The 64166-nt window shown below is 38.9% G+C and overlaps 1 protein-coding gene and 1 long non-coding RNA gene across 2 annotated transcripts; one reads left to right on the forward strand and one right to left on the reverse strand.

Moving 5' to 3' along the window:
• Positions 1-10475: 10475 nt before the first annotated feature.
• CFHR5 (complement factor H related 5) lies at positions 10476-42384 on the reverse strand. Its single transcript, XM_040463531.1, has 10 exons — positions 42220-42384; positions 38660-38854; positions 37330-37506; positions 28905-29081; positions 27637-27819; positions 27331-27510; positions 22654-22830; positions 14863-15045; positions 12164-12346; positions 10476-10839 (listed from the first exon to the last, which is right to left on the reverse strand). Exons 1-10 carry the CDS (start codon positions 42275-42277, stop codon positions 10643-10645), a joined length of 1710 nt encoding a protein of 569 aa, XP_040319465.1. The 5' UTR covers positions 42278-42384; the 3' UTR covers positions 10476-10642.
• LOC121022425 (uncharacterized) lies at positions 18431-28210 on the forward strand. The gene is made up of 3 exons (XR_005786937.1): positions 18431-18638; positions 27967-27972; positions 28197-28210. It is a non-coding gene; the product is annotated as an uncharacterized LOC121022425 (long non-coding RNA).
• Positions 42385-64166: the final 21782 nt, after the last annotated feature.

Below are 64166 nucleotides of genomic sequence, written 5' to 3' on the forward strand. Positions count from 1 at the left end.
GGTATATAATTCCCCGTAATAGTCTCTTAAAATCCTTTGTGGTGTCAGTTGTTACTTTTCTTCTTTTGTTTCTGATTTTATTTATTTTTTTCCTCTTTTTTTTTTCTTGATGTGTATGGCTAAGGCTTATCAATTTTGTTTATCTTTTCAAAGAACTGGCTCCCTGGTTTCATTGATCTATCTCTTCTTTCTTTCTTTCTTTCTTTCTTTCTTTCTTTCTTGTTCTCTTTCTTTCTTTCTTCCTCTTTCTTTCTTTCTTTCTTTCTTCCTCTTTCTTTCTTTTTCTTTCTTCCTCTTTCTTTCTTCCTTTCTTTTTCTTTCTTCTTTCTTCCTCTTTCTTCCTTCCTCTTTCTTTCTTTCTTCCTCTTTCTTTCTTTCTTCCTCTTTTTTCTTCTTCTTTCTTTCTTTCTTTCTTTCTTTCTTTCTTTCTTTCTTTCCTATTTCATTTGTTTCTACTTTTATCTTTATTATTTCCTTCCTTCTGCTAACCTTGGGCTTTGTTTGTTTTTCTTTTACTAGTTCCTTTAGGTGTAAGTTTAAATTGTTTATTAGATTTTTCTTGTTTCTTGAGGTAAGTCTATATCACTAAAGATTTCCCTTTCAGAACTGCTTTTGTTGCACCCCAAAGATTTTAGACTGTTGTGTGTTCATTTTCATTGGTCTCTGTGTATTTTTTTTTATTTCCTCTTTGATTTCTTCATTGACTTATTGGCTGTTTAGTAGCATGGTGTTTAGCTTCCATGTGTTTGTATTTTTTTCCAGCTTTTTCCTTGCGATTCATTTCTTGTTCTACACCATTGTGGTGAGAAAAGATACAGGATATGATTTTCATCCTCTTAAGTTTATTGAGACTTGTTTTGTTGCTTAACATCTGATCTGTCTTTGAGACGGCTCCATGTGCACTTGAAAAGACTGTATATTGTGTTTTTAGATGGATGTTCTGTATATGTGTTAAGTCCCTCTGGTCTAATGTGCTGTTCAAAGACACAGTTTCCTGATTGATTTTCTGCCTGGATTATCTATCCATTGATGTAGTGGGGTGTTGAAGTCCCAGACTACAGCCATATTGTCAATTTCTCCCTTTATTTCTGTTAATATTTGCCTTATGTATTTAGATGCTGTAATGTTGGATGTATAGATATTTATAATTGTTATATCCTTTTGTGGATTGACCCCTTTATCATTATGTAATGCTTTTCTTTGTCTCTTATTATAACCTTTGTTTTAAAGTCTCTTGTCTAATATAAGTATTGCTACCATGGCTTTTTTTTCCCTTCTATTTGCCTAGTGTATCTTTTTCTATCCTTTCACTTTTACTCTGTGTGTTTTTAGGTCTGAAGTGAGTCTCTCACAGCAGCACAGAGATGGCTCTTGTTTACCTGTTGCATCACCCTATGTCTTTGATTGGAATATTCAGAGCATTTACATTTAAAGTAATTATTGATAGGTATTGGGGCACCTGGGTGGCTCAGTTGGTTGAGTGTCTGACTTCAGCTCAAGTCATGACCTCACAGCTCTTGAGTTCAAGCCCTGCATCCAGCTCTGTGCTGACAACTCAGAGCTTAGAGCCTGCTTCAGATTCTGTGTCTCCCTCTCTCTGCCCCTCTACTGGTCATGCTATGTCTCTCTCAAAAATAAATAAACATCAATAAAGTAAATATTGATAGGTATGTACTTATTTTCATTTTCTTAACTATTTTCTGGTTGCCTTTGTAGTTCTCTGTTCTTTTCTTCTTCTCCTTCCACTTCCCCTTGCCCCTTCCACTCCTCCTCCTCCTCCTCCTCCTCCTCCTTCTCCTCCTCTTCTTCCTCTTCCTCCCCCTCTTCCTTCCCCCCTTCTGTTTGTTTGTTTGTTTGTTTCTTTCTTTCTTTCTTTCTTTCTTTCTTTCTTTCCTTCTTTCTTTTTTTCTTTCTTTTTTCTCTTTTTCCTCATGAGTGATGACTTTCTGTGTTGTTATCTTTGACTTTATTTGTCTTTATATTTTGTGTATCTATTAGAGGTTTGGGGTTTGTGTTGGCCATGAGGGTCAAATATATGATCCTAGGTATGTAACAGTCTGTTACATACTTATATACTGTTAAGTTGATAGTTTAGTTTGAACTCATTCTAAAAGAACTTCTTTTTTACTCTCTCCTCCATGTTTTATATAAGTGTAGTTATATTTTATATAATTTTAAAGTAATTTTCTTACCTCTGATTATGGCCTTTACGTTTGCACTTAAGGAAGTCCTTTTAACATTTCTGGTAGAAAAAGTTTAGTGGCGATTAAATCCTTTCACTTTGGTTTCTCTGGGAAGCTCTGTTTCTCCTTCAATTCTGAGTGATAGCCTTGCTGGGTATCATATTCTTGGTTGTAATTTTTCCCTTTCACCTCTTTGACTATATCATGCCTCTCCTTTCTGACCTACAAAGGTTTTCTGGTAAAAAATCGTCTGATATCTTATGGGGGTGATTTTTTGCTTCTATTTCTCTGTTTTCAAAATTATCTTTTTATTGTTAACCTGTGACATTTTAATTATTATGTGTTGTGGTGTGGACCTCCTTGGGTTCATCTTGTTTTGAATTATCTGTGCCCCCTAAACCTGGATGTCTGTTTCCTTCCCCAGGTTAGGAAAGTTTTCAGCTAGTATTTCTTCAAATGAATTTTCTGCCTCCCTTACTCTCCTTCTTCTCTTTCTGGGACTCCTGCAACACAAATGTTTGTTCACTTGATGTTGTCCAAGAGATCCTTTAACATAACCCCATTTTCTGAAATTCTTTTCTTTTTGTTATTCAGATTGAGTGCTTTCTATTACCCTGTCTTCTAGATTGTTGATACGTTCTTCTGCATTTGCTCCTCTACTATTGATTCTCTCCAGTGTGTTTTTCATTTCAATTGTTGCATTTTTCAATTCTGATTAATTCTTTTTTACCTCTCTGCTGAAGGCCTCACTAAGATCTTGCAGTCTTTTCTCCAGGCTGGTGAGCATCTTTACAATCATTATTTTAAAATCCTTGTCAGGCATACTGCTTATCTCTGTTTTGCTTAGTTCTTTTTCCAGGTTTTTGTCTTGTTCTTTTGTTGGGAGCATATTCCTCTATTTCTCCATTTTACCTGACTTTCTGTTTTTGAATCTATGAATTAGATGGAACAGCTACTTCTCCTAAACTTGAAGGAATGGTCTTGTGTATGGTACTCCCCCATGCAGACTGTGTGTTTGGTGACTTTGCTGGTTGGTTGGAGCTGTGTCTGGTGTGGGCTGGGGATTCTGGGGCACTCTGTGCTGAGACTTCCTTGGTGCGATGGCCTGAGCTGAAGTGTATGTGGGCCTGGGTGGTCCTGGGGCTCTTTGAGCACAGGGAACCCTGGTAGGACATAAAGCTGAAGTGGGCATGGGCCAGGGTGGTCCTTGGATTCTCAGCACAGAGAGTACCCTTGTAGGATAGCTGAAGCTGAACTGGGTACAAACTGGGGTATTCTGGGGCTCACCATGCATAGGGCACCCTGGCAAAGTGGCTAGAGCCGAGGCAGGGCATGGGCCAGGGAATCTGGGGCAATCCACATGAAAGGCATCCAATGGGATACCTGGAGTTGAGTTGGGTCATGGGATAGGCAATCCTGAGGTGCCCCATGCTGGGGGCATCCTGGCTATAGCTAAAGTGGGCATGGGCTGAGGTATTCCTGGGGCTTTCTACTCAGAGGGCACATGCAGAGGACAGCTGAAACTGAAGTGCATGCAAGCTGGGGTGACAAGGGTACTCAGTACAGGGATCATCCTGGAAGGGCAGTTGAAGCCAAAGCAGGGTACAGGTTGGGGTTCCAAGGTGCTCCAAACAGGATGCAACCAAGGCAAGCACAGGCTGGGGTGTTCCTGGGTGGTCTGTGCAAGGAGTACCTTGGCAGGGTGGCTAGAGCCAAAGCGGGCATGAGCCAGGAGGTACAGCAGTGCTCGGCACTGAGGGGTGCCTTTGCAAGCCATCTGGACCCAAAGTGATGTGGGCCTGGAGTGTTCTGGGATGCTTTGTATCTGTGTCATTTTGGTGTGATGGCTAGAGCTGTAGTGAGCTCTGACCGGGGGGTGTCCCGATGTGTGCCTTGCGGGGCTGCTTTGGTAGGATGGCTAGGGCCAGTGTAGGCTAAGAGCCAGGGGCTCACTGAGACAGTAGGTTTGCTGTGGTGCTTGGATCTTACCTCAACCATGATGGCAAGGTGGACAGGGAACACAGACTGTAGCACTGGGCAGCTCCTCCTGTACAGAGAGAGTTCCAGTAGCTCCCCTGCCATTTGGTGGATTTCTAGGGCTAGTTCCCTTACGTTCTACTTGCTATTTGAAACCAAGGATTTTTTTCCTATGTACCAGAGTGTCTGGGCCTGGGGTGCATCCCCCCAGTTCTCCTTCAGGAGGAATTGCTCTCTCAGTAGGTAGTGATTTCGTGTGGAGAAGATGCGTTCAGGCTCTTCCAACATCAGATCAGACCAGAACTCCAAACTTTGTTTTATTAACATAATTTTACCGTTATTATGAGTAGTACCTTTTCTTTTCACACATTCAGAGCTCTATCCTAGTCAAAGAATGTAATAAGTTTCTAATCACTATTTAAACCGTTCAACTACATACATCTTTAAGTGTACCTGTTTATGTTGCCAGCGACATTATTTTAGTTCAAAATTGTGGAAGTCCCTACTCTATCATATTCTTAGTTTTCAATGTACACAAACACACAAAAAGAAAGCAAAGAGGCTGGAATGTTAAGACCTGGTAATGAGACTGTCATGTGACATGCCCAGTAATTTTGTCAAGGGTGCAAAGCCTTAATCCAAACGAGAGTGGAGGGTATTAGGCAGACAAAAATAAAATAGAATGGGATTATTTAGCAGTGGTAAAACATAATGATCATGAATTTTGAGAGATACCCATCTGCCTATTTAGTTTTCTCCACAACGCTTGGCTGCTTAAGTACTGGGATAGAGAAGACTGATGGATAAGTTTCTTCATTATGGAAATTTGTTAGACTAGTCCTTCAAAAGAAGAGAGAGGCAAGAGATTTGAGGTTGGTTGCAAAAGAGTTTGGGCATAATAAGACTTTTAAAGGGAGGTATGAAGAAAGGAAGTAAATACTGGAGGGCATTTTAAGATAGGGGGAAAACGGGGCAGCTGAGTGGCTCAGTCAGGTAAGTGTTCGACTTCGGCTCAGGTCATAATCTCATGGTTCATGAGTTTGAGCCCTGCTTCAGGCTCTGTGCTGACAGCTCAGAGCCTGGAGCCTGCTTTGGATTCTGTGTCTCCCCCTCTCTTTGTCCCTGCCCCCCACTCGCACTTGGTCTGTCTCTCTCTCTCTCTCTCACTCACTCAAAAATAAACATTAAAAAATATTGTTTATTGGGGCGCCTGGGTGGCGCAGTCGGTTAAGCGTCCGACTTCAGCCAGGTCACGATCTCGCGGTCCGTGAGTCCGAGCCCCGCGTCAGGCTCTGGGCAGATGGCTCAGAGCCTGGAGCCTGTTTCCGATTCTGTGTCTCCCTCTCTCTCTGCCCCTCCCCCGTTCATGCTCTGTCTCTCTCTGTCCCAAAAATAAATAAACGTTGAAAAAAAAATATTGTTTATAATAAAAAATTTTTTTAAAGATGGGGGAAGTATTAGTTCATTAAGTTTAGAAATGTCAAGAAGGCTTTTCAGGTTAGAAGAGTTTTGCTCACTCCCAGAGGGAAGTCTAGTTAAGAAAACTACTTAGACTTAATTTAGTTGTATAGCACTTCTTTGTTCTTTGACATTATTTTTCAAGTAGAATGCACTTCAAGTGAGAAGAACCTACAGTTAGTAATAGAATAGGGGGGTTTGGAGACACCTGAGACGAGCTTCTGATTTGCAAGAGTAGCTCATGTTTTCTTTCTCAAACCAGGTGACTGAAGGTCGGTTATGAGGAAAAAACCCTGAGAAGGAAGAGAATATACCTAAGAATTCATGTCAGATGCACACCTATTTCTTCTTTTTTTTAATGTTTATTTTTGAAGGAGAGAGAGAGTGTGTGAGCAGGGGAGGGGCAGAGAGAAAGGGAGGCACAGAATCCGAAGCAGGCTCCAGGCTCTGAGCTGTCAGCACAGAGCCCGATGTGGGGCTCGAACCCACAACAGTGAGATCATGACCTGAGGTGAAGTCAGGCGCCCAGTTGACTGAGCCACCCAGGCTCCCAGATACACACCTATTTCTGATAGTGTAGGTCTCCTGGCAATGACTTTTCCTAGTTAATTATTTTCATTTTCTTTTGTTCTAAAAATGTGCCAATTTTGCTTTTCTTCTTGAAGGAATTTTTCACTAGACATAATATTTTGAGTTCAGAATGTTTGATTTTAGTACTGAAAAACTGTTTTCCATTATCTTCCAGCCTCCATATCTGCCAAAAAGAAACAGCCTTCATTGAAATTATTTTTCCCCTATATGTAATGCATCATTAGTTAATGGTTGTTTTCAAGAGTCTCTCATTATGGTTAGTTTTTGGTAGTTTGTATGTAATATATTTTCTTTTTATTTTTCTTGCACTGACTTTATTAATTTTTTAGATCCCATACAGTTATACCAGTCATCTAATTTGAGGAACTGATGATCTGGCTTCTTCAAATATTTCTTCTTACATATTCCTTCTTTCTCCATTCCTTATTAGCCTCCATTTACACATTTCATTTTTCTATTGTCCAACCAACCGTTCCCACACTCAGTTTATAATTATTTTTCTTTTTTCTTTAGATTGGATTATTTCCATTATTTCCATTATGTCCATCTATTTTTAGGCTCACTCTCTTTTGTCAATTCCATCTATTTTAAGTCTCCTGCATGAAGTTTTTCTTCAGATGTTGAATTATAAGTTCTAGAATTTCTTTCTCTTTTATAGTTTCTATTTTTCCACTAATGTGTTATGTTTTTACTCATCAAGAGCATATTTTTTTTATTATTTCCTTTAGAATAGCTATAATTCTGGTTTAAAATACTTCTCTATTCCAATATCTGGATCATCTTATAGTCAATATCAGTTACCTGTCTTTTCCCTTGAGAATGGGTTTAGCTCACATTCTTCTAGTTATTTGTATATCACATAATTTACTCATCTGACAACTGTCTATAAAGGAATGCTTTCTGGAATTGCCAGTCTTATACTCTTTTTGTATTTTTTTTTAATTTCTTCACATCTTGGAGGAGAGGAGTAAGCTAAGAATAGCACATCTTATCAAGTACTATACTGCCACTCAAGCAACTTCCTTAGAATTATGTGCCACAAAATAGTTTGAAAAAGAAATTCTCAGGGGCGCCTGGGTGGCGCAGTCGGTTGAGCGTCCGACTTCAGCCAGGTCACGATCTCGCGGTCCGGGAGTTCGAGTCCCGCGTCAGGCTCTGGGCTGATGGCTCGGAGCCTGGAGCCTGTTTCCGATTCTGTGTCTCCCTCTCTCTCTGCCCCTCCCCCATTCATGCTCTGTCTCTCTCTGTCCCAAAAATAAATAAAAACGTAGAAAAAAAAATTAAAAAAAAGAAAGAAAAGAAAAAGAAATTCTCAGAAACTGAGAAAGAATATCTAAGTTTAAAATACTGCTATGTATTGTGCTCTAAATAAAATATTTTTATAAAGATTTTTATTTTTATTCTTGCGAGAGACAACACAAGCAGGGAAGAGGCCGAGAGAGAGGGCGGGGTGGGGGGACAGAAGATCCAAAGCGGGTTCTTCACTAACAGCAGCAAGCCCAATGCAGGGCTCAAACCCATGAATCAATCACAAGATCATGACCAGAGCCAAAGTTGGAATCTCAACCAACTGAGCCACCCACGTGCCCCCAAGTAAAATATTGTGTATGTATTTTATCATTCTAAACATTTTAAGTTAGCAGTTTCCTTTTAAGATTTCCTCCTCAAACTGGAAGAGGAAAAATAAAACTTCTGCCTGCCTTTCTCCTATCCAAGAGGTCAGCTGTTTTAATAGATAACCACTGTGGGTTACAAGTTTTTACTTTTTTATTCAACCCCATCAGTCTTTTAGTATAAATTCACTATAGGGGTGCCTGGTTGACTTCATTGGTTGGGCATCTGACTTTGTCTCCGGTCATGATCTTGAGGTTGGTGAGTTCCAGCCCCAGGTTGGTCTCTGTGCTGACAGCTCAGAACCTGGAGCCTGCTTCCAGTTCTGTGTCTCCCTCTTTCTCTGCCCCTTTACTACTTGCACTCTGTTTTTCTCTCTCTCAAAAATAAATAAACATTAAAAAACATAAATAAATAAATAAATAAATAAATAAATTCATTATAAATTCTGATATGGTCTTAATTTTTTATTTTTTAATTACCAATGTTTGTCCTGATTTTGAAATGTTGGCCACAGTTTTTAGAACACTTTATTGAGATATAATTCACACATCATACAATTCACCCATTTAAAATGTATATTCAATGTTTTGTTGTATAATCACAGAGTTGTACACTCATCACCACAATCAATTTTAGAACATTGTCACTGTTAACTATCAGCCCCTGCCTCCCTACTCCAGCCCTAAGCAACCATCGATCTACCTTCTGTCCCCTCTACACCTGTCTATTCTGGACATACCCTACAAATGGAATCATATAATATGTCGTCTTTGTGACTGGCTTTTCTCACTTAACATAAAGATTCTGAGGTTCATCCATGCTGTAGCATTTGATAGCACTTTATTCCTTTGTTATAACCAAATAATAGTATGTAAGATGCATGTTTTGTGTATAGTGACAAGCATCTGGGTTGTTTCTATTTGGGGGCTATTATGAATAATTCTGCTAAGGCATTCATGTTACAGTGCTTGTGTGATATATGTTTGTCTTTCTTTTGGGATATATCTAGGAGTAGACTACTGAGTCTATGATAACTCTATTTCAACCTTTCAAAGAACTTCCAAATTATTTTCCAAATTGGGCGTAACACTTTACATTCCCATCAGTAGTGTATATGTGTTCTAATTTGTCCACATTCTTAACAATAGTTGTTACCACCTGACTGATTATAGCCATCCTAGTGGGTGGGAAGTACTATCTCATGGAGATTTTGATTTAGTTACTTAATGATTGATGGTGTTAGGTATCTTTTCATGTGTTTTTTGGCCATTCGTACATCTTTTTTGGAGAAATGTCTGTTTAGATCTTTTGCTCATTTTAAAATCAGGTTGTCTTTCTATTTTCACTCGTAAGAGTTCTTCAATTCTGGATACGAGTCCCTTATCAGATACATAATTTGCAGCTATTTTTTCTGATTATATCTGCATGCTTTCATTTTCTTATTAGCATTGTTTAAAGAATGAGGGTTTTTAGTCTTGATAAAGTCCAATTTCTCTATTTCTTGATTGTTTGTTTTGATGTCTTATCTAAAAATCTATTGCTATATCTCTAGTCATGAAGATTTTAAGAAATTGTTGTCACCATTTTCATAGATACTTACAAAAAACTTGCTGGCCAAAAAAATGTTTTAACTATATTATGCTACCTAAAATACAGGAACATGCAAAGGACATTTCTAAAAGTTCCTGTTCATTATTTCCCCAAACTATGGTACATCAAAAAATAATGGAGCTTTGGTATGAAGTCAGCCTCCTGGCCCACAGCACAGAGTCATTATACTCTCAATCTTCTACTTTCTTGGTCTCTAATCACAGTTCTTGATAACTCTCATCTAACTGTAAAAGTAATATAATTCAAAATGAAAAATTATAAAATGTAGGAATATAAAAATTTACAAGTATTCTAATTTCTGAAACCACAGACCACATAGAATTATTACAGCCAAACTTTGTGTTTACTCTCAATCTTTTTCAAGTATGTATGCATATCTAGATAATCCTATAGATGCACTATTGTAACCTAAAAATTTTCACTTATAGTTACCTTTTTGTATGCATGTATCACATCTTGACTATAATAGAAGTTCTGCACTAGGATTTGTAAAAATTTTAGTGTGGAAGATGGTGCATTTAGTATTTGGTGAGTAATCAGCCTCCCATTAGAGGACTTTTTAATATTTACTAATGCTTGCTACAAGCATAAAAGGTGACAGTTTTTGTATTTAGGAAACTTTTTTTCATGTTTATTTATTTTTTAGAAAGAGGGAGACAGAGAGTGAGCAGGGGAGGGGCAGAGAGAGGGGGAGACACAGAATCCAAAGCAGGCTTCAGGCTCTGAGCTGTCAGCACAGAGCTCCACGCGGGGCTCGAACTTAATGAAATGTGAGATCATGACCTGAGCCAAAGTCGGACGTTTAACGGACTGAGCCACCCAGACACCTTACAGTTTTTATATTTTATGATGTGATAGAAAGATAGAAAGCCTTGAAGTTATCTTATACATTTTAGACAATTAGAAGAGGTTAGATGGGACAAAGTACTGAATTGAGGCACATACTCACTTTCTGTAGGTAATATATGAACAGGAGACCCAGCACTATGATTTGACCCAGGTATAATATGGTCCACCTAATAAGTGAAGTGTTGCTCTTGGTTTATAAATTTGTGAATCTCTGAAAATTCAGAGTTCAAAATAAAACTGAGATAAGCAACACTCAAAAGAATAAATACATTAATTATAGAATTGCCTATATAATGCATACTTACAACATACATATAGCATTACTTTAAAATTTATATTCAGGGAAATTAATGCTTGTTTCATTCACATCTGGGATATTCAACTTCCCCTTCCTGACAGATTGCCCGAAATGACTGTATTGACGTGTTTGCTCTATATGGCCATTTACATTCAAATTCAACAAAATCCCCTGTTTTTACATAAAGTTTTTTGGTGTCTTTTCCTCTTAACTGTACGTTATATTTGTTCATGTTATCTTCAGATATTATACATGCATCTGAAAGAATTAAAAAAATACATCATTAATAATATACCTTTCCCTTTCCAAGAGTAGTGACATTTCTTTTAAGAATATTTTGGAATTAAATAAAATTTATGAAAGGATATTAAAAGCTAATATTTATTGAGTTTTGCCCAGTACTGTTCTTAGTACTTTGCCTTATCTCTAAACACTGTGCATCACTTCCCTGAGCTACATAACAGGAGATGGGGGCTCAGAAAGACTGAGTAATTTCTCCAAGGTCACATAACTGAATGAGTATTTTGAACCAGAATATGGAGCCTGGCAGTTTGACTTCAGAGTCTGTGCTCTCAATTACTGTGCTTTACATGCCTAAAAACCACATGCCATGTAGGATTAAATCAAAATGTTCTGTTAGGGTCAGTGTTATTCACCCTCCTTTCCCAACTCAGGATTCTCTTTTACATTGTTTCCAAAATGTGCATAGTGTGAGCATACGGATGTATTAACATCTTACTAAATATTACAGTAAAAATAAGTTTACTTCTGTCTATCAGATATACGGTGCAGAAAGTGGACTGAAGAAGGCACAACATATATAAAAACCAACTATCTCTTAAAATATTCACTTAGCGTATTCTTGAAGGTAATTATTTATCAATAAGACCAAAAATTCTACTAGCTATTATATTAGCTATTATATTTCTTATTTAGAGCTCCTTTTCCACAAAGTAATTATCAGTGGGTTGTCACTTTTATGTAACATTGATTTCTGTAGGAAAGCAGTATTACCTTCCCCCCCCCATGATCAGAGTCCCCTCATTCATTTTTAAATTTAGCATTTTGAGAGGTAACATTCCCCTGAGTAAATAGCACGCCCAGCAGTACTAAGCATCATGTTCTCTATAGCCCATCATCTCTGATATAGGAATTGCTCAGAGTTTTAAAAATAAGCACATGGTTAAATTTGAGGAGCCATCCTAGGCAGTGGTGACCATAAGGAACTTCTTTTCGTACCTAGATTTGTCCATTCCCAGGATTCTAAGGTACATTAGCAAGTATTTTCCTGATGACATACAATAGACAGTCCTTTTACTGTTAGAGTGAGGTTGATATTTTTTCTCCCTGACTTTTTTGTAGACAGGAGAGGCCACCATAGCCTCAGGCTTAAATACATGAAATTTGGAACCAGATTGCTGTGCCTGATTCCTAGCTCCACCAAATACTCGCTAAGTGGCTTGAATCCATGTCAGATAGGTTTTCAGCTGAACTGAAGTAAAAATCATCCTATGAAATTAGTCCATGAAAGCTTTACTATGAATATCAAATCTCAGACTCTAGGAGAATATGACAAACTCACCTATGCATTTTGGTGGTTCTGACCACTGTCCATTTCTGCACGTTACATCTATGGAGCCCCGAAGTTCATAGAAAGACTGGCAATGGTACTGGACTTTTGATCCTGGAGGATATACTGTTAATGGGAATGAGGTGATATCTCCATTGCTAATAGGTGGAGGGGAACCACAATATTGTGTAGACTCTGGAAAATAACATTTATGTGTTGAGAGAAAACCGATATGTAGTTTAAGTAAATTAGTATAAATAAATTTCTTTATATTATATGTTCGATGTTTAATATGATGTCTGCGAGCTCAAATAACTCATTATATAATTTTTACAATATAACCTGATAACCAAAAATTATAGTGCTTCCCTTCACCCATAAGTCAAATACACTTAAGTATTGAGTACATATATCTTATAAGAGCACGTATTATAAGGGCACCCATAAGTCAAATAAACTTAGGTATTGAGTACATATGTATTATAAGGGCATGCAACTAGGAATAGTTTTTATTTAACGTGTGATGAACAGATAAGTAAATCTTATCTGGTCTACTGTCCACCTCCTTCATAATTTTTTTTTATTTAAAGAGGAAATATAAAAATAAATAACTCCCTTCCCATTTCTATTCTCTGGGACAACTGTTACTTTCTGCAAGTAGCATGTACCTGTGAAATGAATTATTGACATACTGCCTTCCATTTATTTTCCAATTCCAAATAATAGCATAGGCATCTTTCTCTGTCAATAAAAATTTCAACTTCATGTTAAGAATGGCTAGGATACATTCTATTGTACTGATTTATCTTCCTACATATCACCAAGGATATAGATATGAAATGGCCAAATAAATAATCTTATCCTGAATAACTTCTTCTACTTATTGTTTCATTGAGTGACTCTTCCTGTATTTTTCTCGGACGAACTCTTTCATGTGGGCACTAGATTCTTTCTCCATTAAACTCAGCAAAGACCATGAATCATCCCTTTTGGCTGTATTAACAATTTGTCCTTCTCTACCAAATCATTCATTGACATACAAACGTGTTGAAAATGTCACGATGTAAGGTAAAATTTCCCTTTATCCACACCCCATATCCAACTACTGCCTCATTTCTCTCGTCCCTTTAGAGCAAACCTACTTGTTTCCTATCATCCCTGATCTTATTTTATCAGCCCACATTCTCTCTAGAACACACTGCAATTAGGTATTTCCCAGTGCTGAAATACCTCTAAGCAGAGCTACCAATAACTTTAGGTACCTAAATCCATTGTTCAATTATCAGTCATCTCGTCCAGTCCTAAGTAGTCTTTGATATGCTTGCCCACCTTTTGAATGACATTGTGTAACATGTCCTTCTGAAGTATGTCCTTGATATTGCTTCTGGGATACCAGCTCTGATAATGTGATTTATGATAAATATTTGGTATTATTCCCCATTCCTGGCACAGAGATCCTAAAACTCTTGGAATTTCACAAATTATGAGAGAAGTAAATGTGTCTTCTGTTATGTTCGTGAGATGACTTTTATAAGACCCATAGGTAACCAGAGGATAACCTGGTTGCCAGGAGGGCTAACCATGTGATGAGGGGGTTGGAACTTTCATTCCCATCCTGATCTACGGGGGAAGAGATAAGGGCTGGAGGTTGAATCAATCACCAATGGCTAATGGCTTAATCAATCATGCCTATGTGATGAAGCCTCCATAAAACCCCAAAAGGATGAGGTTCTGAGAGTTTCTGGGTTGGTAAATACATGGAGATGTGGGAAAAGTGGTGGCTGGAAAGGGCATGGAAGTTTTGTGCCCTTTCCCTATACCTTGTCCTATACATCTGTTCCGTCTGGCTGTTCCTGAGTTATATACTTTTTTAATAAACCCATAATCTAGTAAGTAAATGTTTCTCTGAGTTCTGCAAACTGCTCTAGCAAATTAATCAAACACAAGGAGGGGCGTTGTGGGAACCTCCAAGCTATAGCCAGTCAGTCAGAAACACACAGATGGCAACCTAGATGTGCGACTGGCATCTGAAGTGGATACAAGAACCAGTCTTCTAAGACTGAGTTCTTAACCTGTAGAAATCTGATGCTATCCCTGCATAGTGTCAGAATTGAGTTGAATTGTAGGACACCTAGCAGGTGTCTAAGAGTTGCTTGTTGGATGTGGGGGAACCCCGCCTCCCCCAACACACACAATGTAATTGTGTCCTAGAATCATTTTATCAGCCTTCCCTAGTTTTTCTGGGTACTATCTGGCTACTCCTCATTTCCCAGATCTCTAATAATGGAGAGTCTCCAAGGCTGTCCCTTCGACCTCCTCTCTTTGTTAGCCATTTGAACTCTCCATGTGATCCCATCCAGTCCTGTAGCTTTAGATATCATCTATAGACTAGCAGTTACCAAGTTTACATCCTAGCTCTCTGACCACTCCCAATTGCCCATTCTATATCTTAAGCTGCATACCAAGTAAATACACTTAATAAAAGTGGATATCCAGTAAAGACCTCAAGCTTCTTTCTTATATGGTCACTGTTGTAAATACCTCATAAAGAAACAGTTTTTAAAAGTGACAGAATTAACTAGATGACAATTTAATGCTTCAAAATACGGTGCAACACATAAATCATAAATTCTTTTTCCTTTTCTTTAGATAAAGCAAAGAAGATTAGTAAATACTTTTTAAATAACATTATTTAGAAATAAACTACTAACCAATACACTGTGGTAATGACTGCCATTTTCCACTTTTACACACAATTTCTCTTGCTCCGTGGAGTAGATAATTTTCTTTGCAAAGAATAGCTACTTTTTCTCCATCCTGATAATTCACTGTGGTTAGCATATCCTGAGCATTAGGTATCTGAGGTGGAGGTGGGCAGAGTTGTGTCTCTTTTCCTAAAAAATATTGGAATTAACTTATTTGATTAATAAAATCTAAAGAAAACAGCTCAACAAGATAATATTTCAGTATATTTCAGTATAACAATTGTGTGTGTATGTATATTTTTATGTATATACATGATGCTATAGTGACAAATGTACTTTATGTTAACATAGTTTAAGGTTTAACAAGCACTTTTGGGGTACAACCATCAGATTAAAATTTCTCTGGTGTTCCTTCTATTTCCTATTCATTATTCTGTCTCTTGTACAAATTAACCCTTTTAGTTTTTTCTAGCTAATTTATATGATTCAAATAAGTTATGTACATGTTATTCAAACAAGTGAACACAAAAAAATTAAATTGGTAATAGTAATGAGAGAACCAATTAAGACTTCCCTTAATAACCTAACCCTTGATCTCAATAAAAGCTTTCGTGATTTGCCTTTTGTTCTAAACATGACAATGACTGGTGATCAATGTAATTAGAATGCTTCTGTTTGAGTAGAAGTTAACTTACTTTTGGTTGCTTGGTTTGTTCTAAGGGATAAATTTTAAATGGCCAATTTGGATGTCAAAATATCATTAACTGAGCCACAGTCCCACCTCCTGACCTGGAGTCATACAGTGTTCTCCTTCAGTTCATTCCCCACCCCCCACCCCAGGACAGAAGCTGCTAAAGTGGTACTTCCCTTCAAAATTATTACAAAGAAATTAATACATATTTTTTATCTCCTACTATACTACTTTCTTTTATTTATTTATTTATTTATTTATTTTTTCAACGTTTATTTATTTTGGGGACAGAGAGAGACAGAGCATGAACGGGGGAGGGGCAGAGAGAGAGGGAGACACAGAATCGGAAACAGGCTCCAGGCTCTGAGCCATCAGCCCCGAGTCTGACGCGGGGCTCGAACTCCCGGACCGTGAGATCGTGACCTGGCTGAAGTCGGACGCTTAACCGACTGCGCCACCCAGGCGCCCCTATACTACTTTCTTTTAAAACCAATATAGAAGAGTGAGCTTATCTCTCCTGGTTTCACTACATTTAAAAATATACTAATAATTTGTAGTAAACATTTCCAAAATTATGTGAATAGAACCTCAGATCAGTATAATTTCTGCGAAAACACACATGCTACCTGGAACCTGAATTTTACATTGGATTTATTTTTTCAAGGAAAGGAAGGCACATTAGAATTCTATGCTTCAAATCCTGTAAACAAAAGCTATTTCTGTGAAAACCCGGAGGGTTCTCTGAGAGGTGGGACCACTCATGCATATTTCTATGCTCTATAGGACTTGCCCTATTTGTTTATTGGTTGAAGAAATATATGGCATAAAAGAATTTCGTTCCAGTGTCATCATTATTCTAGTCAACCTTTAACAGGGTCAGTCTTTAATTATCTGTTTTGGCTCAACTAACTCTGCAAAAGAAGATAAAGAATAGCCTGATATTACTGTTATTGCACATTTTCTGTTGGTGAAGTCTGGCTCATAGGCCAGAGGACAAGCTATGAAAAGTACATGAAAAGAAGATAAGACACATTCAATAGATAGATGGGGCAGTTTGCTCTGTTACGTAGACGTTTTCCTACTTTGGGTGTCCCATTTCCCCTTTGTTGAAGAATTTTGTAGTGTCATTTATTCATTTCTGTTTAGGTGTGCAAATATTTTTATTTAAATACAAAGTCACAAGGATGAATACTTGTTGAATTTCATCAAGACTCTTGACTGAGCGAGCATCAAGGTGTGTGATGCCAATCTTGGGAATCAGCAACCATGTGCTGTTTACCTCCTAGAAGTCCCAATATAGGGAAATAGGAAGGTTGACATTGTCTGTAATCTCAAACATATAAATAATAATTAAAAAAATGTAAACCAAGTCCCAACTAACCAAGTTAAATATTCAAATATCATTACTATTATATTTTAGGTAAAAATATTATGCATGATTATGTCAGTTGTCCAACTTACTTTCCTTACAGAAGTATGGACATTGTCTTTAGAAATTTCAACCTAGTATAGATATAGTGTAGTTGAAACAGCACTAATATAAGAACCAAGAAACGAGTTCCAGTCTTGATTTTGGCTAAGTGACTTCTTGGGGTCTTGTATTCCTGGTATGTAAAATGAAGGACTTTGTTGTGTTTCTTAAGAGTAAGTGTGGCAGGCGCCTGGATGGCTCAGTCAGTTAAGCGTCCAACTCTTGATTTCGATTCAGGTTGTGATCGCAGGGTCATGGGATTGAGCCCCACATTGGGCTCTGCACTGAGTGTGGAGCCTCCTTAAAATTCTCTTTCTCTTTCTCTCTCTCTCTCTCCCCTTCTGTCCCTCTCCCCCACTCACGCTTGCTCTCATTCTCTCTCTGTAAAATAAAAAAAGAAAAAATAAGTCTGGCAATTTGAGTGACAAATATTTGCCACTTCATAATATCCTCACCTAATCTCCACCTGCCACCTACCACCATTTCTCAAAATTGTCATTAAACTCTTCTTTCAGCTTTCAGTAAAGCTTCCTCCTCAGTTTTCTACCTCATTCTGGAAATATAATTTTATTATCTAGAAGTACAACCTTTAAGAAAATCAAGTTGATGCAATAAATCAAATGTTTATGATTTTTATCTAGCTCATATCAAATATTTGGGGATTTTAAATACCATTGTTAATGTGTTCTGTATATTTTATAGAATTTTTAGTATTAAAACTATCAGTAATCTGACAACAAGCAATGGAGGAATGGTACATTATATACCGCCTTATCTAATACACAAACATATTAGGTTCTGATGTGAAATCAACAATACAGAATAGATATTAATGTGTATGATATGATAATAGGATTAATAATGAAGTACAATTAAGGTGTAATATTTTTTTTTCAACGTTTATTTATTTTTGGGACAGAGAGAGACAGAGCATGAACGGGGGAGGGGCAGAGAGAGAGGGAGACACAGAATCGGAAACAAGCTCCAGGCTCTGAGCCATCAGCCCAGAGCCCGACGCGGGGCTCGAACTCACGGACCGCGAGATCATGACCTGGCTGAAGTCGGACGCTTAACCGACTGCGCCACCCAGGCGCCCCAAGGTGTAATATTTTTAATGCTGCTGCTTCTCCATATAGGCAGATATGTTTTATTCCAGAGTCACTTGAGTGGCTCTCTCAGACAAACATAAAGCATCATGGGGAATGAGAGCGGCAGGATGTCTTGTTTTTGTCATTTGGCCCAAACTACATTTTTTCCCCAAATGGAGTTAAGGGTATGAGTAGACTGGAAAGGAGAAGGGGGGTTGTCAGGAAGTGAAAAAATTTACACAAAAAAACTTCTGGGATTTAAGCAGCAATAAAAGCAATAATCCCATTTTCTTTTCCCCAAGATTTTTTGTGTCGATCTTGCCAAGATGAAGAACTGACCAGGAAATATAATATGGAAATGGAACTCAGGACTCCAAAGGAAACTCCAAGAAAAGAGAGGTGAGCATTCTGAAATCATCTCAACATTGAGGATCAGAGGGAGACAGATTTCCCAGATGCTTGCCTTTTATTTTCTAACCCTAACATCAGACTTTACCAGGGCACTTGGAAAAGGTTGACAGATGTTTTGGTTGTTTCAGGACTCTGGAAATTTTAACAGTTGTGCTAGCCTTCATACCACTTGTAAATTTTCTTTTAAAACTCTGCTATTTTGTGGCGCCTGGGTCGCTCAGTTGGTCAAGCGTCCAGTTTCAGCTCAGGTCATTGATCTTACAGTTCGTGGGTTTGAGCCCTGCAACGGGCTCTGTGCTGACAGCTCAGAGCCTGGAGCCTGCTTCAGATTGTCTCCCTCTCTCTCTCTCTGCCCCTCTCCCACTAGTGCTCTCTCTCTCTCTTTCTCTCTCTCTCAAAAGTAAATAAATGTTAAAAAAAAAAACCCACAAAAAACCTCTGCTATTTTATTTATGTTTATGTTTCTGGTGGCTTTCTCATCCTTTCACTGTTCCAGGAAGGATAAAAGCAGCAATGTGACTTGTTTTTTCCTTGGAGGGGCATATTATATTCTGGAATTTCATTCGTTGGTTTCTTAGCTCTCTGATAAGACTGTTAAAAAGAAAAAAAAACTATAATTTTAGAGGTGCTTAGGTGGCTCAGTCACTCTTGATTTGGGTTCAGGTCATGATCCCAGGGTCATAGGATCAAGCCCTGCATTGGGCTCTCTGCTGAGCATCCAGCCTGATTAAGATTCTCTCTCTCTTCTCTCTCTCTCTCTCTCTCTCTCTCTCTCTCCCCCTGTCTTTCTCTCTTTCTCTCTCTCTCTACCTCCTGCCCCGGCCCCTCTGCCCACTCACACATGCTTTCTTTCTCTCTCTCTCAAATGAAAAAAAAACCTATAATTTCATAGTTTATCTTGATTTTTCTTGTTTTACGGGTATAAGTAACATTGTCTTCTTCCTTTTCTTAATAAAAGAAACTAGATTCTACAGCTATAGTAAAGTTCCTCTTGTGGATATTAAATGTGGATTCACATGTATGTGTTTAGAGAAAATAAAAACTAGAAATTACACATATGTGATTAAGTAGAAGGAAAAATGAGGAAACCAGTGAGGCCACAAGAGGAACTTTATTACACCTGCAGAATCTAGTTTCTTTTATTAAGAAAAGGAAGAAGACAATGTTACTGATATCTGGAAAACAAGAAAAATTCGTGTGTGTGAATTTATTTATTTTTTAGCATTTATAAGGGCTATACTATAGCATATTGTAAGGCAACTTGCTTTTTTCATGAACTATGATGTTTTGAGACCCATACATGTTTGTATATGCAACACAAAGCTTTAAAATAAAAATATTCTTCTTTCCTTTGCCTAGTCTTCCAAATTCAATGATACCAAGATTTAAAATGAGATGATAAAAAACTTTTTTTTTTTTTTTTTTTTAGAAACAGAGAGAGCATGCAAGCAGGGGAGGGGCAGAGAGAGAGAAGCCTAAGCAGGCTCCATGCTTTCAGCACAGGGCCTGACGTGGGGCTCAGTCTCACAAGCCATGAGATCATGACCTGAGATGAAATCATGAGTGGGATGCTCAATTGACTGAGTCACCCAGACACCCCAATAAAAAACTTTTTAAAGACATGCCAAGAGATTATAAATTATGCTCTGCTCCCATTAAACTGGTATTGCACGCATGAGAGGCTAAAAGGATGAGTTTTAAAGAGCCAGTAGTAAAGGTTTCCTTAAAGGGTGCTGTCTGCATGTTATATCATGGGAGAGAGAAGGGTAAAATCACATTCCGCTTAGGCCAAGTGAAAGTAGGAAGCTTCTATACAACTGCTTTTCCCAGGGAATTAATGGTACAAAGAACAGTTTCTGACTCACACTTGAAATTTGAGAATAACTGAAGTAGTCTGTCTGGTAACACCTAAAGGCATGCCTGCACTGGTGATATTTTCCATTTCCAAATCTCAGTGGCTAGGATGGAAACCACAGGTAAAGGCTAGCTGTGGGTTGTCTTAAAAGGGCTTTCCATGAAAAGTCAACTGTGGGGAGTGAAATAACTCCAATGGAAAAATGGACTTGAAATCCAGGATTGCTAGAACTTTGTCAAGACAACTACCCTAGGTTAAGGGAAATCTCCAGAAACAGCATTCTCCTAAGATCTGTAAATGCCCTTTTCATGGTATTTTCCTTTTCAATTAATGTTTTTAACTCCTTCATTTTCAAAACTGTATTCTTATATTATTTTTCTCATATTTATATATTCATCTAATTTTGGCTTATAGAAATGTTTATTTGGACCTACCCACCATTCTTCTTGACTAGAGTAGAATTGATTAGCTAGGTCTGCTCATTAACCTTTATAAATTAATGTTATTTCCCAGATCAGCTGTAAGTAAAATATTCTATTTCATTCATATCTGCTTTTACATTTACTATTTTGCCTCCTAATATCTGGAGTTTACTTTTCCTAGCCTAGGGGAGCTAGATAATAGATGAAATATAGATAGATAGATAGATAGATAGATAGATAGAGGATAGATAGATACTAGATCCAAACTTATTATTTTAAGGCTATACATTTCACTCTAAATTTTGGTTAGGTTGCCTCTAAGGGGTTTTACTATATGTTCTGAGAACTATAGTTCTTAGTAGTGTAAACACTATGTTATTAGGTTATTTGGAAGTGAGTTATTTCACCAAATGAAGGGTAAGGAAGTAGATAGATATTATTATTACTTTTAAATATTATTTCTTTGTGGTTATAAAAAGTACTCTATAGGGTATTCATATTTGAAACTTATGAGAATTATTTAATTCACAATAACAGATTAATTTAAACATTACATGGGCACAGAAAAGGCTTTAAAATGCTTGAAACTCTCAGAGCAATACTTCACTTCCTTACATAAAAATAAAAATATATTGAATAAAGAAATTTAACAAAAATAAAAACATTTTAGTTGTTTTAAACAACTAAAGCTTCTTGAAATTATTACTTCTTTAAATTTAATATATTTTACTTTTTACCCTCACAATTTCTGATAACATCACATTCTTTTGTTAAGAATTAATATTTCATCTTGCTGATATATATTTTATATGATTTATTTCAAAGGATGATTTTGAGTGGTAAATTCCCTTCATCTTTCCTGTGTTTAAAAATGTATTTATGGGGCGCCTGGGTGGCGCAGTCAGTTAAGCGTCCGACTTCAGCCAGGTCACGATCTCGCGGTCCGTTAGTTCGAGCCCCGCGTCGGGCTCTGGGCTGATGGCTCAGAGCCTGGAGCCTGTTTCCGATTCTGTGTCTCCCTCTCTCTCTGCCCCTCCCCCATTCATGCTCTGTCTCTCTCTGTCCCAAAAATAAATAAAAAACGTTGAAAAAAAAATTTAAAAATGTATTTATTTTGTAATCATCAATAAATACTTTGGGTATGGAAAACACTGGTTGCCAATTACTTTTTCTAAGCACTTTGAAGATATTGCTCCATTTTATCCTGGCTTCTTATATTATTGCTGGTGAGAAGTCTGAAGTCTACTCTGTTTTCTCTTTCTTGTTATTTCTCTGTAAGCATTATATCTTTTCTATGCCTGGTTTATTTTAATTTAATATGGTGCCCACTTTATAATTGTTTGTAATTTATAATCCTGTTGCTCACATTAAATAATTTGAAAACAAGCCTTTGAGGAATGTGAGATTTAATATTAGGAAAATAATACCTTGATCATTTTTCTTCCCAGACTAATTTTCTACTTTTGGCCGAGACTTTGTCATGTCTGTTAGTTTAACCTTCACAGTGTGTCATTTGGGTTTTAGTTGTTTCCCAATATCATTGAAGATTGAGTTTTTGTTCTATTTTTACCATTCTTTTTTTTTTTCTTTTATCAGTCAAGAGATTGTAATAGAGTTAAAATGGGTTTACTTCATCACCTTTACTAGAAAGCAAGGGCTCTTAAGTGACAATATTTGAAAATAGTGTTGTGAGTAGTTTCTATCTTCACCATCAACTTAAAAATTTATGTGACGCAACAAACAATTTAACTTAAAAACATGCTAATTACAAGAGAAATTTTCTGATAAAGATGAAATAAGCCCTACAAAATCTGTTTTTTTTTTTTCTCTTACAAAAATATCTCTAAAACAAATCTTACCTCTGCAGTTTGGTTCAGGATACCAGTTTCCATTTATGCAGGATATTTGCATCTGTGCACTCTTCCCCAAACATCTGTAATTTATTCTGGCATTATGATTATATTCAGGCATCCACGGACTTATCAGTTTTCTTCGATAAAAATTTGGTATTTTGCAACTCTTAAGTTGGTCGGTTGCTATTCAAAAGGAAAATATGGATACATGAGCAGAATATTGAACAGAAACTAGCAATTATTTCAGTAAAATATCTGAAATATTAGCGGTATGATGAAATCATGTTTGGTCCCTTTAGGCCATATCACATAAAACTACTCTTAATTTCATTGCGTAGGCTATACTGGCTGTTGAAAAAATGAGAAAGAAAATGAAAAGCTGTGTTCCATTTTGAATGACAAAAAAATATGTCAAAGTCACTTAGGAAATGGCAATGCAAGATGGATTAGTCTGGTCCAGGGTTTTGACTGGAGAACAGTCCTTATGAAACTTCATTCAGCCTCGTTTTTAAAGGCCATGAAAAGATAGTTGTATCTGATTGTTTCCCACTAAATAACCACATATCTGTGGGAAGTACAGTACTAGGAGAGATAAGTCTGGATTTCCCTCGAGGTTCAATTACTCCCACATTTCAGAAGCTCAGTAAAGACCCTGACCCAAGAACTCAGAGTATGCTCACAGGAAGAATCCCCTGATAACAACACTGTTGAGCCTTAGAACCTGCATTCACAATGGGCCACATGCTTGTCTACATAGTTTTTATTGTTACCATTCTTCCCTTTTGTCCATAAATATGTAGCTCATCACGGAATCTTTCCTTAGCGTGTCCAAGGATGGCATAATGAGACATGAATTGCTCTGCTACTGCTTTTCTTCCAAGTGTTTTTTAATCCATGTTCTAAATCTCCCCTATGTGATGCTAGGGATTGGGTATCTGTATTTCCCTCATATAATAATTGTTGACCATGAGCACATACAATTTACACCTTTTTATAACACAGTCCAGTCTCTCGGGGCTGGAAAACATTCCCTCCCTGTAGGTCATCATGAATTGCCAGTGGCCAAGGTGTCTGCCAGGCTTAAAGAAGCACAACAGCGACAGTTTTCATCACCAGAAGTGGGTAGGTCAGTTGATAATCCAAAAGTCTAGGAAATGAGGGAAGAGAGTGGGTCTGGGTTTTCCACTTTAGAATCTTGAAGAACAGCAACAGAGAGTGCCAGTTTTTAAAGCTCAGAATGAAAGGCTTTCATATTTTGAGATTGCTGGAGATAGGACGAAGGAGAACAGTATCTGAGGGTATCAGGACAAAACTTGCACATACTTATACATTACGGCTGAGAGCCCAAGACTGCTTAAATGCAGTTGAGAGAGCACAGCACACAGCCTGATGGATTGATAGAAAAACCTGAAATAGATTTCACTACTTCTGCGGAAGAAAATGGACAAGCTGATCAGAAAATCTGGAATAGAGTTAAAAGATTTAGAGGCATAGGAAGAGTAAGAATCAGGCCTAGTTCCTAGGTCCTGCCTTCAACTCTTTCTCTAAGAGGAGAATCCAAATATCCCAGACATAAATAGAACTCAGGCTACATGGTTGTTATTTTGGTGGTTGTTTCTGGACCATGTAGAGATAGTTTCATGAACTAAAGAAATAAAATAAAAGAGATTAAGTTGTGATTATTTATAAAAATAAAATATCCAAATTCATTATTAGAACTAATATGGGAATTTAGCAAGATTGCTGGAAACAAAACCAATATACAAAATAAAATATAATCCTGTATATAGAAAGTATAACTCTTCAAATATATAAATTAATAAAAGATCTCATTTGTTTTATCAATAGAATCCCAAAGAACTTAGGGAAAAGCTTATTTAGAAATAATTTTAATGAGAAATGTATATTACTATATATAAATTTTAATATAAGACCTGACTAAATAGATTGATGCATTATATTCATGGGAGGAAGAATCAATAATAAATAAAATTGCAATTCTGGCCAAATTTACAAATTTCATGTAATCCCAAACAAAATTGAACGAGAATTATCAAAGAATTTAGTTTTAAAATACAGATAGAGGGGCGCCTGGGTGGCTCAGTCAGTTGAGCGTCTGACTTCAGCTCAGGTCATGATCTTATGGTTTGTGAGATCGAGCCCCGCATCAGATTCTGTGCTGACAGCCCGGAGCCTGGAGCCTGCTTCGGATTCCATGTCTCCCCCTCTCTCTGCCCCTTCCCTGCTCATTCTCTCTCTCTCTCTCTCTCTCTCTCAAGAATAAACATTAAAAAATTAAAAATAAAATAAAACAGAAAGATTCGGGCATTTTAAAGAATAGTTGCGATGATTATAATAAGTAAAAAAGATTGCTGTAATAATAATGATTTTTTCCATATTACTATAAAAATAGACAAACAGGTTAAGGGAACAGAATAGATAATCTAGAAATAGATATAAATAGGGTACTAGTAAATGGCATGGGGGAAATAAATATTAGTAGAAAATAGAACAGACAATTCACTTAGTATTGACATAGTTTTCCACATCGACACAAAAGTACTCTAATACAACATAAATACAACAACTAAATTTAAAAAAATAAATCTTAGTAATGAGATTTTAATCCTTAGAATAAAAGGGAATATATTTATGCACCTAAAAAATGAGGGATTCCTAAACAAGATACACACAAACATGCAAACAGTCGAAAAAAGAAAGATTGACAATTGAATTTAAACAAAACCCTCCAATGAAAAAGGCATCATAGAGAAAATAAAGCAAAAAAAACTTTAAAACTTTAAAACGTTTGCAATGTAATTAGAGTATTTAATGCAGAACTCAAATCTTAAAAGGAGAAAGAAAACACAAAGTTAAAGAAAAATGTTCATTGCACGTAAGAGAAAATCTAGCTACCGACAAATACTTGAATTTACACTCAATGTTACTATCAGTCAGACAAATGAAATTAAATGCGAGAAATGATTTTGACCCACCGTCTTGGTGCCAGTTCAAAAATATTAAAATACCAAGTGAGGGCAAGAGGAGTAAGGTCTCCGTATATATCTGGCAGTACCTTGTAAAATCAAAAGGATCTACAATCCAATACCATCAATTCCACTTGCAGATGTATGTTTTAGGAAACACTGAAGCATGTCTTTTACACCAGGACAAAAAAAAAAAAAAAAAAAAAAAAACCAACAATTTCCATTTCCAATAGGGTAATGAAGTGATAAAGCAAGGTATGTTCTCAAGGTAGATTACAACACAGTAAAATTACAATGTTGAAGAAAAAAGCACTTTGCAGGTAGACAATAATTTTGCATAAGCTTAGGGGAAAAAAACACAAAAATTTCCTCCAACACACACACACACACACACACATATATATATATATATATATATCAAAAAGTAGAATGGAAAGTACAAATTCTACTTTCTGCTTGATTGGAATTTCCCTTGGGAGGATGATAGGATAATGGATACTTCTGTTTTTCTTTCATGTTTTCATTTCAATGATTTATTCTATTACAAAATACTTAAAGCAAATAATGTCAAAAATATCAATTGTGAATAGTGTAACACAGATGTTTTACAGCATTCTTTTTTTCCCCATTTTTTCAACTTTAACCAAAAATTGAATCAAAGTACCTTGGCTATGCCTTCTCATCTAGAACCCCTCTGGGACTACAACGCGTTTAGGCTGAGGAGGAGAGATGAGGACAAGTTTTGAGACATTAATTCAATCAAAATGTCAAGCAGCGTCTATATAGACTTCCTATGTGTATGGCAAAGTCTAGACCAACAGAAGGTAGAGTGCGGGTATGTGAGACAAAAAAGAGAGCTGATACCAAGTGCACCGTGCCCCAGAGGAGGAGCTTGTGGGATAACAACCAAAAATAATTATGAAATGAGTTACTGACACAGAATCTTAACACTTTATGCAAATAAAGTAATAAAGTATTGCATAAAATACTTTATGCAAACCTAAGCGAATGATTACTCAGGCAGTGAATTAGAGATTGGGTCCATACAGATGAGCCCTGATATTCTGGCACTTTATAATCTAAACGGAAGACAAGTATCTATTAGGTACATGACAATGATAAATGTACAGACAGACAACACAGTGGAGAGGCTATATCATTCTACTAGAATTTTGCGATGAGCATATGGGTACTGGAAAATAAACCAGGAGAGGTTACAGAGGTGAGTGAATTTTGAGTTGACTCTTAAAGGTGAATAGTTTTGCATATGATTACAGCGGAGAAAGACATTTCAGGAAGAGAGCAAAGGCACGAATGAGGAAAGGCACAGAGATTTAAAAGAACATGGCTTATCCAGAAGCTAAGGAAAATCCATTTTGCATGGCTCCATCACATGGTGAAGATAGGATCCAGCAGTAGATACCTAGGAAAAGCAATCTGATGCTACTCCGAGCAGAAGTCCCGAACTCTCCTGGTTCACAGAGCTCTTAGCATCTCAGTAATTTTTCACAGTGTTCATAGGTCAAAGAAAATCTTTCCAAATTCACTTTCTTAAATAATTAGGAGCAAACAACTTAGTAAGTATCTTATATCCTGTTTAATACCTGATGGGCACCAGCATGTGCTGGTGTGACTATATTTATTGACTTAAAAAATTATAAACAATCAAATACAAACTTAAGAAATGTATTCTCACCAACACACTTGGGAAGTTCAGTCCACATTCCATCAATACAAGTAATTACATTATTTCCAACCATTGTATATGCATTTCTGCAGTGCAGTTCCACAGAAACACCAGGTCGATAGGGAGGGACTGAGGGCTGGGCATAGCCATTCTTGAGGTGAGGTACATATCCACATGTTTTCACGTGTTCTAAGAAAATGTAATAAAAGATCTGCTTACTTTTAAAATATTTCAAATATATACATGTAAATATATATATATATATGAAAAGTGCAAAGTTTAAACTGTTGTGTTTAAACACTAACATCTATTTACCAAAACAAGTAGGCAGATTTGTCCATTCTCCATCGATGCACTGTATGTTCTTAGGCCCCATCATTAGAAAAGCAGGATTGCAATCATACTCCACCATTTCACCGTGTTCATATTCTTCTTTCCTTATCTGTTTTGTTTTACCATTGGGGAGTTGAGGGGGTTGACCACATGACTGCACTTGCTCTATCACAAAGAAATTGTTTAAATAATGCTTAAATAGTCTCATAAATCTGGCAAAACGTGGAGTTACTATTTTGGTTGACCTAGAACTAAATTACATTTATGCTACCTTCCTATTTTCTTCAGGTTTGCTTTTTATAGTGTACATAGTGTATTGTGTAAAGTCTATTCTTTTTCTCAAATATTGATGCCTTTTTTATAAATAATTCTGAGCAAAGAAAGATGCACAATGAACACATATACCGATCACCTAGATATATATGAATGTTACATTTTGCCCAATTAATTTTTTTGTGAAGTAATTTAAAGTAAATGACAGACATAGTAAGACTTGACTTCTAAATTCTTCAGAATACCTAAGAAATAAGAACACTGACCAGCATATACAAAACATCTTATTGTATTTCTTTAAGTTAACAATTTTTAGGGCAATCTTATCTTCTTTCTATATGCAAATATCCTGATTGCGCCTACCCCCCCATATTGTGCAGGTTATTATAACCAAGATACTAATTGTACCCTTGAAGATTTTAAAGTAGTTCAATGATCTGGATATCATATAAAAGTAAGTAGTTGTCAAATATGTGATATGATATACATATGCAATTATAGTTTTTATTAATTAATATCTTTAAATATATAAAATAACTATCAAAAATTTTGAAAAAGTAATGTCATCTGAAGCAAGTAAAAAATCATAATTCTTTTATATTGAATAATCCATATGTTTATTTGATTACTTCTTAATTACTTAATAAAACATAACAAGGCCCACACAATATTTTTTAAAGTATTCTTTTTTTAAATTGAGTTTGGGGAAAAATCCCTAACATTTCTCAGTCCCAGTGACTATATTTTGATCTATAAAACTCCATTACATATTTCAAAGCACAGAGGTAGAATTACCCCTTGATAAAGGAAACATAACTAATCTATGACCCAGCATCCCTCCTTCTTCTCAATTAAAATACTACTTTTGCCATTTTTTTTGCAGTTTGTCAGATTATAGATATAAGATCCGATAAAATACATAGACATTAATATAAAATTTTATAAGTTGTTTCATCAGCTCTAAAATAAATATTGACCTTTACATGTTGGAAAATTAGGTGACCATCCAAAATGATAGCATTGAACTGAATCTGGTCCAACTCTTATAAGTCCTTGTCTGCAGGAAAATTGCAACACATCTCCAGGTATGTATTTTTCTTGTTTTGGATAAACATGTATGTTAGCTTCTAAAAATGGAACAAGACATTCTATATCTAAAAAAAAATAAAAGTAAATAAATATGTGTGAAATAATCATTGTGAAATTAAATTTAATATGTGCAATACAAAAATAAGATTAGGGGGACTTCATACGCAGAGATGCTTATATTCTTACCTTCAAAAAATAAGCTAATTATTTACACCCAATAAATATGTGTAAGCCCCTCTTAAGAAATTAAGATTTTGAACAGCAAAGTAAAATTTTGTATGACAATCTCCTCAGGACCATAATAAATAAGATTTGAGCAGTTACTTATAAATTATTTCACTTATTGAATTAAATATAATTTTAATAACTTTTATTATTTGTCTATAAAATAGCATATGAATAGTTTTCACACTCAGATCACATGAAAATCATTCTTTCAAGTAATAAAAATTAAAATGCAGCATATTTAACTAAATGATACATATGTTTAAAAAGTTAATAACTGGAATGGCCCAAAGAAGACACATCTAGTACATTTTAAGTAGGAGGGAACATTAAAAAACAAAAACATTCCTGATTTTACGAATGGGGAGCTGTATGTAGTATATGGACTTTTTGAAAAAAATGGCTAAGCAACATGGCTAAGTTGCTTCTAGGTGTTCTGAATCTTTCCATTATACCCAACCACATCTATAATATCTTTCTAAACCACATCTATAATAACTTTCTAAATACCAATGCATTATGAATGCCTTCTGGTTCAGGTAAAAATGGATATATATATATGAATATGTATGTGTATTTTTCTCTTCTAATCTGCATTCGTGGTTCATTTATAAAATTAGATATTGAAATTCACATGTAAAAATACAAATGGCATTCAAGACAAATACTCTCAAATCAAGCACAAAAATATGATGAAATATTTTCTAATTAAATCTCAGAAATACTATTTAAACTAGCCAGTTTTATACATTGTTATCAGCAATTTAAAATTTTTTTTTTCAACGTTTATTTATTTTTGGGACAGAGAGAGACAGAGCATGAACGGGGGAGGGGCAGAGAGAGAAGGAGACACAGAATCCGAAACAGGCTCCAGGCTCTGAGCCATCAGCCCAGAGCCCGACGCGGGGCTCGAACTCACAGACCGTGAGATCGTGACCTGGCTGAAGTCAGAGCTTAACTGACTGCGCCACCCAGGCGCCCCTGTTATCAGCAATTTAATAGTTTAATAACAGTTTGTACAAACCCCCTGGAATGTGACTCACTCAGCTTTAGTAAAATTTGTACCCATGCATCTCTGTGTTTTATTCCGATAATTTTGCATGACAGTTCTTTACTTACTGGTTGTTTACATTCCCTTCCTTACCCAATTGCAAAAAAAAAAAAAAAAAAGCTATTGAAAATAATTTATCTTGGCTGATATAGGATTTTCTAGCTGCTTTATTTAAGTGTAATTATCACACAGTGTTGTAGACAGAATAATGGCCTCCCCAAAATGTCCACGTCCTAATCCCTGAAACCTGCAAATATGTTACCTTTCCTTGGAAAAACAGACTTTACAGAAATGATTAAATTAAAGGACTTGAGATGGAGAGCTTATTTTGAATTATCTGTGTGGTAGTGGACCCAATGTAATCACAAGGATTCTTACAAAAGGGAGCAGAGGTGTCAGAATCAAAGTAGGCAATATGACAACAGAAGCAGAGGTTGAAGTGATATGACGAAGGGCCATGAGCCAAGAAATGCAAAGGGCTTCTAGAAGCTGTAAAAGTCAAAGAGATCGATCCTTTCCTAGGACTTCCGGAAGGAAACATGATTCAGTATCTTGCTTTCAGGACTTTTCACCTCTAGAAATGTAAGATAATAAGTCTGTATTGTTTTAAGTAATTAGGTTTATGGTAATTTGTTACAGCAGCAGTAGAAAACTAATACATATGGGAAAAAATGTACAACCATATTTAAAAGGCGCATGATTTGGCATGACCTGAGGCATTCTGGGCTGCATTTGAATCAAAGACTTTGTGCAACACCAAGAATGAACTCTAATGTAAGCTATGGACTTTGGGTAATTGTGATGTGTCAATTGTCAATAGCACTCTGGCCTGTCAAGTTGAAAATGGGACAGATTATCTTGCATGTGTGGCACAAGTAGTATAGAGAAATCTCTATACCTCCCCCTCAATTTTGTCATGAAACCCAAAACTGCTCTAAAATAAACAAAAACACCAAGTCTCTGGCTATAAACTATGAGTTAATAATCCAATGACACGGAAGAGGATGAAAGTCAAGGAATAAAGTATCTAAAGTGGCTGCAGCATGTATAACCAACTATAAATTTGGTAATGTTTGCTTAGTTTTGAATTATGAGGCAGTTTTAATTCAAGGTACCTTGAAAATAGCTTTAATTTTGGTCATAAATATTATAATGTACATGGCATATAAACAATCTTATTTTGGATGGGCTAAGTGCTTTTCAAAGATCTGTTATTATATCAACATTTAATGCTGGTCTTTTAAAGCTATATGGAGACACCGTAAATTTAGATTATTGTCCATTAGGAAATATCTTTCAAAAGAGTCTAGTGAAAAGAAATATATTCAGAATTGCTTCCATTTCCTGAATAAAAAAGTACTTACGATAGCATGTGGGCAAATGACAACAGACATATTCACTACATACCATGAAATCTATGGTGCTTCCAATCTGTTTTTATTTTCTAAGTTTATTTATTTATTTTAAGAGTGAGAGAGAGAAAGAGAGCAAAAGAGAGAGCATGAGTCGGGGAGGGGCAGAGGGAGAGGGAGAGAGAGAATCCCAAACAAGCACTCCACCATTAGCACAGAACCCAATGTGGGGCTCAAACTCCAGAACCATGAGATCATGACCTGATCCAAGAACAAAAGTCAGATGCGTAGCCAACTGAGTCACCCAGGGACCATGAAGAAATTTTTAATATATATATTTTTTTCTCTAAGCAAAAAAATAAATAAATTTTTATAAAAATGGATAAGCATATTCTGATTCAGACAAAAACCACTGTCAACTACAATATCTGATTTTAAATATTTTTATGAAAAAAACCACACTGAAAATATCAGTGTTTGTTTAGTAAATATTGTCATGATAAGTTAATAAATATGGCCATTAGGAGAAAAAAAATAAGGGTTATGCCAGGGAAACTACAACCTAGAATTATTCTTTCAGTCCACACTTTTAGTTTATTGAAAATAACTGTGGGCGTCTGGGTGACTCAGTTGGTTGAGCACCAAACTCTTGGTTTCTCGGGTCATGATCCCAGGGCTGTGGGATTCAGACCCACATAGGGCTCCACACTGAACATGGAGTCTGCTTAAGATTTTCTCTCTTTCTCCCTCTGTCTCTCTCCCCCGTTCATGCTCTCTCTCCCTCTGAAGTAAAAAAATAAAATAAAATAAAAATAAATTAGCCATAAATCCTCAAATAAAACATTCTAGGAAACAATGTAAAGTATATTAAGTTTTATATACAATAAGGTAGATTATAAATAGATGTATTGTTTTCAAAAAAAAGACGAGAGCAAAGAATTCTTGTCAGTAGAGTTTTAGCATGCCCAAGAGAAATCCAATTCAGTAATCTAGTAATTTCCTATAAAGTGTTATGGGTGATTTGCAATAAATCAGACCCCTTTATTAGGTTTCACACTGGTTTGGGGTTACTGGTAGGCAGAATTCATTTAACTTGGGAGTATCAGACCAGGTCCTGCATCAGACCAAAAATGGCATGGAATTCGTAACCGGAAAACCAAATAGTAAATAATAAATAGTAAAACAATTGGCTCTAGAGGATTGGGATATGGAAACAGTGCAATGAGAATACAAAAAGGAGTCCATGTATAACTCATGTGAGGTCAGAGGTTTTTAGGTAGACTGTTTATTCCTTTAGTTAAGTAGTAGTGTTCCATGAATCGATATGCTCCTTGTTTTTACTGTAAATGACTGTGGTGGGCTAAGTTAAGGATCTGGAGATGGGGAGATTACCCTGGATTATCCAGGTGTGCCTGATTTGATCAGAGTGATCCTGACAAAAGGCATGCAAGAAAAGTCGAAGTCAGGCAGAAAATGATGTGACCACAAAAGGAGAGGAACAGGGAGAAAACTATTTAAAGGAGCCAAACTGCTGGCTTTGATGGGGGAGGAAGGGGCCCCAAACCAAGGGGCCTCTGGCAGCTGGAAAAAGTATGCAAACAGTTTCCTTGCTAGAGCACCGGAAGGAATCAGCCCGGCCTACACTTTGGATTTAACCTAGAGAAACTGATTTTGGATGTCTTAGCCTCCAGAACTGAAAGAGACCAGACCTGTGTTGTTTAAGCCATCATGTTTGTGCCAGTTTGTTACAGCAGCCACAGGAACCTTATAGCATGACACACTGAAGCACCAATTTCTGGCAGTTCTGTTAAATAAATTGGCTTTAAAGTTTCCTTTACTCTATCAGCTGAACTGTAGCCTATAAGTGTATTATCACATATGTGCACAAATGACCTCTGACCTAGAGTGTGGTAGCCATGCTAAAAATCATTTTGATCCCTGAAGCCTATAGGACTTTCACTAGAATAGCAGGAACTTCAGAATTTTAGACCTTACTCATTTTTGAAAGGTTTTTTCCCAAATACATTTTTTAATTATATATGGTCGTGTATCAAAAAATAAAAAAGAAGTATATGAATGGCTGGTAGAGCAGATACAGTGCTCTCTCCATCTTTAATAACTGAGAATCAAAGCATAGTGTTTAAAGCTTAGGGGCGCCTGGGTGGCGCAGTCGGTTAAGCGTCCGACTTCAGCCAGGTCACGATCTCGCAGTCCGTGAGTTCGAGCCCCGCGTCAGGCTCTGGGCTGATGGCTCAGAGCCTGGAGCCTGTTTCCGATTCTGTGTCTCCCTCTCTCTCTCTGTCCCTCCCCCGTTCATGCTCTGTCTCTCTCTGTCCCAAAAATAAATAAACGTTGCAAAAAAATAAAATAAAATAAAGCTTATAGCATACTTCCGAGCCGTTTATGCACAGTTAAAATTCAAAAAACGGCCAAAACAAAACTGTTCAAACATAGTATTGGGATCTGATGATAAAAACAAGCATCAACAATTTGTTTTATCAAGTAATATAATAAATTATAGTCAAAAGAGGATGCAACAAAGTATAGAAAATCTTAAATGTAATCCTGTTAATGTGAATTTACTACTTGGCAACATTGATATGTATATTAGAAACAATTCATAAAATAATTTTTGTTTGCCTGAACCTATAAAAGTCACTGTAAGAGAGAAATCAATGTCTCTCTCTCTATTATATATATGTAGATATGTATGTATATGGTAACATATGTAAATAGGCAGATAGATAATAGAGGTAGATAGATGATGATGATAGATGATAGATAGATAGATAGATAGATATAAATAAATAGATGGTTTATTGTATCAGGACTGCAATAAGGTTTTGTACATATTTTGATCTATACAACTTTAGGGGATATCATTTATGCAACTTAAGGAACTGTATGCAGACACCTATATTGGAACACAGGCTAATATTGTTTTGTGTTGACTACCTGTCCTGGTGGAGACCTTGCTATGCTAGGAAAATAAAATCACAGTTTGCTCCTGTAAGAAAATCATGGTGGTACTTGAAAGGAGTTTGATATAAGACAGACTTCCCTTAAAATTTACTTGCTATATTTAAGAAAATATTAGTGAGGGCGCCTGGGTGGCACAGTTAGTTAAGCAACCGACTCTTGATTTCAGCCCAGGTTATGATCTCTCAGTTGTGAGATTAAGCCCCTCATCTGGCTCTGTGCTGGGCATGGTGCCTGCTTAAGATTCTGTCTCCCTCTGCCCCTACCCCTTTCGCATGTGCGTACACGCTCCCTCTCTTTCTTTCATTCTCTCTCTCTCTCAAAAAAAAACAAAAAACAAAAACAAACAAAAAAAAACAAAAACAAAAACAAAACCTTTTTAAGACTAGCATTAAGAGTAAAGCCAATATATCTTTAAAGCATATGATTTACAATGTTAGTAACATTGGATACGAAATTTAAATGCACATGCATATCATGATTGATTTACGAAATGATTAATGATTTTATCAGCATTTCCACAGCTTCTTTGGGGAAACAAAAAGTGTGCATGCTCCAGAGAAAGTTTAGAACTCTTGTTCTAGATATTTATTTTTCTCTATTCTTTTCCTGCATTCCTCTTATCTATTTTTTCATCTTTTTGTATTTCTTTCCACCATTTCATTATCCATTCTTTATTTCTTCCCTTGCTACTCTAATTCTTTTTAAAAGCCATTCCTCACTAAATATTTGTCAACAAATTAACATAGTTGGTAGAAAATAAGAGCTTCCACCACGGTGGAAATAATTTAGGGATTTAAAGAAAAATCATTAATCATTGTTACCTAGAGAGTTCAGCATACTCACTTTGTAGATCAGTAATCTTAGCTCAAATAGGTAATCATTTACTCATGGACCCAGAGGTAATTTTTCTCAGAACCCATGCTGGAGTCCAGTTGTTCTGAAACATTGTTGACTCTCCACGGTGTTCTCTCTCTTTTTTTTTTTTCATGTTTATTTATTTTTTGAGGGAGACGAGGGGAGCAGAGGATCCAAAGCAGGCTCTGTGCTGACAGCACAAATGGTGGTATCGTGACCTGAGCCAAAGTCAGTTGCTTAACCAACTGAGCCACCCAGCTGCCCCTGATTTTCTCCACGGTGTTCTTGATCCAACACCCTACCTTGGATACACAGAATTTTTCAAAGGATAACAGAGTCTCACAAAATGTACACAGCAACCAGCTTGAGTGGGTTACTACTGAGTTGAGTTGTCAGATTGAGTTGTCAGGCTTCTAAAATACAATTGCTGGGCTGATGATTGCCATCATCTCACAAAAAGGAAGAGAGCTGATGCTCGAGATGAGATGACAATGAAGTATTTATACCATAACTGAAGCCTTCTAAGTTATGAGCCCTGTTCAACCACTGGACACTTCAGGTAGGAAGTCAATAAATGTGTTCTTTTGTTATTTTTTTTGCAAATATTACTCATGTGCAAGCCCCTCATAATTGAAAGAGGTCGTGGCCTAACTTACAACACGTAACCGAGTGAGTATTGTAATTCAAGCCGCTTTAAAAAGACTCTATTTTCTAGAAGAATTTAAATATTGAAGTTGCAGAATCACATTAAAAAAAAAAAAAGCCAATCAGAAGACTTCATTTCCTGATAAGATGGAGTAGCTGGTGTCAGCATAGCCTCCAACTGGGAAAACATTAGAAAACTGTATAAAACCTCTCTCTAAAAAACTGGAAACTGGATGGTGCAAGTCCGTGATAATCAAGAAAAGGGGGACAAAAAACCACCCAAACCCCAAAGTTTGATCTGTGGTTGTTTCAGCTTTCTGGTAGCACTTTCCAGACTGTGTTGCAGGGAAGGAGAAGCTATACAGAGTCCAGCGGGAAGAGCAAGATCACAGTTTCGGAGACCATGGTGGCTAGAATTTACAGGGCAGAGGAACAGAGAGAGCGTATTATGATGAGAAAGAGCCAAAGACGTTTTCTTAAGAGTGTTCTTGAGTCTTTGGTTGTGTACTAAGCTGTGCAAACAGGATAGAATTCCATGATCTGGCTTAAGAGTGATTGCCAGGGACTCTTAAAGATGAAGAATTACAAGCGTTCACCCAAATCTGGGCGATCCCATCATATTATAGTTTCCAAAGGAATTGTTTCCCAAATTCCAAGCCACTCATAAATAAACCTAACGCTTACAGGTGCAAAATATTTTAAACATGAAAATTGACAGTTTATTGAATTCAGCATAGGAGTTTAGTATACACACAGAAAATAACTATAAAAATCTATCTTAGTCACAGGACATTTTTAACTAGTATTGGACATATTTTCACTTAAATACTCTCTTTTCAGCTGAATACTCGAGTTTTAAATTAAGTTCATTTTCAACTAATGTGATAATTTTCTTGGAAACAATAAAAGGGTGTTACTTTAACCTAAAGGTACAGCCTTCAAAGTGTTTGTGTTGTCTAATAATTTTACTTATTGCATGCATTAGATTTGTGTAGGCAGGCAAACTTTGCTATCTGTCCATCTATCAGACACAGTTGGAACTGAAAAACAAATGCATAATGATAAAAGCAAAAGGTGAAATCTACATTTAGCTTCTGACAGTAGATATATTTGTTTTATTTGTTTATTATTTATTCTTTGGATATATTTCTTTTAAAAAATCGCATCACATGTCAGGATGTGAAACAACAGTATTTTACTTACTGGTGGAACTGCATTTGGGGGGAGAAGACCATCCATCTTCCAAACATGTAATGATGTCAGTATTACCAGGAAGGCTGTAGCCGATGTCACAGACAATTTGTACAGTGTCCCCTTCCAAATGTGTTTGTCCTGAAGTTACAGAATGACCATTTTCCACAAAAGGAAAGAAACACAGTCCTAAGGACCAAAAATTGTTTAATGTACAAGGTGGAAGTGTTAAAAAAAAAAAAAAGAGCAAACCAAATTTGTGTTTCGCAGTTTTAAAAAGAATGTCAAACTCTCAAAACTGAAATCACATATAAAAACAAAATTCAAAAGAATTTAGATCATACTACTATATATATGATGTTTACTATATGAAATATAGTCATATATTCCATATTTGGAAGTAAATTAACATTTCATTTTGTTCTGTGGTTTTTATTTAAAAATATTTTATTTTTATACACTTTTCCAGGTACAAAACAAGATTTTAATATACCCATTTCTCTCTCAATCTTCCTAAATGTTTCTTATAGAAGGAGAAAGACCATTACTGTCTCCTTTGTTGATTCATATGTTCTGCCTCCCATTGTTCTTTGCTTAATATATCTATTCTCTCCAGAGTCTGCTCTTCACGTTTATTGAAAGATATCATTGTAAGAACAAAAGAAGGGATTTATGGAAAATATAAAAGTGAAAATATTTACACTTACGCAATCTTTGCATTTCAGGAATAGTAAGTTTCAAATTGTTGCAAATAGTAAGTTTCAAAACAGAATGAGTATGTAGAAAGACTTGTTTTAAAATTTTTTTTAACGTTTATTCATTTTTTTGATAGAGAGAGACAGAATGTGAGTGGGGGAGGGGCAGAGAGAGAGGGAGACACAGAATCTGAAGCAGGCTCCAGGCTCTGAGCTGTCAGCACAGAGCTGGATGCAGGGTTCGAACCCATGAACCGTGGGATCATGACCTAAGCTGAAGTCGGACAAACAACTGAGCCACCCAGGCGCCCCTAGAAAGACTTGTTTTAAAGGAAAAGTATGACCAGGCTGATACCAAATATTAGGAACTGCATATTAGTAGTTAAACATATAAATCATCAGTTTTTAAAATTAAAATGTGTAAAGCACTTCTAGGTAATATAAGGAAGTTCACACATTTATTCTTCATTTGGTTTTCATAAAAGGCTTTTCAAGAAAGGGCTACATTTCTTATCTTCGCTGGCTTCTCTAGTCCTGATCCCCGTGATTGTCCACCAAGAGCCCCAAGAGCCCAACATCCCTTCCGGAATATCTTCTCTATTGACTGAATGACACATTCACATCTACTGATCAGGGCATTTACTCACTGAGGCACCTGGGTGTTGGCGACCATCCTTCCTCCCTGCATGTTATGCGATTCCAAAAGGATTTTGAAGGAGACACAAAACTATATTCACAAGAATAATAAAAAGTTTTCCCAACAGGAACTGAGGAAAAGGGCGGATCTTTCTTGTAATCATGAAGAATTCCATGGTTGATTCTTGGAAAATCACAATGTCCCACTGGGAAAAATAAAACAAAACTGAAGAATTAACCTACATCAGTGAATCATTAAGTCATATTTTAATCATCTCATTGATTTTTTTTTCTTTCTTCTAGCTCAAATTCCTTTACCTTATGTGCCTTCCAGTGTACTAATTAGTTGAGAACAAAAAATGATCCCTAATTAAGAGTACAAGCGTATTTGAAAAGGCCATTGTCAATGCAGTTTATGTTTTGGAGTCAGGGGGAATAAAATCTCTTTTGCAGTAACTTCTAGAAGCAAATCCCCCACGGTTTAGGAACACGGCAGAGGGGGGGGTCAGCAGCAGTTGTGACCTGTCCCCACAAGGTGCTAGTGGTCTGGGGGCTCAGCCATCCATTCCTTTCTCTACGCTGATGATACCCGGGGGAATCTCTGCCTGAAGTCTCTGTGTCCTCTGGTTTTCCCTGGTGCTTGAGGATGAAGCAGTTTTGTTTTCCCCTTATGCAAAAAAAGGAAACAACTTCCAGAAATTCTGCTCCCAAACCAGTTAATTGGGAAAATTCCTTTTTGGCATTTATCTAGGAGTGACTTTCCCTGTCACACGATATTTCACACGGGGGATGCCTGTGGCCTTTAGCCTGCAAAACCTGGAGTTTCTTATCTGACGGTTTACAATTGGACATTTGTCATTCTCTGGTAGTTTGGGAAAAGATATGGAGGAAGAGACACCCCCACCCTGCCCCATAACACTGACATCCGTACCTTCCAGAATTCTTTTTCATATCTGCTTTGCCGTCCCCTCAAATTACAGCATTTGATTTCCATGCATTTCTACCTACATATACTTTGCCATCCAGAGGGACTTCACTTTCATCTTCCAATTGTCCCTATTCTACCTACCCTTCAACGCTCATTCTACATTTAGAAAATACTCTTTGTGCACACAGCGATGTGCTAGCTCTGAAAGTTAACTTCTCCTGGCAGGCCTCCCTTATCCAGTCACCAAAAGTAGGAGAGAATATCTCTTGTCTAAGCTTTCGGATAAAAGCTTATGATGTTTCCTATGAAATACACTCCCTTATATATATATATACATACACATATCACATATATATATATATTGCATACACACACACACACACACACACACACACACAGTTTTGCTCTCTGTTTACTTATTTGTGTGGTTTGCTTTCCTCTGAGCACACTGGAAGGTGTAGACAGGCAGGAGCGTTCATTTTCTTTGGAGCTTTACCGCAGCCTGCAGCATAATATATTGCTCGGTAAATATTTCACTATTGAAAGCATGCAGAGTTTTTATAAAAGTGTTACCTTGATATGGTGCCTTTGCTTTGGGGCCAGTTTCTCAACAGGCACCTAAATGTAAATGCAATACAAACTGACAGGTCATTTAACATCTACACAGCTTTGGGATAGAGCTTCCCTGAAGGTTCTCTGGAAGACTAGACTGAAGATGAAGATCTTTTTCTGGGTTAGGGGTTGTAAAAATTCTACATATTAGTCTCACATTTTATACTTATTTTCCCCTGCTTTTTCCCCATTTAGAAATCCCTCTTAATGTCATATCTAACAGATGTTTAAAACAATATATACCAGACACATCTGGTATATATTGTGTATATATACATATACATATATATATGTACATATATATACATATATATATACATATATACATATATACTCATGTACATATATATGTACATATACATATATACATATGTATATACATATACATATGTATATACATATACACATATACATGTATACATATACATATATATGTACATGTGTATATATATATATATATATATGCAGAGGCTGCTGCATAATCTAAACAGAGAATTTGTATTTTTTAAATCTTTTGTTATTATTTGTAATGTTTATTTTTGAGAGAGCATAAGCAGGAGAGGGGGGAGAGAAAAGGGGGACAGAGGATCCCAAGTGGACTCCATGCTGACAGCAGAAAGCCCGATGTTGGCCTAGAACCCATGAACCGGGAGATCATGACCTAAGCCTAAGTCAGACAACTGAGCCACCCAGGTGCACAGGGAATTTGGTATTTTTAGTTGAGACTAAGCAACTAAGACTGCTATTGGAGAAAACGTACTTTTACCCCCATCAGCTAACTGTTCTCCTGTGAGTACATCTCAATGCTAAATGCAGTAACAAATAAAAGTTTCAAATCCATAGAAATAGGGTTTTATAACTTTTATGAAGGTGGATCTCTTTTTTTATGTTTATTTATTTTTGAAAGAGATTGAGAGCGCTCACATGGGGGAAGAGCAGAGAGACAGGGAGACAGGACCTAGAGAATCCCAAGTAGACGCCATGCTGTCAGGGCAGAGCTGGACTCAGGGCTTGATCCCATGAACTGTGAGATCATGACCTGAGCCAAGATCAAACGATGGATGCTTACCCAACTGAGTCACCCAGGCACCCCATGAAGGTGCATCTTCAAAGTAAAGCATTTTTACTGTTCCTATTTTTCTCTTATGTGAGGACTAAAGAGAAACTTCCCCAAAGAACTTCCATTGTATGCAAAATTTAGCAAGCAACAAAATAGCAAAAGAAAGCCCTGCTGGAAATCAAACAAGACACAGGATTGAAACTCCACTCCCACACATGGTCTAATCAGCTGTCCTGGGCATTGTTAGAGGTTTCGTTTGCAGTTATTTGGATAGGATGGTTTTTATTTCAGCGTGAAATAAGATGAGACAGCTTTCAACATATTTTAAGATGTAGTTTATAGTTTTAATAAAAAACGATGCACAATTTCCTTTCACTTTCAAATTTGCTAAAGAGCTCAGAAAAAGCAAAGAACTCATGGACATTTCACCAGCTTATTACACACAAAAATTAGGATATACTGTACTGTTTTACTAAAAAAGATTTTTCTTTATTGATGATAATCAGATTGAAAAAGGAAGTTCCTGATTTAATGATATTTAAATCTTAAATTAACAAATCTGTGAAAATGCAAACATTTTGAAGGTGTCCAATTTTTCTGGGGATGCTTTCTCTAGTCAGTGGCATTGCAGAGTTTATGGAGAATTACACTGATACGTGACCTTTTCAACTTCATTACCTGCAGCTTTTTCATCATAGAATTCTTCCCCAAATGTTGTATTTGGTAGCTATTCACACTTTGGAGCTTCGAGAACAGAGAAGATTCATTTCATTTGATTTTTTTTCTTAATTTCATGTTAGAAAATATTGATGAAATAGATTCAAATATGATCCTTTATTCAAAATGTTCTTACATAATTATTTATTTTAAAACATACACACACACACGCGCGCGCGCACGCACACACACACAACACACACATTTGAGACAAGAACAAAATATTTAGATCTGTTTTCATGTTTTCAACTTACCTTGCCCCTCAACAGTAGAAATCCATAAGATTAGAATGGTATTAATTAAAAGCAGCATGCTAGGTTAGCCCAATCGCATATATTTAGAAACGGTCCTGCAATGGTGGTATCACTCCAAATCCCACTTTCATTTGTGGTTATAGGCAAACTTCGAATTTCAGTGCACTGCCGGGAAGCCAGGGCAGTGAAATACTTTCAGTAAATATCAAAGTTCGCAGAGGGTGGTGTGAGATAACTAATGTTTTCACATTAATACTTTAAAGTCAACACTTGATATTTATCTGAACAAAATAATAGCTGTGCAACTTCCTTCTTGTGGTTCCTAATTTTCTAAGTTTGAAGCATTCAGACATGGACCACTGAGGAGGAAAAGTAAAGCCCTTTCTTATCTTTTTTCTGGCCAGGAGGTCAACTGTTTCAGAAAGCGACCAAGTGTAGGTCATCTGTCCTCATTTTAATACCATGTCAATCTTCAGTGATTATGAATTCTTCTTCACACTGGCATTAAGAATTAGGTTCCCTCTTAGTATTTTTTCAGGGTAGTCAAGAATAATTTTGCCAAATAATGCTTCCTGAGATTTTTGGACAAAGTATATTTCAAACTCATTTAGGTGGGACTTCAAGAATGGCTATGACACAAGTTTGGTATACTCCGTCTCCAAAAGGCAGAAATAAAACTGGGCAAAATTATGTACCAAAAATAACCATGCAGAGTTTCTGTAAATTGGCTAAAGAGCATACTGTTGAGAAATATTGATTAAAGAAAATCTCTGTAAATCTCACTAAAATAGAGTGGCTGCTCCCATCCTTCTCTGATTCCTGCCCAATTCTGTGGCTCAGAAGTATGACCTGGGATGGGCAAGGCAGGCATTGTGAACTGGCTGCTATGCTGCCCTGTTAGGGTGGAATGACTTTATGGCAGATCTTGGAAAAAAATCCACATGCAATGACACTGTTGAATACAATAGAGATTACAGTGGGAAACAATCTAGGAAGGCTGATATCTCCCCATGATACTGTTGTGTCTGTTACAACAGTAACAGATACTGTTGGGGCAAGAAACAAAATGGCAGGCCAGCCAGAAATTTAACAGAAATTTTGCTTTGGAAGCAAAAGACAGCCAAAAAGGGCTACACTAAGATGACACTTATTGCTGGTGGTCCAGAAATCACTGGACATATAACGACTGTGCCCGATCAGACAAACCAGAGAGAGCCCTGCGAGCTACTAGTCACTGGTTAAATGTGGAGCCGACTTTTATACTCCCTGAACTTTGAAAACATTTCCCAAACCACACACAGTTTCAGAGACAAAAGGTAGGATGTTTAGTGGGCCAGTGTGTTTAAGCATAACTTCCGACCAATGATAGGTTGATTTAATTAAGTTATGCTGACTCAGAAATGACTCCTAGGAAGTCAGACTAAAAAATAAGAAGAAATAAAACCTGAGCAATGACATCAAAATCTGTACGCTGCAACGATCAAGCTCCACAGAATTAGTCTGGGCTACTTAACAAATAAACAAGTTAGCGATAGCAACAGTCCTTGGTTGGAGAGGATTCAGAATTCTACAATATGTTATCTAAAATATCCAGTTTTTAACAACAACAACATGAAGAGACATGGAAGGAGATCGAGAAGTGTATCCCGAACACAAGAGGGAAAAGGGCAATAGAAACTTTCTTTGAGTGGGTCTAGATTTTGGAATAAGCAGATGAAGATGTCAAACAGCCATTATCAATATGTTCAAAGAACTAAAGGAACCATGTCTAAGAAATTAAACACAAATATTATGACAATGACTTATTGAATGAAAAATATGCAGGCCTCTTAGGTCAAGGTAGCCAGGGACCTGGAAACATCAGGAGAGGTCAGGTCACGGAAACTCTTGGGGTTACAAGGCATTGCCCAATTCCATGCCCTAACCTACACAAATGTACTATATTTTCACTGAAGGCAGAGCTGGAGGAGTCTGGACCGCCTTTCCAGGGATGGGTCTGGCGGGCTGGCTGGGTTATCTTCTAATAAGAGACATCTAGGAAGTGCGATAGCTGCTAAAGCCAGGGACAACAGCAGATAATAAATATACGTGGGGACTATCATCCATTTTAACGGACCCCTCAGGACAATTTTCAAGGGGTGGGGTTTCTCCACCCTTGAGGTTATGCAGGTGGTCAGGGATGGACCTTAGCCACACAGGCTTGGGGCTGGAGGGACCAAGAACAGCTGCCCAAGGGTGGGTTTTGAAGTACATACTGCCCATACTTAAGCCTTGCAGGTCAATGTAGCCAGGACCTGGAATAATCCAAATATCGGGAGAGTCTGGGTCACAGAACAGCCTATGGGGGGAACCTCGCATCTGCATAATTCCAAAGCTTTAACCTATACAAATGCGCATACCCCTCCAGAAGACAGAACTGGAGGAATCTGGACTGCCTTGCCAGGACAAGGCCTGGTGGGATGGCCAGGGTGTCCTCCAATAAGAGATAACTGACAGCCTTGATTGCTGGAAAAGTCCAGAACCCCACTAGGCAACCAGTCCAAATGGGGATTGACAGTCGCCAGTTTAAAGCTGCTGCCTCAGAAGATAATCAGGAGGGACTGGGAGGGCTTGCCAGGGTCTCCACTAATAAGAGACATTAGGGAAACTTGGTTGCTGGAGAATCTCCTGGTGTCTCATCAGGCAGTAAGTCTGTGTAGGGACTGACTGTTGTCCATTTGTCGGTGTCTGCTTGAAGCAATTTTTCAAAGGTAGGTTTCTCCATGTCAAAGCCTAACCAGGTGGTTGGGGTGTAGCTGAAGCAACAGAAGCCTGGGACCCCTTAAGGCAGCCAGTCTTCATGGGGCCTGTCACCCATTCAGTGGCTGCCTCAGAGGGAATTTCACAGGGCTAGAAACCTCCTCTTTTGAGGTTGTTGGGGATAAACCCTAGCTCCACAGGCCTGGAGAGCCTCAGTCACCCAAGGGCAGAATTCAGGGTATGTACTGCACCTGTAGAAGCTATATAGTCCAGGGAAGCCAGGGACCTGGGACAGGCAGTGACGGCATAAGCCGTCTATAGATGAAGCTACTGGGGGTACGAAGCATCTGCCTAATTCCAAGGCTTAATCTACACAAATATGCATATTCCCATTAGGGGCAGAACCCGAGGAATCTGGGTTGCATTGGCAGAGTGGGGCTAGGAGTGCTGACCATGGTACCTCCAATAAGAGACACCTGGGGGCCCCTGATTACTGACGAACATCAGGGCTCCGTCGGGCAGCCAGTCCAAATGAGGGCACTGTTGCCAGATTAAAGCTGTTGCCTCAGAAAGACTTTCTAGGAGTGGGCTCCTTCTACTCAGGGGACATTCAGGTAGCTGGGGTCACCCAGAGCTCCACAGGCCTGGAGTTCCCCTGCAGCCCAAGGCCAGGTGACAGGATACAAAGAACACATGAGCAGGCGTGGCAGTTCAGGCTAGCCAGAAACCTGAAACAGGGCAATGTTGGGGGAGGCTCATCACAGGAGAGGGCTATTAGGTGTACAAGGTATCAGCCTTATGAGCAAAGCCTACCTGCACATTATGGAATATTCCTCCCCCTCCCCCCCAAAAATAGAACTGGAGGTTTATTGACTGCCTTACTAGGAAGTGACCTGCCTGGCAGGACAGGGTATCTGTCATATGGAAGCACAGGGAGTCCTGATTCCTAGAGAAGCCCTGGAGCCCAGCAGGCGGCAAATCTACCTGGTAACTGACTGTCACCCTTTTGCACCTATTGGCTCAGAGCAATTTTCAAAAGGTGGGCACCTTCCACACCAGACGCTATGCTGATCGTTGAGGCCTGGTCTGAATTTCACAGGCCTGGAGATCAGGGTCTGCCCAAAGCCAGACTTTGGGGTACATACTGCCCATATGCAGGTCTCCCAGGTAAGGGGTAGCCAGGGACCTAGAAAAGAGGTCAAGCATCCAGAGATATCAGGTCCCAGAAGCATGCTCTTGGGGTATAAGGAATCTGCCTAATTCTAAGCCTCCAACCTACATAAATGTAAATATTCCCTCGGAGGTCATAGCTAAAGTAATCTGGATTGCCTTGCCCTGAATGGATCATATAGATGCCATGCTTCCTCCAGTAACAGATTCATGGAATCCCTGATTGCTGGAGAAACCAATAACCCTATCAGGTACCAGTCCAAATGGGGAATGCCTCTAGTTTAAGCTGGAGAATGATTTTAGTGGGGGTGGGCTCTCTCCACCCTACAGGTCAGCAGGTATTTGGGGACCAGCTTGACCTTCACAGGCATAGAGGGTCCAACAGCCAGGAACCAGTTGACAGAGTATGGACAAGTCAAGCATAGGCCCTATTAGTCAAAGTAGCTACAGTAACCAGGGACCTGGAACTGGACAATGTTGGCTAAGGTTGGGTCACAAAAGGGGGCATTTGGGATACCTGCCATCTGCCTAATTCCAAGGCTTAGCATACAAAAAGACACACATTCCTGCTAAAGGCAGAGCTAGAAGAATCTGGACTGCTTTGCCTCAGTGAGGCAAAAAGAGATGGCTGAGAAACCCTGTAATAAGCAACACTTGGGATCCTTGATTGCTGGAGAAGCCTGAAATCCCATTGGGTAGCCACTCCAAATGGGGGCTGACAGTCAGTAGTTTAAGCTGAAGCCTCAGAAGGAGGCTTCAGGCTCTCTCTACCCTACAAGCTAGAAGGTGTTTGAGGACAGGCTTGAGCTCCACAGGCCTGGAGGGCCCCAAAAGCCAAGGGCCAGCTGACAAGGTATGGACCATACACGTACAGGCCATGCAGGTCAATATGGTCAGAAGGAGGCTATTAGGGTACATGGCACCTGCCTAATTCCAAGGCTTAACCTCCACAGATGCATATATTCCCCCTGAAGACAGAGCTGCAAAAGTAAAGTTGGGCTTGACCGGGCAGGGCTGGGCTAGTTGGCTGGAGTTCCCTCCAGTAAGAGACACCTGAGAGCCCTGATGACTAGAGAAGCCTGATATCCCATCAAGAAGTCAATGCAAATTGGGACAGATTGTCTTCAGTTTTAAGCTGCTGCCTCAGAAAGATTTTTCAGGGGGTGGAGCCTACTCCCCGCTGATGTCATTCAGGTGGTTGGGGTCAGGCTGGAGTTCCGCAAGCCTGGAGTGCCCCCTGCAGCCCAGGGCCAGCTGGTCGTGTGCAGACAGCGCATGCGTGGGTCTCCCAGGTTAAATTGGCCTGGGATCTGGAATAGGGCGGACTTGGAGGTTTTTCAACTGCCTTGCTAGCCAAGGGTCAGGCCGACAGGAGAGGGTATCTGACATGTGGAGACACTGAGGGGTCCTGGTTCCTAAAGAAGCTCAAGACCCCATCAAGAAGTAAGTCCACATGGAGACTCTCCTAGTAGAAGCTGTCAAATAGCAATTTTTATAAGGTGGGCCCCCTCTCGCTGGCAGCTACGAAGGTGGTTGGGGTCTAGTCAGTGTTTCACAGGCTCTAAGGGCTCGGTCTGCCCAAGACTGGCTTACAGGGAATGTATGTACCTGCATGGGTGGTGTAGGTCTGGGGAGCCAGGGTATCTGGAAGAGGGCAAGCAAATGGAGATGCAGGCTCTTGGAGTTACAAAGTATCTGCCTACTTCCACGCCCTAACCTACATAATTGTGCATATTCTCACTGAAGAAAGTCCTTGAGTAATGTGGAGTATCCCCCAATAACAGACACCTGGGAACTGTGATTGATCCAGAGGCCCAGACCTGAGGAGACAGTAAGTCTTCATGGGGATTGATTGTTGCTCATTGCCGCAGTCAAACGGCAGTGATAGAGTACGTATTGTGCATGCACAGGTCAGGGTAGTCAGGGATCTGGAACAGTGCAAGTGCCCTGTGGGGCTGGGTCACAAGAGCAGGCTATTGGAAGTACCTGGCATCTGACTCTTCCCATACTTTAACCCACACAAATGTGCATACTCCCCCTGAAGGCGGAGCTGGAGAAATCTGGATGGCCTTGCCAGGGAGGGGCCAAGCAGGATGGCCAGGTACCCTCCAGTAAGAGACACCTGGCTGGGAACAATCGTGGGTGAAGCCTGGGACCACCTCCGGCAGCAAGTCCACACGGGGACGTCTGTCAGCCTTTTGTAGCTATTAGCTCAGTGCAGTGTTTGAAAGCTGGGCTCCCTCCACACCAGAGGCTACAGAAATGGTTGGGGTCTGGCTGGATTTCACAGGCTTGGAGTATCAAGTGTGCCAGAGGCCAGCTTAAAGATTGTGTACCGAGCATGTATGAGCTGTGCACATCAAGGTAGCCAGAGACCTGAAACAGACCAAGCTTCATGAGAGGTAGGGTTCACAGGAAAAGACTCTTGGGGCTAAAAATTGATATACAAAGGTGCATATTCCCTGTGAAGGCAGACTTTAAGTGGTCCGGACTCCCCTTGCCAGGACTAGATCAATGGGGATGACAGCAGTATCCTGCGGTAAGAGACACCTGGGAACCTTGATTGACGCAGAAGCTCAGGACTTCAGCACACAGTAAGTCAACCTGTGAGATGACTGTTGCCCATTTCTACAGCTGTCTCAGGACAATTTTCAGGAGGTGGGATTGGGGGGGGGGGGGCCCCCCGTTGAGGCACCAAAGCAGTCTATTGGAAGTAGCTGGTGTGTTCCTGTTTCCAAGATTTTAACCTACACAAATGTGCACATTCCCCTGGAAGACAGAACTGGAGAAATCTGGTTGGCCTTGCCTGGACTGGGCCTGATGGCCAGTATACCCTCCAACAGGAGACATTTAAGAGCCTTGATTGTTGGAGAAGCCAGATACCCCATCACGCAGCCAGTCCAAATGGGGGCCATGACCAATCTAAAAACTGTTGCTTTAGACAGATTTTCAGGGGTAGGCTCCTTTGTCCTGGAGGCTATGCAGATGGTTGGATACTGGTCCCAGCTTCAGAGGCCCAGAGGGCGTGTGGTGCCTCCAAACTGAGTGCATATTGCACATGCTCAAGTCACACAAATCAGGGAAGCCAGGGACCTGCAACAGGGCAAGTGCTCAAGAGGCCTGGTTTCAAGAGTGAGCTCTTGGGTGTCCCTGTCACCTGCCTAATTCCAAGCCCTACCTTACACAAATGTGCATATTCCCCCTGAAGATAAATCTGAAGGATACTGCCCTCCTTTGTTAGGGCAGGCTGAGCACACCAGCTTGGGTATCTATCCTCTAATAAGAGACACCTGGGAGTCCTGGTTGATGGCAAACCCTGGGATCCCTACAGGCAGCAAGTTTAAGTCAAGACTGATAGTGGCCAATTTGCAGCTTCTGCCTCCATGTGATGTTGGGGCTGAGCCCTCTCCACCAGCCTGGAGCACCCCCCCCCACAGCCTCAGGCCAGCTGAAGGGACATAAACCACCCATGCATGGTCAAAGAGGTTCGAGGTAACCAGGAACTTGGAAGAGGGTATAGATCCAGGGAGACCATGTCAAGGAATAGGATGGTGTGGACAAAAGGCATCTGCCTCAGTTCAAACTGTAACCTATGCAAATATGCATTTCCTTTGAAGGCAACTGGTCTGCCTTGACTGGGCAGGGCTAGGCTTTCTCACTGGGGTATTTAATAAAAGGCACCTGGGAATCCTGGTTGTGAAGAAGCCCACAACCCCTTCAGGCAAAATGTCTAAATGGATACTGATAATGGCCAATTTGCAGCTGCAGCCCCCGCACCTCCCCCCCCACCAGTGATATTTGGTGGTGGACATGCCCCACATCCTAGCCTATGTAGGTACTGGTGTCTGACACCATGACCACTCCTTCGAGGTTCCCAGCTGTCTCAGGGGGATGAACTGCACAGGTGGCACAGTTCGGGGTAGCCAGGGACCTAGAACAGGACACTGGTCTTGGGAGGCTGGAATAGAAGAGTGGTTCTTAGGGACAAGATGCATGAGTACTTGCAATACCTGTCTCACCCAAGGGGCAATATCCCCTCTGAATCGGAGCTCAAGGCCACTGGACTGCCATGGCAATACCTATCCATTATATTCCCCCTCAAGACAGAACTGGAAGTTTCTCAACTGCTTTGCCATGGAGGGGCAGGGTGTACAGGACAAGGTATCTTCCATTAGGAGACACCTGGGAGTCTTGATTCCTAAAGCAGACCTGGGCCCCATCAGGCAACAAGTCCACATGGGGACTGACTGGTGCCCATTTGCCAACTTCAGAACATTTTTCAAAAGGTGGGCTCTCTCCATGCCAGAGGCTATGCAGGTGGTTGTTGGCCTGGCTAGAGTTCCACAGGCTTGGAGGGCCAGGTCTGCCCAAGGCCAGCTTAAAGGTATGTTCTGTGCATGTGCAGTATGCACAGGCCAGGGTAGCCAAAGATCTGTTACAGAATCAGGCTCTTGGGGTTACAAGTCCTCTGCCTTATTTCAAGCCTTAACCTATACAAATGCACTTATTTCCCCTGAAGGCAGATCAGGAGGAAGCTGGACTGCCTTGCCAGGGTGTTGCTGGGCAGGCTGGCAGGACTATCCTTTAATAAGAGAGACTTGGCAGTCTTAGTGGCTACAGAAGTCCAGGACCCACCAGGCAGGTGGTCAAATGGGTACCATTTCAAGTTTAAAGGTGACACTAAAAAGATTTCAGGACTGGGCTCCATTTACCCTGGAGGCTCTGCCAGTAGATGTGTATCAGCCCAGCTTCACATGCCGGAAGGTCCTTGGCTGCCAAAAATCAGATATTGGGGTACATACTGCACATTTTTTGGCCATGTAGATTTGGAAAGCCAGAAACCTAGAATCTGCAATGTGTGGAGAATCCAAGTCTCAAGAGCAGTCTCTTGGCCTTCCATGGCATCTTTTTTTATTTCAAGCCCTAACCAACCCAATGCACATATGGGAGCCAAGGCATGCCACCCAAAATGGGCCACTTTGGCTTATTAACAATTTTGAATTAAAGTTATATAAGCAACAGTACAAGGAAAGCACTTAGACTTCCCCCCCTCCTTTGTCTCCTGAAAGCAGGGAAAATATCTCGTAAATAAAGAGGAGACATCTTGTACCAGGAGGTAAAGAGGCATCCGATCACCAGAGTTCAGGAACTCAGAGTCAAGAAGGCTGTATAAACAAGCATTTTACTTTTACCAATTTACTACCACTGCCCAAATTCTGTTTAAAATCCGTTACTAACTGAAGCTCTCAAACAAGTTTTCTTTGTCCTGTCAATTCCTCACAGATTTATCGCTTCTTTTTCTAAAAAATATAACAGCTGCCTGCCTTAGTCATTTGAGTCTCAATTTTAATATTGGGCCTCTGTGCACATGAAATTAAACTTTGCTTTTTCTCTCCTATTAATCTATCTCATGTCAGTTTAACTCTTAAGCCAACTAGAAGAATCTTGAAGAGTACAGGAATATTTTGCCTCCACAACACTTGGTGAAATTAGCAGGATAAACTTCCCTGGCTGAACACAACTGCAGCTGAGAGATCCTGAGACACCCAACAAACACTGGAAGTAGGTAGGAATTTTTGCCACATCGTCCCCTGGCTCTCTGCTTGGGCGGGGCGGGGGGGGGGGGGGTGGCTAATGTATTTGAAACAAGTTAGAGGCCTTTTTCTCTCTCTTTCTACATTTAGGTTAGCTCTAGAAAATATTTGTGGAACTGGTTGCTTGGACTTGGTAACTCTAGTAATTTTGATAGAATAGTCTTCTCCTCAGACTCATGTCTGTTTGGACAAACTTTGCTGTGGGTTTTCTTTGTAACAACCAGATGAAGTTTTGCCTTTCATTCTGTGCTATGTCCTAAGAACTCAGCTTCGTGACCCACAAGAATATTCTCTTTGTCTCTACCATCCCGAGGGTGCATTTACTTGGATGTACCTTGGTGGTCAGTCTAATGGACTGAGCTCTGAAACACAAGGTTATAAGCAGGACTCTCTGTCTTGGCAAAGCCAGCTTTCAGGGGAGTTTGTCATAGAATGTTACAGCCCATAAGGGACCTTCATCATCCTACCCTTTGTTGCTTCTTATCCCTGGAAAAGTTCCATTCCAGTAGTACCTGCCTGGTGACATAGATGAGGGGGTCTGAGACTGGAGACCTCTTACATTTTCGTGGGAGACCAGAGACACTGTCTTCACCACACCATCATTGCTATTATTGGACAAGGATCCATTATCCAATGCACAACAAGCCAAATACTGATGCTGGTTTTGTGGTAGAGAAAAAGGGTTTCATTGCAGGATTCCAAGCAAGGAAATGGGGAAAAAAATTCTCAAATATGCCTCCCTGAAGGGTTACAGTTGAATGTATTTAAGGATAAGGGGTCAGGATGTCACAGGGTTATGTAGGTTGAATGGAATATGCTGATTGGTTATAGGGGAAATGGGAGATGTCTTCCTTTCTGAGATGGGAATTCAGGAATGTCTTTTCATGGGATGTATGTTCCTTAAATGGCAGGATAAGCATGGCAAGTGAGAGAGATCTCAGAGTGTGTCATCAAAGATGTTACTTTCATTTACTCTTGGTCTCTTCTGTGTAACTGCAAGAATTCCTCCTGGTTTGCTCCAGTCTCAGCTAGTCTTGCTGGTGGTCAATCAGCTTCTGCAAAACAAGCTCATAAATCAATCAGGTTAACCAGTGTGTCCTTAGAGTGGAAGAGCCAAGCATTTTTTAACTCAGCATATTGGTTTTAGTCTTCTCTATCATTTGATCATTCCACAGCCTTGAGGGATGACAGGGATGATGATCACTCTGGCTACTTCCTGCTGATTTTAGAGGTACAGTTTGGGGTTTGAGGAATGAAATTCTTTTGTACCTAGTTGGAAGTATTTTCTTGTTTCCAGCTTTGTATGTACATTTTGCATGGCCAGGATATGAGTTCCTTCTTTGACCATCTTAGAGTAACACTGTGCACACATTTTGTCATTCCAAATCTAGTAATTAGTATGATGAATATGGACATGTACATTTTTATTAGTCCTTATACTATTAATCAATGCCTTGGAGGATCCATGAAAATAAACCTGAAAAACAGTCTGATCCCAGAATATCTTCTGAAATCTCTTGAAGCCAGGCAGCCTGTTGTCTAATTTTGTTTAGGTGAGCCCCTACTTTATAGGGAGTATTAGTATAGACACAGAGACATGCTTGCCACCATACAGATTCCCTCCTGCTCAGCCAAAATATAATCTAAAACTATTCTTTTGTCCAAGACTACTTCTGCTAAAGAGTCCAGATACTTCTGTTGAGCTGCTATAACTAAAGCAGTTTTATTGGCTAATGTTTCCAAATTATAGATGGGTTTCTAATCATATGTTCACGGGTTGCCACTTCCCACCATGATAATAAAGTTCTTCCAAAGAAATAGCGTGTTCCATCTTCCTGATACTCTGATAGGTAACCTTGCACTTTTCCCCAAATTGAGTGAGTCACTGTCTAATGCAGACCTACCCTCTAGTTCTAGTTCTGGAAAATGTTTTTAAAGAATTGTTACAATGCTGAGCATCACTGGAATCATGAAATTTATACTATATGCCTATAAAGGGGAAGGGATTCTGTTAAGGTATGCATTATTTTATAACTTTTAATTTGCACATAGGAGAAAAGAAGAATATAATTAGTACACCTCTGCTAAACTAAAGAGAGAGATACTGGGCCTGAAAAATGTAAATTTGTGTTAAATAGACCATTAGTTACCACCTGTCTGTTAGCAAATGTCTGGTTTTTATGACCATGGGTTCCAGTGCCCTTGCATGAGCTACTAAAGGTCATTATAGGAAGATCTTTAGGAGGAGTTAAAAAGAAACAGGGGACATATGACCCTCTGTTAACTATTCTGACCCAAGAGGTTAAGTCCATAGGGTTCTCTCCATAGAATGCCATGAAGTTAGGCACATTTCAGAAATTGGTTATGAGCATAACTATGGGGTCAGTATGATCATTTATGGAGAAGGGCTTCAGGTGACATATCCAGCAATCAGACAAGTTACCAGGAGAAGCTTAAGTCTATAAAATTCTAACCATGGAATTATCTTTCCAAGCAAGAGATGACAACTACAGAGAAAAACCAACAATTGGCAGTAGTCATATTCCTCTGTTAGTCTGATTGTCTGCTGAATAACAACTTATAATCTGTCAAGGCTCCCAAGAATAGTTGGCAAATTCCCATTCTGAAAGCGACTGAGTGAAGTCTGTGCTTGGGATGTGCCACCATCCAAGGTTAGGGCCATCCTGGCTTTTATGCTTTTGACTTGAAAAATTCCTGTCTCCAGTCTTGTTCTGATAAGTAAGTCACAGTGATTGGATCGGCTGTTTTGGTACCAGCTTCACACAGGAATGATGAATCCATAGCCTGACACCTTTTAACTTAATAGAAGAGTGAGTAACCAATAAGACCTCATATGGTCCCACCCACCATGGCTTAAGCTATTCTTCAGGGTGTTTGTTTTTCTAGGATTTGAACAGCAACCAGTCACCAGGACTCAAATGGTACAATGGCACATCTGTAGGGTACCTCCTTCCCTGGAAGCAAACATGAAATGGTGTGAAATTTGCACCGAGAGATTGCACATATTCTACAGTGTCAAGTTCTCTTACCCCAGTTCCCTCCAGATCTCCTAAATGATATTCAGAACAGAGGAAAGGTCTAGGTCTCCTATACATTATTCCATAGGGGCTCAATGGGAGCCTGCTTCTAGGAGCCACCCTTATCCTAAGCAGAGCCACCAATAAGGCTTTGTCCCAAGTCAGGTTAGTTTCCTGAGAGATTTTTGCTAATGTTTTTTTTTCTTCCAAAGGTATGGTTTATTGTTTTTAGTCTTTCAGTTGTGATCTCAAAGAAGCATGTGATCTCCAGTGAATACCTAGAGGCCCAGAGACTTCTTGAGTAACTTTGGCCACAAAGGCTCCTCTGTTATCAATCTGGAAGGAAAAAGGCAACTCAAACCTTAGAATAATTTCTTTTTATAAGGCTTTAACTACTTCTGAGACTTTTTTTGAATGGCAAGGAAAAGCTTTTACTCATCCAGTGAAAGTATCTATAAATAGGGGAGGGTGGGTGATGGGTACTGAGGAAGGCACCTGTTGGGATGAGCACTGGATGTTGTATGGAAACCAGTTTGACAATAAATTTCATATATTAAAAAAAAAGTATCTATAAATACTAAGTATTTAAAGTTACTGGTAGTCTTTGGTTATCACCTTAAAGTCTATTTGCCAGTTTCTCCAGCCCTGTTCCCTTGAGTTTGAACTCCCTAAGTCCAGATGGGGGCTAGTCTTTGTTTTGTTTGTTTGTTTTGCATAAATCCTTTATTTTTGTATTACTTTCTGAATAATCCTTTGTATATTGCATCCTAGAGTGTACCTTTCTATCCAATGGAAGTTAGCATCGCTTCCATAATGGGTACCCTAAAGAATGTGGCTAATAATGTTGTCAATAAAGGGTCACCTGGGTGGCTCAGTCGGTAAAGCATCTGACTTTGGCTCAGGTCATGATCTTGTGGTTCATGAGTTCAAGCCCTGCGTTGGGCTCTGTGCTGACAGCTCAGAGCCTGGAACCTGCTTTGGATTCTGTGTCTCCCTCTATCTGCCCCTGACTGACTCACGCTCTTTTATACATAAATAAATGTTAAAAAAATAAATTATTTATTCTATAAGGTGTTTGGGGCTCAGCACAATTCCTTGTTTGTTGTAAATCCAGTCTTCTTTGGTGTATTTGTAGTCAATACCCTGAAAAAAAAATGCAGATCCCCAATTAGATCCCTATTCATTAGCTCTGTCAAGAACTTCAGGGGGAATATTTGAGATACCTGTGTGTTGCATCCATGTCCAGAATGAAGGTTATTTGAGAGATTGGAGTCTTAATTCTCACTGCTAAGTTGGCAGCCTGATCTGCCTGATTATTTCCTTGTGCAAACAAGCACTCTGATTTTTGGCACCTTGGACAAGGGACTATATAACTACTTCTTTGGGTTCATTACTGCCGCAAGTAAATCCAAAATTTCCTTAGGATGTCCCTGCCCCTCCCCAAGGTGAAAAGTCTCCTTTCCTTCCAAATATTCCCATGAGCATGTACTGTGGAAAAGGCATATTTAGAATCACTATGTACAATCAATCTTCTTTTTTCCTAGATATAAAGCTTGGATGAGGATATTAAATCCTTTTGCATGAAGGTACCTGGCAAAAAGGCTTTGGCTTCCAAGGTTTGTTGATGGGTTAGCCTTCTGCTTACTGTGGTCCATAAAGTTAATCCTGGAAATGATCAATGTTTCCAAGTTTGGATCCTTAAGAGGTATATCTGTCAAATCAGGGAGGCTAGAATAAACTTGCTCAATTACTTGAATACAGGTGTGTATGTGTTCATCATTACTGGTTGGAAGTAACATGGCTGGATTTAAAGTTGAGACAGATTTTAGACTAACATTAGGATTGTCCAATAATATTGCTTGATATTTGCCCAATCTACCAGACATGAGCCAATATCCTTTTTGTTCCAGCAAAGGAAGAACACAGTGGGAAGTATGTACTGTGGTAGGTTGTCTCAGGGTAAATTTTTCTGCTTCCTGGAAAAAATCACAAGTTGCTGCCACAGCTCATACATATGCCAACCCCACTGTCACTATAGGCAACTGGTCTTCTCATGTTAACAAGAGTCTGTGTTAACACTCCAAGACTCACCCTCTATCTTTCATGAATGGACAAGTCTAAAGGCTTTCTTATGTCTGGAAGTCCCAGTGCTGGTGCCATGAACAACTTTTTTAATGACTTGGAATGGCTGGTGACATTCTCCTGTCCAATTGTGGAGTTCATTGTCTCCTCAGTTGAGGGCTTCATTGAAAGGCTTAGCTCTGAATCCAAAGTTGGGAATCTAGATACGGCAGAATTCTGCCATACCTAAAAATCTCCACAGTTGCCTCCAGGTAGTCAGCATGGCAACCCTGATTAATGCCTCTTCCCTATCAGGGAGCAAACTTCTGTGCCCCTGAAGCCATTCAAGCAGAAAATATTTTACTTGTTGAGAAACTTGTCCTCTTTCTTGGACATCTTATCCTCAGTCAGCCAGAAAGTTCTGAGTCGAAATAGTCTTTAGTCTCTGGTCTTACCAGCTATCAAAATGTCTTCCACATATTAAAGCAAGGCACCCTCTGTGGGCTGAAGTTCTCACAGATCTTTAGCTAGAACCTTACCAATAATGGTGGGGACCTTCTTAAATCCTTGGGGGAGTACCATCCAGGAACATTGCTCCTTAATCTTAGTGTCCAAACCTTCCCATTCAAAGACAAATAGATCTCGAGATTCTGGACTTAGAAGCACATAGAAAAACCCATCCTTGAGCATGGTGAACCAGTGAAAATCTTCAGACAAGGTGATAAGCAAGGTTTAAGGATTAGGTACCACCAAGTGGCTATATTCCATTATTTGTCTAGTTGCTCTGAGGTCTTGAACAAAGCGATATTCTTTTGTGCAAGCTTCTGAACCAGCAAGATTGGAGTGTTAGGAGGTGAGTGACAGGGCTGAATTAGTCTTATTCCAAAAGGCAACCACCAGAGGCTAAAAACCTCATTTAGAACGTTCCCTTAGGGAACACTGTTTTAGGTTTGGAATCTTTGCCTTAGGGCAAAACCTCACCTGGATAGGTGTTAAGATTTTTGCCCAGGGGCCTCTGGGTGGCTCAGTAGGTTAAGCACCCAACTTTGGCTCAGGTCATGATCTCACAGTTTGTGGGTTCGAGCCCTGCGTTGGGCTCTATGCTGACAGCTTGGAGCCTGGAGTCTGCTTTGGATTCTGTGTCTTCCTCTCTCTCTGCCCCTCCCCTGCTCACACTCTGTCTCTCTCTCTCTCTCAAAAATAAATAAATGTAAAAAAAAAAAAAAAGATTTTTGCCCATCCGGTCCTCCCATCTGCCCAAATGTTGGGGTTTACCTCTTGTAGAATCTCTTCGGACATATTCATAGGCTGTTACTCTCCTCATTGTAATATTGCCTGGAATTCGCAAGCTGCTCTGCTGGTACTTTAATATCTATTCACCCAGACGAAAAAGTGACTTGAGCATTGAGCTTATTCAGCAAATCCCTTCTGAGTAGTGGAGAGGGGCACTCAGGCACATACAAAAAAACTATATTTCAAATAAGTTTTTCCAATCTGACAACCTAGGGGTTGAAAGAAGAGTCTTTACAAAGGCTCTTCTGATACTCCCATTACTTTCATAAAGCATAATTTTATTAAGTGAGTATTTAATACAGAATAGGTGGTGCCTGTGTTAATCATCCATTTTCTCACTTTCATTTGTGCCCAGGGATCCTTGTGAGAAAGGTTAATGGAGCCTGTGGATTGTAATAGAGTGTGAGCTTTGTCACTCTTGATCAGTTTTAGTAAGCTGGTATATTTCAGGAGTAATGAGATCCCCCAGTAGCTTTATTTAATCTAGGGGCAATTCTTTTCCAATGGTTTTCTTGTTTACAATAGGCACATTCCCAAGGCTCTACTGTGAAGCGTCTTTTTTGATTCTGATTGTCAGGAATTCTTACCTTGGCTTCGTTACCTTTTCTTTGTCTATCCTGCATGAGGGCAGTAGCAAGCAAGTTCACTTGTTCCATCTTGCACTGTTACTTTTTCTCCTGTTCTTGATCTTTGCTGTTAAAGACCATAAAGGCAATTTCAACCAATTGTGACATAGACATTTCTGTGGCCCCTTCCAACCTCTTAGTTTCTTTTGAATACCTATGACACTGGCATAATTCCCCCTATCATTTGCATCTCAGTTGGGGTCGGCAACCAGCACCACCATGGTAACTGCAGCCCTTGTCGGATTGGCTAGAGCCTCAGCATGAAGCTTATCAGCTTCTTTTAACATCATTCTCCACTCTTCTGGCATAAGGAGAATGATCAGTAAACTATGTACATTTGCACAGATGAGGTTATGGGTGGCAAAATTGGGAGAACAAGTTTTTCATTCTTTTTGGGTCATCTTTATGTGTTGGCATATTATTTTTCCAATTAAACAAGTTGAAATTAGAAAAAGGGAATGTGCCCAAACCATTTCACCAAGTTGGTCACCATTATTTATTTCCCCAGTGGACACTTGCCTTAAAGGGAATTGCCCTGCCTAAATTTGAATGGTTCCCTGGCCAAATTTTGCTCCCTGCCCTGCTGGGTATGAGAAGGAGAGACTATTCCTTTTTGTTCTGACTCCTCATGAGCCTGGGACCCTAAGAGCCCATGGCTCTGAGGCTTGTGTAGCTGGAGCCCCTGCTGCACCTCCATATGGAGGTGGAACTGGAGCCTTTGGTGAATTCAGCTGTATTAGTTGAGAGGTGATACTCTTGATCATTAGACTCTGATAAAACAATGCCCTTTGGGGGTTGGTTGTACCATAATCTTGTATTTCTCCTGTACCAGCTTGTTCTCATACAACAACATGAAAGATTGTACATACAGAATTTCATCCATCTCACTTATCCTCTCTCTTACATAACAATTCTAACTGGAGTATAGTTTTATAATTCAAAAACCCATTTCCAGGCCACCTTTCTCCTGAGTCCAGGGAGCCTTGTGGCCAAGCAGTATTACAGAAAAATATCACCACCTTTTTCATGGGATAACTACAAGTTGCCCAGTTTCTAAAATATTTTTTTAATATTTATTTATGTTTGATACCGAGAGAGACACAGCATGAGTGGGGGAAGGGCAAAGAGAGAAGGAGACACAGAATCCTTAGCAGGCTCCAGGCCCTGAGCTGTCAGCACAGAGTCCAATGCAGGGCTCAAACCCACGAACCGTGGGATCATGACTTGATCACAACCTGAGCCAAAGTCGGATGCTTAACCGACTGAGCCACCCAGGCGCCCCTGCCCAGTTTTTAAGTATGCATGCCAAAGGACTGCATGAAGGGATCAAATTACTATTACCTGTGCTTGGGTTTTAATTTACTTCCTTTATCCTAACCAAGATATTGCCCATACAATGATAGCAAAGCTAGATACGCATGATCAAGAATTCAAGAAACAAGGAAACGAGAACTTCTTTGGGTGGGATCCTTAACTCTTCCTTGAGTGTCAGGATTTCCCCCAATCAAGGCTTCCTTTCCGAAGTCAAAGCTTCCTTGTGGAAGTCTATCAAGGCCCCTAAATAAGGATCAAGGAGAAGAGAGGAAAAACTTGTGCTGTCACACATAAAGTATTCAACAACAGACTTTTTCCAAATCAAGTCCTGTTTTTCCACCTCAAAAATGAAACTGAAGTGCTGAAGGCTGGCATCATCCCAATGTGGGGGAATCCCTAGATATCTAAGCAGCTACTAGGCCCCTTCACAGAATCCCAGGCAAGCAAGAGGTGGCAAACCACAGGCAGGTGTCCAGAGAGGACTGAGAGTCCCTTCATGATCACTAATTTTGTTACCAGACAAGAGCCCATTGCCCAGTGCTCAGCAAGTCAAACACTGATGTTGGTTTTGTGGGAGAGAAAAAGGGCTTTATTGCAGGGCACCAAGCAAGGAGATGGGAGAAATTTTCTCAAATCTGCCTCCCCAAAGGATTGCAATTGGATGTATTTCAGGATAAGGGGTCAGGATATCACAAGGTATATTGTGTGGATGGAATGTGCTGATCAGATATAGGGAAAAAGGGAAGGGAGGGGTCCTCCTTTCTGAGTATGGAAATTCAGGAATCCTATACTTTCATGGGACACATGTTCATTAAATGGTGGGGTAAGGGTAATGATGAGGGAGATGTGAGGTTATTTTCACTCCCTCTTGGTCCATTTTGTGCAACTGCAAGAATTCTTCCTGGTTTGCTCCAGTCTCAGCTAGTCTTGCTGGTGGTCAGTCAACTTCTGCAAAACAAGCTCATAAATCAATAAGGCTAACTAGAGTTTCCTTAGAGAATAACAGTCAAGCACTTGTTAATTCAATGTTTTGGTCTCACTGCCTGTGGAATGAAGATCTTTGCTTTCTTAGCCTATTTTGGGGAGTAAACTTTTGGATCATGGGTGCTCTATTATCTGTGCCCTCTCTGGGGACGTTTCTTGTGTCCATGGTCTAAACCTGGAGAGTGGCCCCAGTCTTTTTTAATTAATTAGTTAAAATTTTAATTCCAGTGTAGGTATACAATGTTATATTAGTTTTAGGTGTATAATATAGTGATTTAACAATTCCATATATTACTCAGTGCCCATCAAGAGATGTGTGTACTCTTAACCTGCTTCACCTTTTTCGCCCATTTCACCCACCCACTTCCCTTCTGGTAACCATCAGTTCTCAATAGTTAAGAGTCTGTTTTTGGTTTCTCTCTCTCTCTTTGCTCATTTGTTTTGTTTCTTAAATTCCACATATGAGTGAAATCATATGATATCAGTCTTCCTCTGACTTATTTCACATAGCATTTTACTACCTAGACCCATCCATGTTGCAAATAACAAGATTTCATCATTTTTATGGCTGAATAATAATCCACTGTGTGTGTGTACCACAGCTTCTTTATCCATTCATCTATTGATGGATACTTGGGCTCCTTCCATATCTTGGCTACTGTAAAGAATGCTGCAGTAAAATAGGGATGCATATGTCCCTTCAAATTAGTATTTTCATAATCTTTGGGTAAATACCCAGCAGTGAGATTACTGGACCTTAGGGCAGCTCTATTTTTAACTTTTCAAGGAACTTCCATACTCTTCCACAGCAGCTACACCAGTTTGCATTCCCACCAACAGTACACGAGGGTTTCTTTTTCTCTGCATCCTTGCCAACATTTGTTGTTTCTTGTGTTTGTAATTTTAGCCATTCTGACAGGTATGAGGTGGTATCTCATTGTAGTTTGGATTTGCATTTCCCTGATGATGACTGATGTTGAGCATCTTCTCACATGTCTGTTGGCCATCTGGATGTCTTCTTTGGAGATATATCTGTACATGTTTTCTGCCCATTATTAATTGGATTCTTTTTTTTTTTTTTTTTTGGTGTTGAGTTGTATTAGTTCTTTACATATTTTGGATACCCTTTATTAGATATGTCATTAGTAAGCATCTTGTTACATTCAGTATGTTGTCTTTTAGTTTTGTTGATTGTCTCCTTTATTGTCCAGAAGCCTTTTTATTTTGATGTACTCCCAGTAGTTTATTTTTCCTTTTATGCCCCTTGCCTCAAGGGACATATCTAGAAACCTGTTGCTATGACCAATGTCAGGGAAATCACTGCCTAGGATTTTTATCTAGAATTTTTATGGTTTCAGGTCTCACATTTAGGTCCTTACTCCATTTTGAGTTTGTCTGTGTGTGGTGTTAGTGGTCCAGTTTCATTCTTTTGCTTGTAGTTGCCCAGCTTTACTAACTCCATTTTTGAAGATAATTTTTCCTATTGCATATTTTTGCCTCTTTTGACAAAGATTACTTGACCATACAATTGTGAATTTATTTCAGGGCTTTCTATTCTGTTCTATTGACCTATGTGTATTTTTGTGCCAATAGCATATTGTTTTGACTACTACAATTTTACAATACAACTGGAAATCTGGATCAAGATTGCTTCAGCTATTTGAGTCTTTTGTGGTTCTATATCAATTTTAGAATTGTTTGCTCCTAACTCTGTGAAAAATGCTGTTGGTAGTTTGATAGGAATTACACTGAATGTGTATATTGCCTTAGGTAGTATAGACATTTTAACAATACTTGTCCTTCAAATCCATAAGCATGGAATATTGTTCCATTTCTTTGTGTCATCTTCAATTTCCTTCATCAGTGCTTTATAGTTTTGAGTATAGGTCTTTCACCTCCTTGGTTAAGTTTATTCCTGTGTATTTCATTATTTTTGGTGCAATTGTAAATGGGACTTTTTTCTTAATTTCTTTTTCTGCTGTTTTATTATTAATGTATAGACATGAATTTGCCTCAGCTTTTCCATAAAAAGGCTTTTTGGTTTGAGTCACTATTAAGATGATCCTAATCATCAGTGGCCAGATAATGAATCCTTTAAGTTGGTTATGATTGAAAGGAAACAAATTCTTTGTAGGGAGTTCTCAATTGTCTTATTTGTCTCAATTGTCTCAATTGTCTTAGTGTAACAGCTAGCTTTAGGAACACCCTTTGAGAAGATGAAAGAACAGAAAGTAGACTTAAGACAAAGGTTCATGGCCACATCCAGCTAATTCCCCTTATCAAAATCTGGCCGCATAGGCCTGTTTTAACTTTCCTTTCCCTACATGACTTACAGAAAGCACTCTGGCCTAGTCTCTTGGTTCAAAGTATACAGGTTACTCACGTAAATGCTGAAAGCTAGGAAATGAATTTAACACAAGCTCCCAAAGCTAGCAGTAAGCCTCACTTTACTCCTACTTTATAGGACTTTGTAATCGAGCCCTACCAGCTTCAGGCATTCTTACGCAATGTCCTTTGTACATGTATCCTAGACCCTTCACCAAAAAGAAATTTATATCCTCTTATCAGAAACATATGTTTTTTCAGTTATAAAGTCCTTTTATCTCCACTTTCAGAACATCAGACCAAATTCAGAAAGGAATTAGATTAGTGGCCACTCACAAAACGCCCTTCACAGAGAAAACAGCTGAACAGATCTCTATGTTCATCTATATGTATGTGTATTATGCATATTACAGATAAGGTTTTTTGACCTTCAGATGGTATTGCCAAAATTAATTTGAAAAGAGCTCTATTTAATTGGCTAAACAGAATTAAGCGTTTATGTAAATTTGCTTTCTAAAATTCTCAAAAATAACATAAACACTAATCCAAATGAATTTCAGGCTCATGTGATCTGGGAAAATATTCAATAATGGTAACTTTGAAAACAAGTTTTCACTCTTATGTGGATCCTGAGAAACTTAACAGAAGACCATGGGGGAGGGGAAGGAAAAAAAAAGTTCGAGAGGGAGGGAGCCAAACCATAAGAGACTCTCAAAAACTGAGAAAAATCTGAGGGTTGATGGGGGATGGGAGGGAGAGGAGAGTGGGTGATGAGTATTGAGGAGGGCACCCATTGGGATGAG

The sequence above is a fragment of the Herpailurus yagouaroundi genome, unplaced genomic scaffold (genome assembly GCF_014898765.1).
Source record: "Herpailurus yagouaroundi ecotype Mexico unplaced genomic scaffold, PumYag 403, whole genome shotgun sequence".
Classification (NCBI taxonomy): Eukaryota; Metazoa; Chordata; class Mammalia; order Carnivora; family Felidae; genus Herpailurus; species Herpailurus yagouaroundi.

Coding starts and splice junctions, on each gene's coding strand:
- CFHR5 (XM_040463531.1), bottom strand. CDS start 42,277: ATGCTGCTTTTAATTAATACCATTCTAATCTTATGGATTTCTACTGTT. Junction 37,507..38,659: donor GCCAACACCCAGGTGCCTCA/GTGAGTAAATGC, acceptor TTTGGTCCTTAG/GACTGTGTTTCTTTCCTTTT. Junction 10,840..12,163: donor AGAACCACCAAAATGCATAG/GTGAGTTTGTCA, acceptor TAATTCTTTCAG/ATGCATGTATAATATCTGAA.